Source organism: Pongo abelii, chromosome 23 (assembly GCF_028885655.2).
Source record: "Pongo abelii isolate AG06213 chromosome 23, NHGRI_mPonAbe1-v2.0_pri, whole genome shotgun sequence".
Classification (NCBI taxonomy): Eukaryota; Metazoa; Chordata; class Mammalia; order Primates; family Hominidae; genus Pongo; species Pongo abelii.
In genome coordinates, this window is record NC_085929.1 from 9,115,559 (window position 1) to 9,187,647 (window position 72,089).

At 37.8% G+C, this 72,089-nt stretch overlaps 1 protein-coding gene across 5 annotated transcripts; it reads right to left on the minus strand.

Annotated features, from left to right (window-relative positions):
- Positions 1–7,608: 7,608 nt before the first annotated feature.
- Positions 7,609–26,265, minus strand: LOC129053579 (protein FRG1-like). 5 transcript variants are annotated; one of them, XM_054545553.1, is made up of 7 exons: positions 26,135–26,265; positions 25,184–25,283; positions 23,915–23,985; positions 14,175–14,279; positions 10,794–10,885; positions 9,698–9,808; positions 7,609–8,525 (listed from the first exon to the last, which is right to left on the minus strand). In XM_054545553.1, the coding sequence occupies exons 3-7, from the start codon at positions 23,939–23,941 to the stop codon at positions 8,384–8,386; spliced, it is 477 nt and encodes a 158-aa protein (XP_054401528.1). In that variant the 5' UTR covers positions 23,942–23,985; positions 25,184–25,283; positions 26,135–26,265; the 3' UTR covers positions 7,609–8,383. The 5 variants fall into 5 exon arrangements, with proteins under 5 accessions (XP_054401528.1, XP_054401526.1, XP_054401529.1 ...); XM_054545551.2 differs by having other exon boundaries at positions 25,184–25,366; positions 26,135–26,257; XM_054545554.1 differs by lacking the exon at positions 25,184–25,283 and having other exon boundaries at positions 26,135–26,222.
- Positions 26,266–72,089: the final 45,824 nt, after the last annotated feature.

Below are 72,089 nucleotides of genomic sequence, written 5' to 3' on the forward strand. Positions count from 1 at the left end.
GATAGTGCCACAATAAACATAGGTCTGCATGTGTCTTTATAGCAGCATGATTTATAGTCCTTTGGGTATATACCCAGTAATGGGACAGCTGGGTCAAATGGTGTTTCTACTTCTAGATCCCTGAGGAATCGCCACACTGACTTTCACAATGGTTGAACTAGTTTACAGTTCCACCAACAGTGTAAAAGTGTTCCTATTTCTCCACATCCTCTCCAGCACCTGTTGTTTCCTGACATTTTAATGATTGCCATTCTAACTGGTGTGAGATGGTATCTCATTGTGGTTTTGATTTGCATTTCTCTGATGGCCAGTGATGGTGAGCATTTTTTCATGTGTTATTTGGCTACATAAATGTCTTCTTTTGAGAAGTGTCTATTCATGTCTTTTGCTCACTTTTTGATGGGGTTGTTTGCTTTTTCTTGTAAATTTGTTTGAGTTCATTGTAGATTCTTGATATTAGCCCTTTGTCAGATGAGTAGGTTGCGAAAATTATCTCCCATTTTGTAGGTTGCCTGTTCACTCTGATGGTAGTTTCTTTTGCTGTGCAGAAGCTCTTTAGTTTAATTAGATCCCATTTGTCAATTTTGGCTTTTGTTGCCATTGCTTTTGGTGTTTTAGACATGAAGTCCTTGCCCATGCCTATGTCCTGAATGGTAATGCCTAGGTTTTCTTCCAGGTTTTTTATGGTTTTAGATCTAACGTTTAGGTCTTTAATCCATCTTGAATTAATTTTTGTATAAAGTGTATGGAAGCCATCCAGTTTCAGCTTTCTACATATGGCTAGTAGGTGTTCCCAGCACCATTTATTGAATAGGGAATCCTTTCCCCATTGCTTGTTTTTCTCATTTTTGTCAAAGATCAGATAGTTGGAGACATGCAGCATTATATCTGAGGGCTCTGTTCTGTTCCATTGATCTATATCTCTGTTTTGGTACCTGTACCACACTGTTTTGGTTACTGTAGCCTTGTAGTATAGTTTGAAGTCAGGTATCATGATGCCTCCAGCTTCGCTCTTTTGGCTTAGGATTGACTTGGCAATGCAGGCTCTTTTTTGGTGTCATATAAACATTAAAGTAGTTTTTTCCAATTCTGTGAAGAAAGTCGTTGGTAGCTTGATGGGGATGGCATTGAATGTATAAATTACCTTGAGCAGTATGGCCATTTTCACGATATTGATTCTTCCTACCCATGAGAATGGAATTTTCTTCCATTTGTTTTTATCCTCTTTTATTTCATTGAACAGTGGTTTGTAGTTCTCCTTGAAAAGGTCCTTCACATCCCTTGTAAGTTGGATTCCTAGGCATTTTATTCTATTTGAAGCAATTGTGAATGGGAGTTCACTCATGATTTGGCTCTCTGTTTGTCTATTATTGGTGTATGAGAATGCTTGTGATTTTTGCACATTGATTTTGTATCCTGAGACTTTGCTGAAGTTGCCTATCAGATTAAGGAGATTTTGGGCTGAGATCGTGGGTTTTCTAGATATACAATTATGTCCTCTGCAAACAGGGACAATTTGACTTCCTCTTTTCCTAATTGAATACCCTTTATTTCCTTCTCCTGCCTAATTGCTCTGGCGAGAATTTCCAACACTATGTTGAATACGAGTGGTGAGAGAGGGCATCCCTGTCTTGTGCCAGTTTTCAAAGGGAATGCTTCCAGCTTTTGCCCATTCAGTATGATATTGGCTGTGGGTTTGTCATAGATAGCTCTTATTATATTGAGATATGTCCCATCAATACCTAACTTATTGAGAATTTTAGCATGAAGTGCTGTTGAATTTTGTCAAAGGCTTTTTCTGCATCTATTGAAATAGCCATGTGGTTTTTGTCTTTGGTTGTGTTTTTATGCTGTATTACATTTATTGATTTGAGTATATTGAACCATCCTTGCATACCAGGAATGAAGCCTACTTGATCATGGTGGATAAGCTTTTTGATGTGCTTCTGGATTTGGTTTGCCAGTATTTTATTGAGGATTTTTGCATCAATGTTCATCAAGGATATTAGTCTAGACTTCTCTTTTTTTGTTGTGTCTCTGCCCGGCTTTGGTATCAGGATGATGCTGGCCTCATAAAATGAATTAGGGAGGATTCCCTCTTTTTCTATTGATTGGAATAATTTCAGAAGGAAGGGTACCAGTTCCTCCTTGTACCTCTGGTATATTTCGGCTCTGAATCCATCTGGTCCTGGACTTTTTTTGGTTGGTAAGCTATTGATTATTGCCACAATTACAAAGCCTGTTATTTGTCTGTTCAGAGATACAACTTCTTCCTGGTTTAGACTTGGCAGAGGTTATTTGTTGAGGAATTTATCCATTTTTTCTAGATTTTCTAGTTTATTTGCATAGAGCTGTTTGTAGTATTCTCTGATGGTAGTTTGTATTTCTGTGGGATTGGTGGTGATATAACCGTTATCATTTTTTATTGCATCTATTTGATTCTTCTCTGTTTTCTTCTTTTTTAGTCTTGCTAGCGGTCTATCAATTTTGTTGATCCTTTCAGAAAACCAGCTCCTGGATTCATTAATTTTTTGAAGGGTTTTTTGTGTCTCTATTTCCTTCAGTTCTGTTCTGATTTTGTTATTTTTTGCCTTCTGCTAGCTTTTCAATGTGTTTGCTGTTGCTTTTCTAGTTCTTTTAATTGTGACGTTAGGGTGTCAATTTTGGATCTTTCCTGCTTTTTCTTGTAGTCATTTAGTGCTATAAATTTCCCTATACATACCGCTTTGAATGTGTCCCAGAGATTCTGTTATGTTGTATATGTATTTTTTTTAAGGCAGAGTCTTGCTCTGAAGCCCCGGCTTGAGTACAGTGCCTCGATCTCAGTTCACTGCATCCTCCATCTCCCAGGTTCAAGTGAATCTCCTGCCTCAGCCTCCTGCTTAGCTGGGATTACAGGTGCCTGCTACAACACCCAGCTAATTTTTGTATCTTTAGTAGAGATGAGGTTTCACCATGTTGGCCAGGCTTGTCTCAAACTCCTGACCTCAAGTGATCCACCTGCCTCAGCCTCCCAAAGTGCTGGGATTACAGTTGTGAGCCACCGTGCCCTGCCTCTTTCTTGTATTTGATGATGATAATCTGTTATTGACAGGCACCTGGACTGTTTCTTGTATTTTATAATGAAAATCTGTTATTGACAGTAAGAGGATTGTGGCTCAGGTTAACAACAGTGTGTTAGAAAAGCAGCAGCAAAATTTTGGTTCTCGAAACATTTGATGTCTTATTCCTTTATTTGAAGATGGGTTTTGCTAAAAAAGGCCAGCCATTTTGAAACTTTGATTTTATTGTCATGTTTTCATTTTGAAATTCATCTTGTTGTCTGTACGAATTGGCAGCCATATGTGGGAAATTTCAGTTTTGCATATTTTCAGATTATTTTCATTTTTATATCAGAGATTTTGAACAGATTCTATTCAAATGTATTCATTTATTTATTCAACAAAATTTAGTGTAGGTTATGTTGCAAGCACTTAGTGAACTTCATGCTGTACGTGCCTCAGATACTTTTGTGAATGTAATGGCAACATCAAAAACTTTTCCCTTATACACCTTATAAACCTTTAATTTCAAGACATGTTGATGAGTGGGCATCTGCTATAACATACTTTCATAGACATTTAATTAACCTTTATTTGGGTATACCTTATATTAAAACTGATTTTTAAATACTGGAAAATATTTAACACATCTTCATCTTGACTTTTTCCTTAACATATGTAGATCAAGGGAGTCACTGAGAATCAATTTTAGGGATAGTTATAAAAATCTTAACTTTGCAACTAAAACTTTGTCCTCAATGTTATAACTGGAAAAATAATTTACATTTCAAAGGCTTTAATCTTTGCATTTCTTTGAAAAGGAACCTTGACCGAGATTCTTTAAAAATTCTTGCTCTGTCCTAGAGTAGAGACTGATCGACTCATGGATATCGTCCTCTAATGGATCTGTACCACCTCAGTTCTCTGATTGTCGCCCTCCTGTGGTGAAAATTAAAGCTTATTTTCATTTCATGTCTAGGATATAGTATGTTCTTGTTGAGAAAAAATGATGTTTCTTGAGAAATAAGTGCCTTCAGTATCACTGTGTGTCACTTAATAAATATGACTAATATCTACTTTCACCAATTGCTGCAATTTGATTCTTAAACAGCTATCTTTAAATTATACTTTTTCTATGGTTAAAGTAATTATAATAGACATTAATTATTTTTACATACTTTTCTTATGTGGACAGCCATTTTTAGAACTAAAACATTCAGATGTTTATATTAGAAGTACAATTATTATTTATTATTATTAATGTCAGTAGCCAAATGTAATCAACTCTCTTCCTTTTACTTCCTTTTTTGAATCAAAATGTTACACTTCTACAAGCAAGAGCAACAACTCTACATCTGTATCACTGCAGTGCCTAGAAGATACAACAGGACAATTTACAAATCCAAATTTCCAGGAAGTCTTTGCACACACCTCTAGTACAAAAGATGCTTCAGAGACTAGAGGGTCAGAGGGCAAAGAGAGGAAATATTCAACTCCCAGTTCAGGTCAAAAGGGAAGAAAGCCTGGTGTTGAAAGAAATCCAAGAATGACTGTGTCTGCAACTCGCTCCTTTCTGTAAAGTTTTCATGGCGTTTTACTTAAAATATTTGCTCTTATGATGGTCAATAATATTAATAGTTATGCTTTGTAAGAGAATTTATTCTTTACTTATAATTAATGGATCATTCTAAGTTATTATATGTTTAGTTGCTAAAGTAAGATGATGTGAAAGATTAGTTGCCTCTTAAATGTTTCTGAGATCTTTGCTTTATTTTTATATTATGATCTGTGTTTCCAAAGTTGAGCTGTCATTTTATTGTTTATTCAAATGTAGAATAAAGCTTAAGTTTGGGGAGAAAAATAAAAGTTAGAGTTTTCCTTTCAGCTCTATAGAACAGTCATTTATTTCTATAAATATTCTTTATGTAGCTTTCCTAGTTCTGTATTTAAAAAGATAAATATGGAGATCTACACAGGTCTCAGTAAATAATAATTCCTGATTAATAATTCATTTATTATAAAGCTTGAAGTTTAAAGTAGAATTTTGCTCAGCCTACATATCTTTTATGGTCAGGCTGCTAGAATTATGTAATGCCCAGTTAAATTTCAATTTCAGATAAACAGGGAATAATATTTTAGTATAAGCATGTCCCAAATATTGCATGGGATATACTTACACTGAGAAGAGTATTGTTTATCTGAAATTTAAAGTTAACTGGGCATGATATATTTTCTGTGGCAAACTGTTTTATAGAGAACAGGGTAAGTCAGCTAAATTTTAGAATATTTAACCCTAACCTGGTGTTCTAAGTCTTTCCTTTTTGAAATTATTATTATTATTTGGAGTCAGTGTCGTGCTCTATCACCCAGGCTGGAGTGCAGAGGCACAATCACAATGCCCTGTAGCCTTGAGCTTCTGTTCTCAAGTGATTCTGGCACCTCGGCCTTTGCCCCCCAAGTAGCTAGTACCACAGGTACGTGGGCCCAGCTAATTTTTTTTTTTTCTCATAGAGACAGGGTCTCAGGCTGGTCTGGAACTCCTGGGCTCAAGCAATCCTCCCACCTCTGCCTTCACTTCCCAAATAGCTGAGACCACAGGCACACGCCACCACCATACCCAGCTTATTTATTTTATCAGGTTGGTGCAAGAGTAATTGGGGTTTTGCCATTGAAAGTAATGCCATTGAAAGTAATGCACCACCCTAATAATTTTTTGTGGGTACAGTGTCTTGCGCTGTTGTCTAGGCTGGTTTCCAACACCTGGGATCCAGTGACCCTCCTGCCTTGGCCTCTAAAAGTTCTGGGATTACAGATGGGAGTCACTGCACCAAGTTACTTTGTATAATTTTTAACATAAACATAAATATTTTGAGAAATAGAAATGTTAAAATCATTGGAGGAAAATATATTGTAAAGTATACAATAGAAAAAAATCAAACAAAATACAACTAATACAACAAATATTAACAAAATTTTCAGAGAAACAAAACAAAACCTTGTTTTACAATCTTCAGAATTCAATCCCATTATATCAAACATATAAAGAAACATATTCAAAGAAAAAGGCAATCAATAGCGACTGACCTCGAGATGACCAAGATGTTGCAATTAGTGTGCATTTTTAAAGTAGTTATTGTAATTCTTATGAAAATGAAAACCCCAAAAACCCTTAAAATAAATGGATAGGAAATCACAGCAGAATAGAAGAAACTACAATAATAACAAAGGCTCAAGTGGAAATTCTAGAAGTGAGAAAGATTTCAAAATTAAAAAATAATAATCAATTGTGTTCAGGAGCAGCTTGGAGGTGGTAAAGAGTCAATGAACCTTAAAATACAATTGAAATGATTCAATCTGAAAAATGTGAGCAGTCATAGGTTGGGTTGAGGGAGCTTTTCCTTTGGTTAGTGCTTTTAGGTAATCTTGGTTTTGATAAGATTACTAGAGTGATCCGTCAGGGGCTTGCTAAGCCAGAGTTTATCTTGGTTTCAGTAGTGCTTTATACAAAACTCATATCATTTTGTAGAAGATGGAAGAAGAGTGGACCAGATGACAATATTTAGATGCAGTCATTCTTAACCTCCGTTGCTCTCCCAGTGGTCTAGCTGGGGTTTGCATAAAGTTGAATGGGAGGAATAGTGAAGGCGCCCCCACCTACCCTCTCCCCTGGTCCACTTGTCCTCCTTCACTAGTGGATAAAGTCCACGGGAACAGGCAAGTTATTTTAAATCTGTAACTTCTGTTGTCAAGATCTGCAATGAGTTCTGCTCGCTGCACTGGGGACAGGAACCAAAGGAACATAGGGGTGAACGAGTTAACATGGAGTCCAGTAACACCCGTTGCCTACGTGCAGAATGTTTGTGACAGGAAAGCCAGTCAGCAGGCAGATGGTCTCAGATACCAAGCTAGTGTTGGCAAGCAAGTTTCAGTCTCTTGAAGGCGGTTTTCCTCATTGTGTGGTTTGCATCGCTTGCTTCAGAATGACTGGAGTACTTGTTAAAATGCAAATTTTGAGCCCAATCCTAGACCTCCTAAGCCTACATCTCTACGGATGGGTCTCAGTAGTCGATATTGGAAACGTTCAGGTCCCTAGGAGATGCTTATGCATATAGATTTGAACTGTTGTGTTTAAGGGTTAGGGAGCTGAGAGAAACAAGGAATAGAACAAGCCCCTGGGTGGGAAGGCTCCATAAACTTGGCACTGTTAGCATTCTGGGCAGAACAGGATTCTGCCACATGCTTTGCAGCATCCCTAGCCTCTACCCTCTAACACCGTATTCCAGTTGTGAAAACCAAAAATGTCCCCTGGGAGGCAAAATAGTCACGAGTTGGGAACCGGAACCTCTGCTTTGTGGGATCAGAATGGTTACTTTGTTCCCAATCCAAGGATCAGAACACACGATGAGAGAATGTCCAGCTATTGGAACTGGAGTGCCAAGTTGAAGCTAGACCTACAACAAAAGCTTCAAAAGCTCCTTTATAGGGCTGATCCCATGCCTCAGCTACCTAGCTTGTACAGATGCCATGTAACTCTAGATTTGCTGACAGAAGAAATTTAAAGGCTAGGACTAGATAGGGTCTTTCAGGTTAGGCCAGCACACAACGTGGACTTTTGACATCATCCAGATGCTTGAACCAACCTCAGTCCTGAGGCAGAATTTCCCGTGGCATCTGATACACAGCCTGGATTTGGAGCTCTCACTGGGATTAGATGCCATGGGAATATTGTGTTTAGGAACTCTGAAACAGACAGGCTTCAACAAAGCAGACCTAAGCAACATGTAGCGTCTGAACTTCTTTATCAGCTTCCATTCCAGCCCACGAGGACAAAAGCATCACATACATATCCACTCTGGCAAACCTGTCCTCAGTAGGGAGTTTTCCCAGTACTACTCTCGCCTCTCTTCTGAGCCTACCTGCTTCTTTGTAATGTTTCCACTTTCTGTCCCACTCTCTAATAGATGATTTGTCCTCACTGCCCAGCCCCCTAGTTCTGATATTTGGATTGTCTGTGACCTGGGTAGTACTTAGGAGGTAGAATCAAAGCCTTGTTGATTGGAATGGGAGTTTCTAACTTCCTATTAAAGGCACTGATTAAGCATCTGTTGTATAAAGTAAAGTAAGATTATGATCCAGTAAGAAAGATTCCACAAGTAGCACAGGAAGAATTGGTTTCTAGTACACTTCATGTTTCAGGACAGGAAATCCAGAAAATAATTCTTTGGTACGTTAAGTGTGTACCGTAAGTTTCATTTCCATATGAAAAACGGTAGTTAGCTCAAAAGTACATCCATGAATGATCCTGATTAAACTTGCTTAATCCTAGTTAAACTAGCTACTAGCTAAACAACAATTTCACAACAACTCAAGAACTCTGTAAAAGCATTTCCTCTGAATATTTTATTCAGAAAAAAACACAAAAAGATAAGGCAGAAACAAAAATCCCAGTCATTTGCAGTATCTGTCGGTTTCAACTTCACTCTCCTGTTAAAACAAAGAAAAATAGTAAAATTAATCTATGTAAAACATGCCATATATATTCATCTGCTAATAAATATAAAAGCTTTAAAAATGTGTGCTCAGTTTTGGTTACTGTATTACCACAACACTTATATTAAAATATGTATACTTTTAAATTTGGTTTCTATAAAAAATGGATTCTAATCTTATAAAAGTTTTTTCCTAATATTTAATAAATGTTGTCTAAGGGCTTTTTCAATCCAAATAGCAATTTTAATTATTCCAGAATTTAAGGGTGCTCTAAATTTCCATTTAACAGGGTGAGAATGCTGTATTATTACAAGTGATAAAAGTTACAGGACATAGAGGGTTATTCTGTTTTAGAGTCCACATCCTGATTATATTTTATAACCTCTTCTTGATTTCTTACAACTAGATACATATTCATTTGCAAAGCTGGAAAAAAATTCTTAACATTATTTACTGACTTTAGGTATGAATTCTACCAGCTAGTTAACAGGAAATATGTAATTAAGCATTGCCTTTATCAAGTAATGTAAAAAAAGAGTAAGAGTAAATTTGCAACATAGGACTTGAATGAGCGGCTGGTGATTATCATAATCTGGCACTTAACTGATTTATACTTGTACACTCACAGCTAAACGTCTGTTTTTCTATGTTGTAAATCTAGGACATTACTTATCTACATAGGAAGAGTAATAAATATTAATAATGTGCTATGATAAACATCCTGCACTCTTCCAAATCTTACAATAAAACTGCTTCTATTTCACTTGTTTAGCTTTTATACTTAGTTTTTTAGTTGATCTTTGCTTATTTTAAGGATCCTGAACTACTCTAACAGAATCCACATACTTTTTATATTAGTCAAACTGCTTCTTTCTAACTCTGGTTCTAATAGTTATAAAAAGATAATGATAAATTTATGAAGTAGATACAGTCAAACTTGAATTTCTTTAAGTATATACTTAGAATCGGTTATAATTTTTAGATATTCTTTCTTGGCAGTATTTTCCCAAACTCATGATGTCCTCTCTAGGTAATATTGCCACACTCATAAATTAGAAATAAAGACAAAAATGTGAAAACTACAGTAATTTAAGAGAATATAGGTTTTCTACATGCCATTTCTATTGGCTACTGAAAATAGTGGAAATAAGTAAATAAATAGCTACCTGTCCAGAAGCATCTCATGCAAAAATCCATCTTTCTGAGCCTTTTTAGGAATTTTACTGTCTTCTTTACGTATTTTAACTTTGTGGTCTTGGAAGCTCTGAAATTTCTTTCTGCAAAGAAAATGTCTTCATTGAAAAATACCTGAAACTCTGATTATACATATTTACTATTAAATTTATAAATACTGTTAATTTCTTTTTCACTTATTAAAAAAGTCTAATTATAGGCCAGGCACAGTGGGTCACGCCTGCAATCCCAGCACTTTGGCAGGTCAAGGCAGGCAGATCACTCGAGGTCAGGAGTTCGAGAACAGCCTGGCCAACATGGTGAAACACTGTCTCCACTAAAAATACAAAAATTAGCCGAGCATAGTGGCGTGCGCCTGTAGTCCCAGCTACTCAGGAGGCTGAAAAAGGAGAATCACATGAACCTGGGAGGTGGAGGTTACGATGAGCTGAGATCGTGGCACTGCACTCCAGTCTGGGGGACAGAGCGAGACTCCATCTTGAGGGAGAAAAAAAAGTCTAATTGTATTTTTTTTAATGAGCTGGAGATTTTGAACAACAAAGATGACCTTCGTGACCTCTCAAGAGGAGGGCCACTCATTGACTGGGTAGCACAAGCCCCTACTTCTATTAGGGCATGCTGGCTGGAGTCCCCTCTGTCCTGGCCATAGCACAGCCTTTGACTGGCATCACGCCCATTCTATGAATGAATAGAGAGATTGACTAATGCGAGTGACTAGCTTTGGGAGCTGGTAGGATGATTAGGAAAACTGAACCCTCAATAAAAGAAAAGCATTTAGCTCAGTGCTCTGTCCTAGAGGCTACATTATGTTGCCTCTTCTTGTCCATCAGTTTTCATTTTTTCAGACAGGGTCTTGCTCTGTCACCCAGGCTGGAATGCGGTGATGATCAGAGCTTACTGCAGCCTTGAACTCCTGGGCTCAAACAATCGTCCTGTCTCAGCCTCCCGAGTAGCTGGGCCTACAGGCATGCACCACCATACCCAGCTAGTTAGGTAATTTATTTTGAAAGCACTTTGAGAAGCACTTCACTGTCAAATCTGTAGGTCTAAAAGGAAATGCATACATACACATAATTGATTTCACATTGTTTTACATCTCCTTTGTCTTCTTCTGGAATGTCATCTTTTTTCTTGGTTTCTCTTTCAGCGCAGGATCTAATCTAGATATTGGAAAAGAGAATCCAATGGGTTATATGTTTATCTTCCACCTTCCCCACTTTACATATCACATAAGAACATTCGAGATGATTACTTATGCAGAAGAAAAAATTAACTGAGCAACTATATTCAGAAAAAGACAGGTTCTGGCTATGTGTTTTTACTTCATATATATAATCTATATGAGTAAGTGCTATCACATGCTTCCTTCTCAGCCCTTGTGTCAGAAACACTACAGACAAAATTGTTTCAGAAACATTTTATACATCAGATGCTGCTAGGCAATAAAGCAATCATTAATTTAATTTTGTCGTCCAAGTGAATACACTAGGATCAAATTATCCCTAGTAGACAAGTGTCATTTGATCAGATTGAAAGATCAATAGCTCTTTTACATTGCACAGACTATTACCAAACTATTAAAACTTTTAACATTACACAACTTGTTTTTAATTAATTGGAACCCACCTCTTTTAGTAGCTTCTTATATCCTCCTAAGTTGGATAGATGTTTACTATCACATGTCATAAGTTAATTAATCTGCATTCAACAATTAGGATCACCCACAGAAGAGGCAATGGGCAATGGTAAGGATTCATGTCTCCTAAGGGACCTCTGTGGTCAGAGTCCAGTTCCAGGGCTGCTTAGAAAGTGATGACAAAAAACGTGATTGTGCCACTGAGTTCTTTGTGACAGTTTTGATTAGAGGGGTCCCAGACCTCAAAACATTCCCTGCTAGGGCCTGTAACACAATGCTACCTTTAGTAAGAGGATCTGTGTTCTGGTAGATGAGGCAAGGTCCTAAAGGTGAAGGGCTGACAGAGATTAATTAGGGCAGCCTGCAATTAAATGGTATGAAAAGAGTGCTAAATAATCACTGTTCAGAGCTTCCAAGTACTTGACTAACCAAAGAGACCCAGAAAACTTTGTATTTCATCCGAAAATTGCTTTAAATAGTGAAAAATGCAATCTTTTTGTATCTTTGTGTCTTTGCATAAGTGCAAAGCACTGCACATATATTTGCAATTGTTGCATTCAATAACACTTTTGTGATGATATCCAGATAAAAAAATTTAAACATGATACAATAAAATATAAATAAATTAAATTAAATGTAAGTCACCAACCCATCTGCATTTCCTCAATGACCTGTTTCCTGAGAAGCAATGTGCTATGAAATACTGAGAGTGGCCTCTGGAGTCAACTGAGTCTGGGTACACATCCTGTCTTACCACACCTTGAAATCACTGTGATTTCCATGAACTGACTGACAAAAACCACGAGGATGTAAGGAGGGTCAGAGGCTGTCTTCCTGTCTGTAAGGCTGAGCTCACATCCACCTCACAGGGGCATTATGGAAATTCAAGACTACTACGCATGTGCCGGATGCATGCAATGAAAAAATATAGCATTTCACTTCTCTAACTGTAAGAAAATATCTACATTTTATATTGAAATTGTTTGAGCTTTAGATTTGAAATTAACTGAAATCAAGACTATTCTAAAAAGAAAATCAAACATATGACTGGAAATCTAACATGAAGCTCGTACAGAGAATTGAGAGATGGTTTTAAATTACACTGGCAGTAGAGAAAAATGTAATGTAAATTTTTATGCTCTAATTATAAGAATGAAGGGCATTTTAGAAAAGACATTTGCCCCCTCTCTTAGAGCCTTCCACTCTGGCCCCCACAATGCCAGCAAATCTGGGTCACACTGGATGCAACGTGTGATTCCCAACAGAGACAAACAAAGCAAGGTTCACGATGCTCAGTACTGCGTTGGAATGCCAAGACACAGAAAAACCACGTGTCAAGAAGTGGGGAGTTATTCCTTAGACACATCCCGGTATATGTTTATGATTAAAGATCAGTGCCTTGCTCAGTACTGGGATGGAATGCCAAGACACAGAAAAGCCATGTGTCAAGAAGGGGGAGTTATTGTTTAGACACATCCTGGAACATGTTTGTCATTAAGGATCAGTGGCTTTTGTGAGTCTAAGAAATTAAGCCTTAAATGTTTTCATCAAATTCCAGTTAACTACCTGATTTATCTAGGTTATATTAACAGTATTATTTAGAATTTCACCTTGATATGAAGATGTCTGTTTAACTTTTACAATGATGTAAAACAAACAGTAGGATTAGGGAGGGCACAGGCCACTGGTGGAATGGATAACGTGTCTGACTACGGATGAGGGAATTTAGCCTGTAATAAGGAACTTTTATTTCCAGCTTAGTGAGGCAAACACATTTTAAAAATAAAATAAAAATCATGTTTTATGTGATTCATGTTTCTCCTAATGCAAAGAAGACGGGTACTATTAATAAAAATATTTTTCAAATGTAAGGGCTAAGGCCCCAGAAGTTCTGCTATGATTTTTTATGTTTCATAGAGTGATTATCATCACAGAAGCTCAAGCATTACATAAATACAAATGCGTATACCCCGACCTGGTAATTCTGCTTCTGGAAATTTATCTTCAGGTCCACCCGCACATCTACAAATTGATGCATATTCAATGTTATGTACTGCAGCACTGTTTATAAGAGCAAAAGAATGGAAACAGCCTAAATTTCCATCTATAAAAGACTACATAAATTAAGGTACATCCCTAAAATGGAATATTATGTGGCTGTTAAAAGAGAGAAAGAGAAGAAAAGCAAGAAAAAGAGAAAATTTTGTGCATTCAAACTAATAGTAGAAAACTCTCCAAGATACAATTTTAAGGAAAAAAAAAGTCAAAAGTTGAGAAGACTAGAGAGGAGGCTGCCTTTAGTGTAAAAAGTTGAAAATTATAAATGTATTCATATGTTTATGAAGAAGTTTTAGGAGGCCATAAAAAAAACAAAGGGAAAGAGGAACAGGAGCTGGGACACAGGTGAGTAAGATGCATGGCAGGCATATGTCTTCATCTTCATATGCTTTTATTTAAAAATGTTGGATCACGTGTACATGTTATCTATTTTAAAAATTAGATTTTAAAATACAAGCAAGAAAACAAGAAAATGAAAGCTTAAAAAGACCATGTGGAACTACCAGAAAAAGATAGTAATCCTTGGAGATAATGGCAAGGTAGCTCCTAGATGCATTGATTTCTTTACCACATTGTATAAACAAGCCATCAATTATGGGATTTATAATTAAAAATGAGTCTATTTGAAACAACACATTATAAAAAGCTATTAACTAAATCTTTAAAGTGACAGTAAATGATGATTTAACATTTTAAAGAGATACAGTCACATTGCATGTATGAATGCAGTCATCCGTATAAAATGTCATCATTACCTTGATCATTTCTTCTTCTCCTGCTGTTTTACTTTTTGCTTCTATGTCTCCTGCTTCATTGCATCTAATAAAGCAGCTGTCTGAGGCCAATAAAACCATTTTCCCCTAAGTGAAACAAAATAACAGAATAGCCATGAGGATACTTCTTGTAGAAGAAACACTAAGTGTTTAGACTGAATCAATTTTTCCTCCCTGATTTAAAAATCACAGAAAAGAACTTAAGAGAAGAACGTGAAAAATATAATACAAGAACATATAGAAAAGGAAACCAAAATCACCTTTCATTTTACTATTCAAAGATTACTACAATAAATATTTGTAGTGTATCTTCCTAGTAGGACTAAATTCTAATTAGATGAGGTAGGATTGCTTCCTTTCTAAAAGATCTACTGAAGATAAAACTGTTTAGTTCTGTTTGAAAAATTAACTTTAAAGACAAGAACATAATTATGAATGCATACTTTATTCAAATATTAGCATTTTAAGTAAAATTTATTTTCTTCAGAATTAGAAAACATGAAAAGGTATATACAATGCCTTTGGTATTTTGAATTTTAGAACTGATGTCTGAGGGAGTTTTGTGTGTGAAAATAAATATTCATATACATTTTTAGTTGTTTAATGTTTGATTTATTACACTGCTTTCTATTAAACAAAACTTTAAAAACTGATTTTCTTGTGTATCTAAATCTGGGTTATAAATTTGGTTAGCTTATCTCCCATAACAAATAAAATGTTTATTTATAACTTGTATTTGGTTGATTCTTTTGGAAAACTTGGAATACCATAACATTTAGACAAAATATTTATAAATACAATGATTATAAAATATGTTAACCTTATATCACATCCAGTTAAAAACGTGCTGATAACATGGATTTAATATCTTAGTCAAGTCACAAGGGCTGGGTTTTCTTTCATCTGGATGGCTGGTGGTTCACATCGCGTGGTGGTCATAAGAAATACTATGAAGATCTCACATATCCTTTACTCGCTTTGTCTCAATGATGACATCTTGCATAAGTATCATACATTGTTAGAATCAGGAAACTGACATTGATATAATCCATGAAGCTTATTCAGATTTCACCAGTTTTACATGTACTTGTTTGCATGTATGTGCACAGATTCATGCCACTACCAGCACAGTCAGAATTAGGTTTTTAAAATACAAAATAGCAACATACAGCCAGGCATGGGGGTGTATGCCTGTAATCCCAGCTACTCGGGGAGCTGGGAAAGAGAATCACGTGAGCCCAGGAGTTCTAGGTTATAGTGAGCTATGATCATGCCACTGCACTCTAGCCTGAGTGACAGAGCAAGGTCCTGTCTCAAAAAAAGACCAAAACAAAACAAAAGACAACATGTAAGATACAAATTGATATATGGAGAACGGTCTCTCTCATGATAGACCCCAGCCATATATTCATACCTGCTTTCCAGAGGCAATGCCTATCATAATATTTCTTAAAAATACCTCTACAGGAAGACTTTCTAGCATAGTAATCTTTTTTTTTTTTTTTGAGACGGAGTCTCACTGTTTCACCCAGGCTGGAGTGCAGAGACGCGATCTTGGCTTATTGCGACCTCTGCCTCCCGGGTTCAAACCATTCTCTGCCTCAGCTTCCCGAGTAGCTGCCACCATGCCCGAATAATTTTTTTTTTGTATTTTCAGTAGAGACGGGGTTTTACCATATTGGCCAGGCTGGTCTTGAACTCCTGAGCTCGTGATCCACCCGCCTCTACTTCCCAAAGTGCTGGGATTACAGTTGTGAGCCACGGCGTCCGGCCAGTAATCTTAACTATGATTTTAGATTGAAAGCAAAACGAGCACAATCTGTGTCTATGTATACTAATTTCCAATTTGCCAATAGAAATGTTAGACTCTAGCAAAAATTATTTTAACAGTTGTTATAAAAGTTTATATCTTAATGTTAAAAAATATCCTCAAACCTACTCCTAAATTGTACTTTAACTAGAGTGGAAATAAGTCAATCATCAACTGGATATGACATATTAAGGAATTCTTGTTAATGTTACCAGGTCTGATAATGACATAGAATAACGTATAAAAATAAAGAACAAAACATTTGATGAGAGAAATACATACCACGTTAAGAAATGTACATTTATGTACTTATGGGTAAAATGACATAATATCTGTGATTTTACTTAAAATTTTCTAGGAATTAATGTGTGTGTGGGTGAGTAAGTAAATGAAACGAGATTGGCAAAATATTGATAATTAATGCTGGGGCCTGGGCACATGGGGACTCATTATATTCTTCTATGTATGGATTAGTTTGGATATTTCCATAATGAAAAGGTTTTAAAGATTCAGTTAATTCCACTGCACAAAATTTTCTTTTAACTAAACATTTCATGCTTTTCGTAATCAATTTTAAAATACATAAAATTTTACCTAAAATGAAGTTGGACCCTTATCTAACACCAAATACAAAAAGTAACTTCAAATAGACCAAAGACCTAAATGTAAGAGCTAAAGTTAGAAAACTTTTAGAAGAAAATGGGAAAAGCTGCACGACAATGAATTTGGCAATGATTTGTTATATAGAACATCAAAGGCACAGGCAACAAAAGAAAACATAGACAAACTGGACTTCATCAGAATTAAAAACTTTTGTGCATCAAGAACCACTGTCAACAGAGTAAAAGGCAACCCAGAGAATGGAGAAAATATTTGTAAACTACACACATTATAAGGAATTAATATCCAGACTATATAGAGAACTCCAAAAAGACAAACACCACAATTCAAAACTGGGCAAAGAATATACACGGACATTGCTTCAAAGATGATATACAAATGGCCAATAAGCACTCGAAAAGATGCTCAACATCACTAGTCACTAGGGAAATATAAATCAAAACCATAATACAATACCACTTCACACCCATTATAATGCTATTATCAAAACAAACAAAAAACAAAAAACAGAAACCAAGAAAACCAGAAAAACAAATGTTGGGCAGGATGTGGAGAAACTGAAACCCTGTGCAATGCTGGTAGGAAGGTAAAATGGTGCATTCATTTAAATGCCACTGAAGTATACACGTAAAAATAGAAAAACTGGCAAATTCTATATTCTGTGTATTTTGCCTCCACACACACACAAAACCAATGGAGAAAAAGAAAATTAATCAAAATTAAAATTTCAGCTAAAGACGAGTAGAAAGCAATACAACTAATGACAATTTAGAAGATGGAGTTATAGCTACAATTGTTTTCAGTAAAAGAAATAATGCTTTATTCAGAATCATGAACAGTGTTATGATTAGCAAGTCTTTCTTATAAATGTAATAGTTAATAATTTTAAATTAGTTTTACTTTGTATGTTCTATGCCACGTTCACCAAGTACACTTATTATTAAATAAAATCATTTAAATATAATATCTCATTAATGTTTTGCAAATGAAGAAGAAATTTCTGGCAGACAAGCTCCTCAAAATTTTCACACTCTGTCCAAGTAGGGAAATGATACAATAACATTACTTATAATATTGTCAACAGAAAAAGAAATTACTTTGAGCAGATGCCAGTATTTTTTCTCAATGAGATTTCAAAGAACAAGAAAGCTAAACACAGTATCATCAAGAATTAAATGTGAGCATTCTGCCTACTTTCGGCAAGTGGCCTACATTCAAACTGTGGAGGTATGCTTATATGTTTAACGACTAAAGTAACATAACATAATACTTAACAGTGCCACTCGGGGGTTTTAGCTGTGAAAAAGCAGTGGATCCTAAGAACAGTGGGCACTGAAGTTGCCTGTCTCTACGTCAGGTTACAGCTCAAGCTGTGTATATGCTGCAGACGCCCAAGCTGAATTTAAGAGAATCCGCTCTAAAACATTACTTGCTATTTAGACAAATGCTTAAAGTTATTTCCTTTTAAACCTTAGGCAGATGGTGAAATATTCCCGCTGTGTTGTCTCACAATGCATAATAAAGCTTTTCACATATTTTCACATAGTTTAGAATGTTTACATATGTCTGGCATGCCTGTAATCCAGCATTTTGAGAGGTGGAAGCAGGAGAATCACTTAAGCCCAGGAGTTCAAAGTCAGCCTAGGTAACAAAAGGAGACCCCCATCTTTACAAAAAAAATAAGAAATTAGCTGGGTATGGTGATAGAAGACTGTGGTCCCAGCTACTCGGGAGTCTGAGATGAGAGGATTGCTTGAGCCTACGAGGTCGAGCGTGCACTGTCATGATCATGTCACTGCACTCCAGCCTGAGCAACAAAGCAAGAGCCTGTCTCAAAAAAAAAAAAAAAAAAAAAAAAAAAAAAGGCCTGATGCACCAGTGTCATGGCTGATAAGATACTACCAGGGCACCGTCATTCTAGCATCAAGGCTGTGTGACAGCTCACCTCACCTTCTGACTAACCCAGTGCTTCTGTGCTAAGGGCCCCTTTAAATCTCTGCCTTCATTATTTGCTTGGCACAAAGGAATGATATATTTTAGATTTGGAAATGGAATTTTCTTCCCCAATCTTACTGTAGTCTAAGTACCCTTCACAGACCTTCTATTAACCCATAGCTTACTTAGCTTTAGTTCCTGGGTAAATCAAATCTGTGTTTTGCAAACTACGATGTTGTAAGTTCAATTGCTTCTGAATCTAGCAGAGCTCAGTGAAACTCTTTGCTTACAGACATGCTCATTTTTATTAATGTCACACATGGTATTCTCCATGTGTAAGACAGAATTTCTTTCTTCCTATTTACCAATCCCTTCAGATCCTTGTGAGGAACGAACAGAACAGCTTTAAAAAATTAAAAGTTTTTTTTCTTTCCCTTCACAAATAGACACATGCTTACTTACACGGCAAATTTAGAAAATCTACAATGCAAAAGAAGGTGGAAGGGCAAAGAGAAAAAGACACAGAAGGACTTCCTCTTCCAGCCGATCTGGACTTGCCCTCCCAGGATGACCAATGAGAAAACTGAAACTGGATAGAATATTTGAGAAAACTGTTTTCGGGGATTGGAACACAGGCAGAACAGGACTGTGATATTTGAGAACAGGAAAACACAGGAAGCAAATCTCACACAAACTTCTGTTTTCTGCCGAATGGCAGTTTCTTGACCACACAGAGAGAGGTAGAGACCTCCAAAAACGAGGCAATGTCACTGTCACTAAGCTGAGAGTCTTGCAGTGCTAACATGTTTGGAGTTTATAGAATAAGGTACAGGAGAAGAGGCAACTACATACAGATGAGGCCTCAAAAGTGTATGCAAAAGTTCTCTGCAGGTCTGGGGTCAAGGGCTGGGGGTAGTGCATACAGCAAGCAGGCTCCACAAGGCCTCTGCAGAGTGGCTGGCACTTCTGAGGGCTGACTGGAGATGCCAGAGATCACACAAATTTGGGACATAGCACAGTCGCAAGAATTTACCAAGTATACCTAGAACATGTGGCTGAGGCCCATGAGGATGAGACTTTCCTAGAGTAAGAGTCACTGTCTAAGTCTACAGGCAAAAACCTAATAAATAAGCACAAACTAAAAAAGGCCCAGGCTTGACAGGTGAAAAAGGGTGGTCAAATAATTTAACTAGGCATCAAGACATTTAACAGAAATAAAAGTTAAAATGTTATGAAAATGAAAGACTGAATTTATAAGGAAGACTTAACAATCCTAAATGTGTACACATGACAGCTTCAAAATACTTTAAGCAAAAACTGCTCAAGTAGACAGATCTAGAATTACAGCTGGAGGTTTTAACATAACTCTCAATACATTGTAGGATGAGTAAAAAATCAGTAAGGACACAGAAGATGTGCATAGTCACAAGCTCCACCAGTTGATCTAAGTGACATCTAAAGAACACTGAACCACCGGGCGCCACGGCTCACGTCCATAATCCCAGCACTTTGGGAGGCCGAGGCGGGCGGATCGCCTGAGGTCAGGAGTTTGAGACCAGCTTGGCCAACGTGGTGAAACCCCGCCTCTATTAAAAATATTAAAAAAAATTAGCCAGGTGTGGTGGCAGGTGCCTGTAATTCCAGCTCCTCTGGAGGCTGAAGCAGGAGAATCACTTGAAACTGGGAGGCGAAGGCTACAGTGAGCCGAGATCCTGCCACTGCACTCCAGCCTGCTGGGCAACAGAGCGCGACTTCATCTCCAAAAAAAAACAAAAAAACAAAAAAAGGCCTGAACCAACATCTGCAGAATACACATTCTTTTCAAGTGTACATGGAAATTCACTAAGAAAGTATGTTCTCCAACTATACTATAAATGAATTAGAAATCAGCAAAAATAACATACCTATAATATCTCTATGTAGTAGAAATTAAAAGCAATACACTTTTAAATAACTCAAGTGTCCATGAAAAGAAAAATCACAAGGAAAACTACATGATATTTTGAATGGAATGAAAATGAAAGCAAAATGTGTTGACTATAACTAAAACTAAAGTGGAATGAAGAGATCTAACTTCCTTCTTAAGAAGCAATAAAACAAGAGCAAAGTAAACTGAAAATAGTTAAAGGAAGGAAAAAAAAGACCGAAAATAAATGAAATAGAAAATGAAAAAAAGAGAAAATAAGTAATACTGAAAGAGGCTTGTCCAACCTGAGGGCTGCATGTGGCCCAGGCCAGCTTTGAATGCAGCCCAACACAAATTCATAAACTTTCTTGAAACATTATGAGATTTTTTTCTTTTTCTTTTTTTTGGCTTATCAGCTTATCGTTAATGTATTCTATGTGTGGCTTAAGACAGTTCTTCTCCTTCCATTGTGGTCCAGGTAAGCTAAAAGTTTGAATACCCCTGTACTAAAAGATCATCAATGATCTAAAATAAGTGATCTTATAAAGAATTGATAAACCTCCAGTTACACTGAGTGATCCAGGAAAAAATAGAAAAAACACAAATTACCAATATGAAGAGACTGCAATACAGATTAGATTGTACAGGCATTAAAAGGATATTAAAGGAATATTCTGAACAATTTTATGTCAATAAATCCAACAACGTGGATTAAAGGAAATTTTCCTAAAAGACACAAATTACCAAAACTGACAACAGAAAAATCTGAAAATATCTCTTAAAAAACCTTAATTCTCCCACAAAGAACTGAAACCAAACCAAACAGAACCCTCTAGGTTCAGATGACTTCACTGGTAAATCCTATCAAACATGTAAAGAAGAAATCATACCCATCTTACACAGCTATTTCCAAAAACAGGGAAGGAGACAGCACTTCCCATCTAATTTTATGACACCCAATATCACCTTGACACCAAAATCAAATAAAGACATTACAAGAAAAGGATACAAAAGTCCAATATCTCCCATCAACACCAATATAGAAATCTTAAAAAAAAAAAAAAAAACCTAGAAATGAAATCTAGCAATATCCCAAAGGACAACGCACCACAACCAAGTGGGGTTTATCTCAGGCATGTAAAGTTAGTTTAAAAGTTGAAAATGAAACCAATGTAATTCATAGGCAGAATGAAGAAAGTTGTATAATCGTCTCAACAGATACAGAAAGAGGCATTTGACAGCATTAAACATCGTTATGATAAAAACTCCCAAGAAACAATGTTTAAAAGGGATGTCCTCATCTTGATAAAGGTTTTCTCTGTAGATCCTACAGACATCATACCATATGGTGGACTACTGAAAGCTTTCTGCCTAAACCTGGAAACAATGCATTTATGCCCATTCTCGCGACTTCTGTTCAACACTATGGAAGTCCTGGACAGAATAATAAACCAATAAAAAGCACGACAAGACATAAGGATTAGAAAGAAGAAGTAAAACGATAGTCACAGGAAACAATTGCAAATTTCTTAGTTTTCTATATAAACAAACCACTAGAAGTAATAAGTGAAACAGACTTATGAGACTACAAAATCACTATAAAAAAATAAATTGTAGATCTACGTACTAACAGCAAAAAACTGGAAAATCAAATTCAAAACTTCTATTGACAGTAGTGTAAAATTATAAAATACTTAAGAATAAATTTTTAAACAGGCATGCAAGACCGCTACATTGAAAATTATGAAATATTGAGGCCCAATATTAAGTTGTTGATTCTCCCTCAAATGATCTGGACTCAATACAATTCTCTGAGAAAATCCAACAGACTTCACTGTAGAAATTAATAAACTAATAGTAAGTACAAAGTTGGAGGTCTCACACTACCTGATCTCAAGACTTCATGAAATTATAGCAATCAAGAGAACTATACCAACAGAAATACAGACAATCGATAGAACAGAGTTCAGAAATAGACCAATACATAGAAAGTTAATTGATTTTTTATGAAGATACGAAACTAGATTAATGGAAAAAGGAAACACAAATGGTGCTGGCATAAATGGTTATCAAGATGTTAAAAAAAAAAAGTAAATCTTGAAACCAAACTCACACCATGCCAAAAATTAATTTGAGATTAATGACAGATTTAATGTGAAAACTAAAACTATGATTCCTCTAAAAGACAATGTACGATATTTTCCTGACTTTGGGGTAAGCAAAGATCTCTTAGATCAGAGATAAGGCAGTAACCATAAAGGAAAAAAAAATAAACTAAGCTTTATAAAAATTAAAAGCTTCTGACCATCCTGGCTAACATGGTGAAACCCCGTCGCTATTAAATACACAAAAAATTAGCTGGGCGTGGTGGCAGGTGCCTGTAGTCCCAGCTACTTGGGAGGCTGAGGCAGGAGAATGGCGTGAACCTGGGAGGTGGAGCTTGCAGTGAACCGAGATCGCGCCACTGGCCTCCAGCCTGGGCGACAGAGCGAGATTCCATCTAAAAAAAAAAAAAAAAAAAAGCTGTCCATCCGAAAACCACCATTAAGAAACTGAAAAGGTAAAACTCAGACTGGGAGAAAAGACTGATAACACCATCGACTCTTGGCAAGGATGTAACTGGAACACTAATTCATTCTTGGTGGGAGGGTAAAATGGCACAACCACTTTAGAAAATTTTTGGCAGTTTCTTACTTAGTTAAACATTCACCTATCCTTTGACACAGCAATTCCACATCTACATATCTACCCTAGATATTTATCCTAATTTTAGTATTGTTGATTTGCCATTTCAAAAGCAATGATTCTTCCAGAACATTAGCTTTATACCATTCCATATTTTATATATTTTTTAAGCTACCATAATTTATGAAGATTCAAAATGCAACTTGCCAAGTTTTAAAAGAGAAAAAAAAAGTATGGAAACAACTAAATGGAAAATAGGCTGGTTAAGTGTGTTTTTGTCAGTTTATTTCTAGTATCATTTACAGGCTACTCTGACATTGTATTTAAAATTTTCATTCATTTCAGAGTTCACAAAATAATGATTTTTCCTGTGAAGATACTTCGTTTAAGAGACAACTGATTTCTATAACTAAAATGTATACATGTTCAAAGAAAAGAACTTGTAAAATATATTTGGTTGAATAACATTTACATTAAACCTTTAAAATTATGTATCAGAATCTCTGGCTACTAAGCAGTCTAATGGTGCCTACTAAGTCAGAGAGTTGTAATTCTTCTCTCCTGTGCTCTGTTCTGACAATGAAGTAAAGGCATCAGTAGCATCTACTGTGCTAAAGAATAAATGGAATTTACAACTGTAGGTAATATTTAAGCACTTTAAGACAAATATGAATACATCATAAATTTCCAACTAGGAAAATATTTTCAACGAGATCTCAAGAAATGTTAACTTTTTTCAGAATACAGCACTGAAAACTCACTCACCAACATCATCAAGCTGGGTTTCTTCATATTCTTCTCTTTTTCTCTTCTTACCTTTGCTCTTTTTCTTCTTACTACAGGACATAATTTATATAGATGAGTTTAGGTATATTGATTTGTGTGATAAATAATTATCGTAAGATTGAGACTTGGAAGTCTTTTAAGCTGTTTCATTTATAAATTATTTATTTGGGAAGACTTACATTGCTATGCCCTCTTAAATACAGTACTGAGAATTTGCTTCAGGCTTTGTACATATTATGTTAAAGTTCAAAGCAGATTGTAGAGCCACACTGCCAGATTTTAAATCCTGATTCTGTCACTTCTTAGCTCTGCGATTTTTGGAAAAGGTACTGAATCTCTCTGTGGGTCAGTTTCCCCACTTAAAAGATTAGGATAATAACTTAACTCTCAAGGCTATTGTGAGAATTAAGAGGTAATATGCATCTTCACACATTGCTGGAGGAAATTTAAAATGGTGCAGCTTCTACAGGAAACAGTTTGTGGTTCCTCAAAAAGTTAAAGAGTTACCATATGACCCAGCAATTTTACTCCTAAGTATGTATACCCAAGGGAAATGAAAACATACACACACAAAAATATTACGTAAGAATATTCATATTAGCATTAGTCACAACAGTCAAAAAGGGGAAACAACCTAAATGTTCATCAACTGATGAATGGATGAACAAAATGATACATCCATACAATGGAATACTACACAGCCATAAAAAGGAACAAGTGTCACAACAATGATGGACCTCAAGAAGGTTATAAGTGAAAAAAGCCATACACAAAAGGCCACATGTTGCATGATTTCTTAGGAAATATTCAGAATAGGCAATTTCACAAAGATAGCAGACTAGTGGTTGCCAAGGACTAGGAGAGGGAGAGGATGGGATGTGACTGCTTTAATGGGTAGGAAGAGATTTCCTTCTGAGATGACGAAAATGCTGAGCAACTAGACAGTGCTGAACCTCTTGAATATATACTAAAATCCACTGACTGTACAAAAGGGTGAATTTTATAATTATGAATTACATCGCAATAAAAAAATAAAAAAACAAGAGCGATTTGAAAAAAGTTAATGTGCAAAGTGCCTACAACAATTTCTTGGCACATTGAAAGTGCTACATAAGCATTAATTATGATCATTACGATAATCTTAAGACACTCTCGTCTGCATTTTCATCATAAAGTTTTCAGAAAATAACTCACCACTCCTCACAGGAAATTCACAGAGTAAAAATCTCACATTCATTCAGGATATACCTGCGACTTATTCTGGCATCTTCGTGAGCCCAGACTCCTCAAGAGGGTTCTCAAGGGCAGTAGCTTCAGCTCACTCCTTGATACTTTCTTTCCATCTCACCTAACAATATCAAAACCTCTGTTTATCACGGAGACCAGGAGGAAATGCTCAATATTTCTATGTACAGAAAACCTCGGGCAAATCTGCCAGATAAAAAAGAAGCGGTGATATGAGTTCACAGGTATTTTTCTCCTAAAGAGCTAATAAATTACCACTACGACTTCCTCCTGACATTTGGCTCAATTTATTTACTGCATATATGTTCTCTCATTTAATCCTCACAGTCTTCTAAAGGTATAAAAAATGGTCTGAAAGTATAAATGTGTAAACGGAGGTTCAAAGATATTTGATCTCTTAATGAGTACATGGAAGTTCAGACATATTAACCAATTTGCCAAAAATTACAAAATTAGCAAATGACAGAGTGTAGTTTCGAGCCCACATCACAATCAAAGCCCATATACACCTCAACCACTGTGTGATTCATCCTGGTTTCACTCTACATATTAGCTTAGAAAAAATTAATCAATAATTTTTCCAGGAAGAGACAATGGAGAAAAGAATAATCCCTAACAAAGGAAGTTAGTATCATGAACTACGAGATCAGACTAACGCAGACCACCAGGCAGAGGCCTGGAGAGATGCCTCGGGGGACCCAAACTCGTGGGTACGGGGCCAAGGGTCACCCGCCCTTCTATCCTGTTTCCAGGGTCGTACGCGCGGGAGGCTGCTCCTCTCTGCACAGGCTCGGGAAACCGCGGTCCGGCCTCCGTCCTGCCTGGACAGTGGCCAGGGCGAAGCCTGTGAGGCCACAAAACCGGGTCTCTGCGCCACGACTTCTACCGGATTCGCGGGGGTGGAGTGCATCCGAAAAGAACTGAGGAGGCTCCCGCCGGAGCTGCAGGGCCCACCTCTTCGCCTTGGTTCCCTTGAGCACAAGCTTGGTAGACTTCACGTAAGAGTACTCTGCCATGGCTCCGGGGACTCCTGCGCTGAGAGGCTGAAGCCGGCTCAGGACGAGTATATGACCCAGAGCAGCACGAGGGCGGGGAGGAACAGAAGTGCAGGCGAAGTAAACACTCCCTGACAGCGTACGTCTGTCCAGAACCCACATTCGTCTTGATTCAAAACCTGAATGGCTGAGATTTCCACATCCGCGTTTCTGCCGGAGAGCTACGGCGGCCGCAGAGGGCCGAAAGGTGTCCGCACACAGCTGCTCCCTGGCTCTCTCTCGAGGAGCCCCTGAGGATTGGCGCCTCCCCGAGGGGAGGAAAGCCCGCCGGAGGCGCTGGTGCTGGCTGTGGCGGGGCTGCCGGGCGCGCTGTGGAACCGCCTCCCGCTAGAGCTGCAGGTTGGCTACAGTCCCCGCGGGGGCGGGAAGCGGCTCAGGCTGCCCTCGCTGGCCTGTGGCGGTGCGGCTGGAAGCGCGGGCCACTGGTGCGCGGGTCACTCGGGGCTGTGCCTCGCGCGAATGTTTGTGCAGGAAACAAACAGGAAATACCCTAAAATAGAATGAAGCGCCATGTTGAGGGCCCCGGACGTCGCGAGTGCTGTGGGAATGTGGGCTGAGGTGGAGAGTTATGGTGGCGCGTGTTACAGGTTCAGGGGTCAGGAAGAAGCCTAATCGTGGAGGTGGCATCTGAGGAGGGTCTTGAACGCTGGGCAGGCTTTTGCCCGATACAGATGGAGGAAGCTAGTTCTGCCTGATGGAGGAGACAGGGCAGAGGCGTGGAGGGAGCCGTGCAGCGCTGGTGTGAGGAGCCGCGAGCAGGCCAGGCCTGTAAAGCAGAGTGATAGGAACCAGGATAGATAAGGCAAGTCGGGGTCCTGTGGTCGCTGAAGAATTTGAATGAAATCAGTAAACAGGTGAGAGGGATCCATCGCAAGAGCATGGGATGTAACGAGGAGTAGTCCACAGTGATTCCTCTGCACAGGTGGGTATTATTCATCGTGTATGTGACACCAAAACGGTGGTTATTATTGATAGCATATGTGACACCAAAACCACCCCACTCAAGCTGTGGCTCTTTACCTAAAGTAGAAAACAGAGACCAGTTGGGTTCCAAGCATCCACGAAAATCTTATTAAATTCGTGATCCCTGGTGGCACCATGGAGTCAGGATTGGCTCATCTCAAACCTGACTCAGAAACAAAACCATCTCAATGTGCAGAGATGAGAGGCCTTACCCGCTATCATAACGTATTTTCTGGTGTTTCAACAGTGCTGCGCTTCCTAATCCCCATTCCACGGCAATCCACATGCCATGATGCCCAGAGGCATTAACAAAGGAGACACACAGGGGCTCCTCACGTTTGCTTTCCATGGTTTTGATGAAAATCTGTTTCGTCATCTCATACAATTTGGTTAGTAATAGTATCATTTAGGTTTGAAGAATTAAATGGCACAAATTATATAGGGTGCTTATTATAACCTACAAGGAAAATGACTAGGATATGTTAGCTATGCTCATCACCAACATCGTTATATGATGGTAATAATCAGATAGTCAAGAAGGCCGACACCAAGAAAATGGTTACATGCTCTGAGGGAATGAATGTGGAGAGATCAGAAGGTCAAGAACAAAGCCGTGCAACATTTCTGCAGTAAAGGGATAGAGAAAAGAAAGGCTATAAAAGAAGGAATGAAACAGAGTTAGAGTAAAATTATAAAATCAAAGCTAAGGAGAATTTCCAGAAAGGGTAATATCATTTAATATCATAGAAATTTAGGAGCACAAGATGGAAAAAGGCCTCTGGGTAACTGACATTGAGGTAGTCTTTAGGGAAGCTCCATTTCCAACAGAGAAGTAGACAGAAAGTCAGCTTGAAACGGGGACTAGGTGAAGAAGCTGTTGGCTGGTCGCATGGGGAAATAAATAAGGGATGACATATGCCATATTTCTGTATTTCTTTCTTTCTTGCCCAGCCTCTATATATGCCTAGAGTTTGGCGAAAACATACAAAAAATAAAAATGAAACCAATTTCGTTTGTAGACTCAAATACAATGATATGTGTTAGAATCAAGATAAATTCATGCCTCTCCCTTCTATTGTCACCATCAGTTTTGAAATTAAACATCAGCTTTTCTTCTTCATTAAAATCATTTTCAACTCCTCCCAGGTGTTGGTGGTTTGGGGGAGTTACATAAGCTGTCAGGTCTTGATGAGTAGAGGAGGGAACAAACACTTTCAGCAAAGGCAGAATTATGAAATTCTGCTCATATTTTTCTCAGTAACTTTCCTATGTTTGTGAGGTTATTCAGTCATAAAATCCTAGTGAAATTTTTTTCAAGCTTGACTAATCGTAGTCACTGTGGACGTTTGTTTAAAATATGTATTCCCAGGCCTCTAAACTACTGATTCTGATTCAGGAGATCACGGGTGGGACTCAGAATACATGTGTTTGACAAGTATCACAAGTGGGTCTTATGGCCAGGCAAATTTGGGAATCTAACCAGGAATTTATGTTTTTATGACTGGCAGCTAGAAAAGATTCCTAGAGTCTTTGCTTTTTGAAAATAAAACATTTCTTTTTTAAAAGGAAAATTGTATGACTAGATACAACATTTATACATGTGGCACATGTACTATACTGTGTACTTTTGTCATATTTACAGTTAAAGATGTGTAAGAACACTCTGAGAAAAATTATATATTAAATGCAAAGACGGGTAAGTCAGGGTGGGCGAGAAATGGGAAGGGTGTGCTTATTGTTGCTAAAAGGTAGAAAAGCCAGAATGATAGCCATCTAAGGTTGCAAATAGCATATTGTAAGTTGAGGGAGCTTCATAATCATGTCTGAAAGCTTCTTTGATATACTGAGTTGAAAATAGTGGCTTTGGACAAGATTTGAGGGACAAACCAACTATGCTTTAAAGTGTTTATTTAAAAGACTTTAATTAAAGGAAAGTCTTTGCATTTACTTGAGCTAATTTAACTTCAGGACTTGAACAAATTTCTAGCCCTTAACCTCTTAAAAATTGTCTTTCATTTCAAATGAAAGTTTAAGGTGGCCTTTATGTTCGATAGGTATACATGTGCGAAGACTTAACAGCAAGGTACTGTACATTTCTAAATGTTTACTTCTTAATTTTGCTGGAAGAAATATACACTCAATTGATTATTTTTAAAGCAAAGTAAAACAATTTGTTTTGACAAGCAACACTGTATTTTCCCAGTTTTCTGATGGCATAGATTAGGCTTAACATCACTAATCATCAGAGAAATGCAAATGAAAACCAAAACGAGATACCATCCTACACCAGTCAGAATAGCTACTATTAAAAAATCGAAAAACAACAGATCTTGGGAGGCTGTGGAGAAAAGGGAACATTTACACATAATTGGTGTGAATGTAAATTCATTCAGCCACTGTTGAAAGCAGTTTGGAAATTTCTCAAAGAATTTAAAATAGAATTACTATTCAAGCCAACAATTGAATGACTGGTATATGACCCAAAGAAAATCAGTTATTCTACCAAAAAGACACATGCACTTGCATGTTCATCGCAGCACTATTCACAATAGCAAAGACATGGAGTCAGACCAGGTGCCCATCAACAGTGGATTGCATCAATAAAATGTGGGACATCTACACTGTATTATTAGGCCGTTCTTGCATTGCTATGAAGAAATAACTGAGGCTGGGTAATTTATAAGGAAAAGAGATTTAATGGGCTTATAGCTCTGCAGTCTGTACAGGAAGCATGGTGACGGCATCTGCATGGTGCCTGTGGAGTCTCCAGGGAGGTTTTACTCATGATGGAAGGTGAAGAGGGAGTAGGCACATCACATGGCCGGAGCAGGAGCAAGAGAGAATGGTATTGGGGGTATATACCACACACCCTTACACAACCAGATCTTGAAAGAATTCACTATCACAAAGACGGCATCAGGCCATGAGAGATCCACCCCCATGACACAAGCACCTCCTTCCAGGCCCCACCTCCAATACTGAGGATCACATTTCACTATGAGATTTATAGGGGCCAACTTCCAAACCATTTCACACACCATGGAATACTATGCCACCATAAAAATAATAAAATCATGTCCTTTGAAGCAACATGGATGTAGCTGAAGGCCATTATCCTAAACGAATTAATGCCAGAATACAAAATGAAATACCACATGATCTCACTTATAAGTGGGAGCTAAACACTGGGTACTCATGGACATAAAGATGGAAAGAATAAACACCGGGACTACTAGAGGGGAGAAGGAGGAAGGCAATGTTTGACAAGGTAACTATTGGGTACTATGCTCATGTATTAATCTGTTCTCACACTGCTATATAGAACTACGCGAGACTGGGTATTTTATAAAGAAAAGAGGTTTAACTGACTCACAGTTCCACAGGCTGTACAGGAAGCATGGCTGGGAGGCTTCAGGAAACTTATAATCATGGCAGAAGTTGAAGGGGGAAGCAAGACACGTTCTACCATGGCGGCAGGAGAGCAAGTGAGCCAGGGTGGATGTGCCATATGTTTAAACCATCAGATCTCATGAGAACTCACTTACCATCTAAAAACAGCAAGGGGGAAATCTGCCCTCATGAGCTAATCACCTCCCACCAGGTCATTCCCCCTACATTAGGAATTACAATTCAACATGAGATTTGGGTGGGGACACAGAGTCAAACCATACCAAATCAGCATCTGGATGATGGGATCATTCATACCCGAAAACTCAGCATTATGAGATATACCCATGCAACAAACTGGCACATGTACCCCTGAATGTAAAATACAAGTTAAAATTATTTTCAAAATAAATTAATGAATGAATAAATATGATTAAATTAAATTAAAATATTGAAAAAAAAAATTTGAGAGTGATTTTAGCTTGACAGTTATGTAAGTTATGTAAATGGAAACAGTGAGTTCTGTAGGGTTCGGATCAATTGCACTATCTGTACTAAGTTGATGTCCAGTTGTTTGGATGAAAAGAAAACAGGAGAAACATATAATTCTAACGGGAAAAAAATGGACAAGTTTTTGTCATAGCAAAAAGAAGAATTGAGGAAATAGGCCTGAGGTTATAGTGATTGATAGATATTAATAGACGACTAAGTCAAAAGCCACTGGTTGCAGAAAATATTGATTAATTTTGTTTTATTCCAGTCAGACAAAAAAATACTATAACCTGCCTCTAGAGAAATCCCTTTTAGCCCTGTAATTATCTTTATTCCAAGCACCATTCCATTCATTCAGTAGTGTATAGGGTGATAAATAAGTGAATTATTCACAGAATTAAGACAGAAGTTTTGAGTATTTCAGGATATTAATAGTATAGTCAATGAACTAAAATAAAATTTGACTAGAGGTGTGATCACCATGAATGCCATGTTGGTATCTTGTTAGATTTGGCAACCTAAAGTTGACAAATTTATTAATAAAATAAACATTCCTTGATGATTAATTTACATTTAGTAGACACGCTCTTTCTTCTTCCTTTCCTTTCTTATTCATTCATTCATTCATTCCTACAGAGCAGTGACTTTCATTCTAAGATTCCCAGAATCCTAAGGAATTCTTGAATGTCATCATAGGGAGCCAGGTGTGAGGATTCCAAAAAGTTGTATTTAATACTTGAAAAATCTCGAAAAGTTATATATTTACACCAGAAAATGCTATACAGATTTTAAGTTATATATATATATATATATATATGGTTGAATACTTTTTATTTCTATCCAGAACTGAGTCATTAGGGTTAATAATGTTGATTATTTCATACTGACCTAATGGGTAGCCTTTATATATCATTGACTACTTATTAGTAAAATAAGAACCCCCCAAAATTACAAAGTAAACATATTTTGTGGGTTTCTCTTAAGGCTTTTGAAACGTAAAATCAGAGGAGAGGATTAAAAGTAATCCTTTATTGTTAAAAAGGCAGGAAACTACTAACTTAGAAATTTGTATGAAAACAGCAAGATATATACATGGCCCTCAGACCAGCTGCCTGTTTTAATAAAATTTTATTGCAGCACATCCGTGGATCTATGGTGTTTCCTGCTACAATGGTAGAGTTGAATGTTTGCTATAGACACCGTATGGTTTGCAAAGCCTAAAATATTTATTATCTGGTCTTTATAGAAAAAGTGAACCCAGTTTTAGAACATTCGCTTTACAAATTAAGATACAGTGGATGCTGCCTTAACTGACCTCCACTTAACTGATTTGCAATCAGCACTTTCTGGCACCCCTGTACAACCTATTGACTGATGTCCACTGCAAACTGAAAGTGTTTGAGCTACTTTTAATGCCTGTACATTTCTCCTTCCATCGCAGAAATTGTATAGTTTCTAAGAAGAAGCTGTGTAAATTCCTAAATATGTTTAAGCCATTTGTTCTTGCTCTTGTAGTTATGCAATTTAATTAAATATTATGTTGAGAGGCTGAGACGGGTGCATCACTAGGTCACGAGATCGAGACCATCCTGGCTAACGCGGTGAAACCCCGTCTCTACTGAAAATACAGAAAAATTAGCTGTGCGTGGTGGCGGGTGCCTGTACTCCCAGCTACTGGGGAGGCTGAGGCGGGAGAATGGCATGAACCCGGGAGGCGGAGCTGGCAGTGAGCAGAGATCGCACCACTGCACTCCAGCCTGGGTGACAGAGCGAGACTCCGTCTCAAAATAAATAAATAAATAAATAAATAAATGGATAAATAAATATTATGTAAACTGAGAAAATGAGTACAACAAGAGTAGTATTGTTGTTTCTCTGAGAAATAAACTAAATGTGTTGGAAAAATGAAAAACTCAAACAGTTTCTGTCAGCTTAACTGTTGGCAAGACAACTAGAAACAAATGGGAAAAATAGTATAATCTAGGATTTCAGATTGTTTACCCCAGTTGTCTTCACAGAAAGTGAACAAGAAATCAATGACAACATATCATTGGCATAGTTTCCAAAAGAAACTCCACTCTGAATCCGTGCAAGGCTTTGACCTTGTCATCAAAATTCTGGCAAATTTATTTACACATGTCTTTTAAATTAAAGTTAAGTTTTAAGGACTTACATCTAATACTTCTTATGATTCCTCCATCTATCTTAAATTTGTGATTAATCTGTTTATTACTGGTCCAAATCTGATTGAATAAGGGGGTTTCTACCGTTTTTGCTAACCAAAAGTTTACTTTGATGGAGATGGAATTATAAATACAATAATTCAAGTTTAAAAATTAGAATGGTAATGGTTCGTATAATTTAGTATGCCTAAAAATCACTTGAAAAGCTTACTAACAATGTAATTTCTTGTACCTTAGGCCTGAGATTTTGATTCAATAGGTCTAGCATGGGGCATAGGAATCTGTATTTTTAGGAATGATAAAGGAAAATTGCTTAAAATAGAGTAAATTATGACTTACAAATATAAAATGAACACTTGTCTAAGATTTTGGGTTAACTCATTTATTTAATGACAGAGCCAGTAAGATGTTATACTGAATTTTATGGAAAATTAAAAGAGCCACACATATCTAGGCACTAAGGAACACTGAAATAAATTCGCTTGATAGGTTCAAAACTGACTTCTTGATGGAAGGTGGAAAAAGGAAAATCAATTATACTTCCATCAAAATCAATCATTTGCCTGTCTATAGACAAGAATATTTGCATTACTATCAGTAATCTACAACTAACAGAATTGCAAATAACAAGGAAAACAAAAGGCACAGAGACCCCATAGAAATAGATAACCCAGTTATTCTAGACAAGGCTGAGATTTCCATTAAAGACACTCAGTGGTAATTTTTTTGGTCCATCTTAAAATCATTCCATGTTCTCCTGAAACAAATTGCTTAAGCAATTCAAATACAATGAATGTGGTCAGTGGGTCACACCTGGAGAAATCATTTTCTAACCTATAATAAAGACTGTTGAATTACTCCCTTTACTGAAAATAATAAAATATTACCACATAAATTCGTATTATGATAATGGCCCACTATGAATGCTTTGGTGTTCTTAATTTTCTTAAGATTTATTAATATTTCTGAAGTAACTACTAAATGCCAAGCAATATATTTTCTAATTTAATCTTTCATTGACTTTTACTTTCACTTTAATTGAGCTACTCACTTTCATGGCTATAAACTTAACTTTTCGATAACTTAAAAATTGATTTCTAATGTTATAAACTTTAATGTTCCACTCTGTTACCTGCTCTTTCAGACTCCCTCTTCCTTACTGCCAACTCACCTTCTTCTCTGTCTCTTCCAGTGCCCCAGTATTTTGACTCTTCCATTTTCTTTTTTCTTTTCTTTTATTAAGTGGATAAATGATAATTTCACATGTTGATGGGGTACAGTGTGGTATTTTGATACATGACACATCGTTAAAAACCTCTCCTCCCTATCTTTCCCAGTCTGGTAACCACTCTTCTACTCTCTATTAGATCAGTGTTTTTAGATTTCACATATGAATCAGATCATGTGATATTTGTCTTTCCGTGGTTAGCTTATTTCACTTACAACAATGTCCTCTACGCTCATTCATGTTGTCACAAGTGACACGATTTTACCGTTTTTTTATGGCCAAATGTGCATATGATATAGTTTGAATATTTGTCCTGACCCATATCTCATGTTATATTGTAATCCCCACTGTTAGAGATGGGGCTTTGTAGGGGGTATTTGGGTCATGGAGGTGGATCCCTCATGGCTTGATGCTATCCTCATGATAGTGAATGAGTTCTCAATCTTCCTGACTAGTCAAGCAGATGTTGGCACTATGCTCCCTGTACAGCCCATGGAACCAATTAAGTATCTTTTCTTATAATTTATCCAATCTCAGGTATTTCTTTATAGCAATGAAAGAATGGCCAAATACAGCATATATGCCACATTTTCTTCATTCATTCATTGATGGACACTTAGGTTGATTCTAGGCTATTGCTAATAGTGCTGTAATAAACATGAGAGTCCAGAAATGTCTTTGACATACTGATTTAATATTCTTTGAATATATACCCAGTGGTGGGATTGCTGGATTATGTGGTAAGTCTATTTTTAATGTTTTTGGAAGTTATATTGTTTTCCATAACAATTGCTCCAATTTACATTTACACCAACAGTGTTTGAACATTCCCCTTTCTTCACATCCTTGCCAGCATTTGTTATTTTTTGACTTTTTCATAAAAAGTATTCTAAACAGGGTGAGATGGTATCTCACTGTGGGTTTGACTTGCATTTCTCTCATTATTAGTGATGGTGAACATTTTTTCATATAACTGTTGGTGATTTTTTTGTCTTATTTGAAGAAATGTCTATTCAGCTCTCTTGAGTATTTTCTAATCCAATTATTTATATTTTTGCAATTGAGTTGTTTGAGTTTTCTATAAATTTGGGATATTTAGCCCTTATCAAGTGAATTGTTTTCAGATATTTTCCTCCATTTTGTAGGTTGTCTCTTCACTCTTGTGATTGTTTCTTATGCAGTGCAGAAGCTTTTATTTGGTGTAATTCCATTTGTTTATTTTTGCTTTTGTTGTGCATGTCTTTTGATGTCTTTTCTAAAAAGTCCTTGCCCAGACCAATGACATATAACATTTGACCTATGTTTTCTTCTACTAGTTTCATAGTCTGGGATCTTACATTTAAATATTTAATTTATTTTGAGTTGACTTTTGTATATGATGAGAGATAGGGGTCTACTTTTATTCTTTTGTATGTGGATATGCACTTTTCCCAGCACCAGTTGTTGAAAAGATTGTCTTTTCCCCATTGAATGTTTGCAACTTTGTCAAAAATAAGTTACATGTAAATGTGTGGATTTATGCCTGGGTTCTCTATTTTTGTTCCACTGGTCTACATGCCTGTTTTTATGCCAATATCATGCTGTTTTAGTTAGGATAGCTTTGTAATATATTTTGAAATTAGATAGTGTAATACCTCTAGCATTGCTCTTTTTGCTTAAGACTTATTTGGCTATTTGGGGTGTTTTGTAGTTTCACATGGATTTTAAGATCTTTTTTAATATCTGTGAAGAATGAAACTGGAATTTTGATAGAGATTTTATTACATTGATTTGGGTAGTATGGTCATTTCAACAATATTAATTCTTCTAGTCCATGAACAAGGGATATCTTTCTATTTATTTTAATTTTTAATTGCTTTTATCGATGTTTAATAATTTTCATCTTTCCATGGCTTAATTTACTTGTAGGTATTTTGTTTTTTTAATAGCTATTTTAAATGGGATTACTTTCTTGATTCCTTTTTCAGATAGTCTGCTATTGGTGTATAGAGATGTTACTGATTTTTATGTTGCTTTTGTATCCTGAAACCTTATTGTATTCATTGACCATTTCTGATTCTCAGTGGAGTATTTAGGGTTTTTTACATATATGATCATGTCATTGGCAAAGAGGGATAATTTGACTTTTTTTTTGCAATTTGTATGCCTTTTATTTCTTTATCTTACCTAATTTTTCTGACTAGGACTTCCAGTACTATGTTGAAAAAGTGATTAAAGTGAACATCCTTGTCTTTTTCCAGATCCTAGAGGCAAAGTTTTCAAGTTTTCACCATTCAGTATAATGTTGCCTGTGGGTTATCACATACGTTCTTTATTTTATTAGGTTCTTTTATAACTAATTTGTTAAAAGATTTGATCATAAAAGGATGTCTAATTTTGTCTAATGCTTTTTCTACATCTATTGAAATGAGTATATGTTTTTTATCCTTCATTGTTTAATGTGATATATCACATCTTATTGGTTTACATGTATTAGACTATCTTTACCTCCCTGGGTAAATACCACTTGATTATGGTGAATAACCTTTTTAATGTGCTTTTGAATTATCATTGCTAGAACTGCTGGTTTTGAATGTTTGCATCTATTCTTATCAATGATATTGGCCTGGAGTTTCCTTTTATTTGCTGTTCTTGTCTCATTTTGGAATCAGGAAATGCTGTCTTCATAGAATGAGTTTGGAAGTGTTCAATCCTTTTAATTTTTTTGAAATAGTTTGTAAATAATTTGTATAAGTTTTTTAAATGTTTTGTAGAATTTTTCAGTGAAAACCACCAAGTCGTGAACTTTTCTTTCTTCCTCTATTATTTTAGAGACAGGGTCTCACTCTATCACTGAGGCTGGCATACAGTGATGCAGTCTTAGCTGACAGCAGCCTCAAGCTCCTGGTCTTAAGTGATCCTCCTGCCTCAGCCTCCTGAGTACAATACACACCACTATACCTGGGGAATTTTTATTTTTATTTTTAGAGATGGAGTCTCGTTGTGTTGCCCAGGCTAATCTTGAACTCCTGGCCTCTAGTGATTCTCCTGCCTTGGGCTCCTAAACTGTGAGATTACAGGTGTGAGCTACTGTGTGAAGTCCTTTGGATTTTCCTTGACTGAGAGCCTAAATCATTCCTTCAATCTCATTATATGTCATTGGTGTGTTCACATTTTCTATTTCTCCTTTCTTCAATTTTGATGGGTTATATGTGTCCAGAGCATACGTGTTTGTTCTAAGTTTTTCAATTTATTGGCATATAATTGTAGTATTTACTCATGATTCCTTATATTTCTCTAGAGTCTATCATAGTATATCCTTTTTCATCTCTGATTTTATGTGAATTTTCTCTTTTTTCCTTAGTCTGACAAAACATTTGTCAATTTTACCTTTTCAAAAAAGATTCCTTCATTTAATTAGTCGTTTGTATTTTTTGTCTTCATTTTGTATATTTGCGCTCTGATCTTTATATTCTTTTGCTAATTTGGGTCTTAATTTGTTCTTGATTTTATAGTTCCTTGAAATACATTGTTAGATGGTTTATTCATTATCTTTCTTCTTTATTGATGTAGAAATGTATTGCTATAAGCTTCCCTCTAAGAACGGTTTTGCTGTATTTCATAAGTTTTCATATGTTCTGATTTCATTTTTATTTGTCTTAAGACATTTTTTAAATTAATTTTTTTCATTGACCCATTGGTTGTTTATGGATATGTTGTTTAATTTGTATGTATTTGCACAATTTCTGAAGTTCCTCCTGTTGTTTATTTCTAGCTTTATTCCATATGGTCAAAAAAACACTTGATATGATTTGATTTTTTGATTAGCTAAGACTTGTTTTGTGGTCTAACGTATCTATCATGGACAGTATTCCATATGCAGGTGAAAACACAGTGAATTATGCAATTGTTGGATGAAATGTTATGTAAATAATTGTTAAATTCTTTTGATCTAGAGTGCAGTTTAAATGTTTCTTTGTTGATATTCTCTCTCAATGATCTGTTCATTGCTGAAAATGGGATGTCGAGGTTTCTTACTATTATTGTACAGTTTTTTGTCTCTCCTTTTAGATTTATTAATGTTTGCTTTATATATTTAAGTTTTTCAATGTTGAATGCATTATATATTTACAATTATTGTATTCTCTTGTTGTACTGAAACCTTTATTATTACATAATGGTCTTGTTTGTCTGTGTTTACAGATTTTTTACTTCAAGTCTATTTTATTTGACATAAATATACCTACTTCTGCATTCTTTTCATTTCCATTGTCATAAAATATATTTTTCCATCGGATCACTTTCAATTTATGTGTGTATTTACAGGTGATGGGAGTCTCTTATAGAAAGAATATAGTTAGGCCTTGTTTTTAATCCATAATCCATTTACCCATTTTCTGTCTTCTTACTGGATAATTTAATCTATTTACATTCAAGGTAATTATTGATAGATAAGGACTTGTACTGCCATATACTGTTTTCTTGTTGTCTTTTATAATTTTTGTACCTTTTTGTCCTTTTATTGTCTTCCTTTGTAGTTAAGTGATTTTCTCTGTGCGTTTTTGTTTCTTGTTCTTTTATTTTTAGTGTATCTATTAAAAATGTTTGCCTTTTTGTTACTATGAGGCATGCAAAGAATGTTGTATAGTTTCAATAGGTAATTTTGAATGGATAACAACTTAATTTTGATAATAAGAAATGGGGAAAAGCAATCGCTCTGCTCTTTAACTCAATCACTCCCCCACATTTTGCATTTCTGATGTCTTAATTTACATATTTTATATCACTTATCCCTTAACAAATTATTGTAGTTGTTATTATTTTTGTTTTGTATTTTAACCTTCTTACTAAAAACATGTAAGTGGTTTACATTCAATTATTACTATATTAGAGCATCCTGAATTTGTCTGAATATTCATTTTTACCAGCAGATTTATACCTTCCAATTTTTTGTATTACATATTAGTGCCCTTTTCTTTCAGTTTGAAGACTGTTCTTTAACATTTCTTTTAAGGCAGGTATGGTTACAATGAATTCCTTCATCTTTTGTTTGTCTTAGAATGTTTTAACCTCTCCTTCATTTCTAAATGAAATCTGTGCAGGATACTGTATTCATGGTTGACAGTTTTGTTCTTCAGCACTTGATTCTATTATCCTACTCTCTCCTGGCCCATATTGTTTCTGCTGAGAAGTCTGCTGCCAGGCACATTGGAATTCTCTTACGTGTTATATGCTTCCCTTTTCTTAGTGCTTTCAGGACGTACTCTTTGTTTTTGACGTTTGAAAGTTTAATTATAATATGTCTTGTGGTTGTCTTATTCACATTAAATCAGATTAGTGAGCTTTGGCCATCCTAAACATATTAATCCTTCTCCAAGTTTAAAAGGTTGTCTGTTATTTCTCTGAATAAGCTTCTAACTCTTTTTCATTCTTAGTTCCACTTTAACACTGTAGATTTGTTTTTTTTTTTTTTTGATGGTGTCCCAAGGATCTCATAAATTTTCTTTGTTTCTTCTAATTTGTTTCTCTTTTCTACTCTGACAGTGTATTTTCAAAGAGCCTGTCTTTGAGCTCACTGTTTTTTTTTCTTCTACTTGATCAGTTATGCTCTTGATGCCCTCTAGTGCATTTCTCCGTGTGTTTACTGAACTTTCCACCTCCAGGATTTCCATTTGATTTTTTACCATTATTTTAAATTCTTTGTTGAATTTCTCATAAATTTGCATATTGTTTCTCTGTACTTTGTTGAAGTTCACAAATTTTTTTTTAAAAAGGCAGCTATTTGATTTATTTTGTCTGCCACATCATTCATTTGCATGTCTTTAGGTTCAGTTGCTGACACCTTGTTTTCTCCATTTGGGGAGACAGTTTTTCCTAGGCTATTCTTATTTTTTGTAGATGTACATCTCTGTCTACACATTGATGAATTAAATATTTCAATCTTCTCAGTCTGGGTTTGTTTTTGACTATTTCTCAGTGGGCTTGTTTAGAAATTCTGTGTGGATTTCCATTATATTCCATTTTAGCATTAGGAGGTTCCAAAAGCAAAGGTTAGACATAAGTCTTGCAATGGGGCTTCACCACTGATGCAATGTAAATGGATGGGCCCATAGGTGATCCACAGAAAGGCTGCTGACTGTGGGGGGAGAACAAATCAGGCCATCAAATATGGACAGTCTGTGTATCATGTTTCCCACAGCGTGGTGCACATAAACAACCTGTCTGGTATAATGTTTCCTCTGGTAGGAATGGCTAGCCACTGTTAAGTTTCATATAGTAAGTATTGCTAACCCAATCCCTTCTCTATGTCCCTAGCATGCCTCTGGTGGTTCGGCTCTGTTGACACTCATGGTGCTGCTTGTGAGCTGATGCAGGAGTAAGTCTACTGTGAAGGTACTCAGTATGGAGGAAAAAAATATTCAACTTCTGCTCACTTTATTCAGTATAAGAACTGTGAGTTCAGGAGGACTTTCTGCATATGATACCATAATGGCCTGGGGAAGGAGTATCACAGTCACAGAGTACCGGTTCCCATACTGTCCAAGCATGGTTTTACTCCTCTTTGCAGTCCAAAGGGGCTTCATAGACTCACTCACGTATTCAGAGTTCATTAGCTCTTGTAAAGTTAATTTCATATGTGGATAGTTGTTCATATAGATGTGTCCATAGGGGTATGATTACTGGAGAGATCTACTCCACTATCTTGCTCTGCCCAAATCCTTCCCCTTTCCAACAAGAGTTTACCACCTCCTAGTTTTCTTTTTTCTTAACCAAACTAAGTTTAGCCTTTTAATCCTTCGCCCTCCTCCACTTCTAATGCCATTGCTTCTTTGTATGCTTATCGGATTTTCCATGCTATATGACTTTCAGCTGGTTATTTACAGTATGGAAGTTTTAATATCCTTTAAAAGGGGGATAATAATAGCATCCATTTGATAGGGATGTTAAAGATATTAAATGACACTGTCCATGTTAAATAACTTTTTGAGATATATTGAGATGTTTCTGTACTTCCTTGTTCTAGCCTTTTTGTTGAACGAGAGGAATCTATTGCCATGACAAGCAATAAAACTGTGGTAGTAGAAATTAAAAGTGAGTAGGAACTTTTTTAAAAATCATCATTCTCCTTTTCAATGCAAAAATAAGAACTAGAAACTTTTAATAAGGCAATAGTCCAAAGGAATAACTTATGGAAGAGAACATGGGTTTTTTAATCCTAAAGGGTTCTTTTATATATTCAAGGGTCGAGATTGGCTGCCTTGAATCCTACTAAAATTTCAGTGTAAGGTTTAGAGAGGGAGGAAAGAGTCAAAGAAAAAATTGCACTGGAAAAAGTTAAATAAGTAAGGAAGATATCATTCAAGCTATTGCAATACGGGAGAGAGGTCCAACCTAGTCTGAACTCAGCTCCCCTGATACAAAGGGCAGTGGAGTTTTTGAAAGTGAGGATAACTGTCTTTTCTCAAAGGAAAAATAAACTTCTTTTTATCTTTATGATATAAGGTATTTTTTACAACTTGGAGCAAGATTAGGCTCTTACTCTCTCATGGAGACTGGGAAATAAGGTATTATCTTTCTGGAGGATTACATTTGAAAGGGATGGCTCCCAGATCCTTGAAAAAGGAAATTTTCTGCTTACAAGTTACACATGCCACTTCTACCTGCATTTCACTGGCCAAACAGGTCACATGTCTAAATCTTACCCTTCCTTCAATAGAACAGAAGTGTATAATCTTCTAGGAGATAGGGCCACTGCAGTAGGAAGACCAGATAATGGGAGAATGGTAATATAATCTACCACAATGACCACAGTGAAAATGTTAGTAATCCTCAGGGTTAAACTAAGTCTTCTTGGACACATAGGTTGATTCTAGGCTTTTGTGAATAGTGGAATAATAAAAAATAAAGAGAATAGCCCATTTATTTTTTGCAGAGAAGCTAGACAATTCGCAGTAACTTATGGCCTAGACAATTTTATTTCTTGATCAACACAACTCTTTATAGATGCCTGTGGTCCAAAACTGCATATTCCTAATCATCCACAAAAAGAAGGGAACCTCTGCAAGGCAACCTGAGAGGGAGTTTAGGATTGTTCTGAGGCAGTGAGAGCCATTGAGATTCACATGTAAGAGGGTAGAGAAAGGGAATCCACATGTTTTGATCCCTTCATGTGCTGGATATAACTTGGTCTTCATTACGTTGCACCACCTTTGGTGTCAGAGAGAACTGGATTTGAATCCCATTTCCATCAATCATTATGATTTGATGGTGAATGTGTTTTTAATTCGTCTGAGCCTCAGTTTGCTCATCTATAAAAGGTGGAATTTTTAAGAGACTTGCATAAGGTAAGTGTGTAAAAATCTGGGAATAATCCCTGTAATTTAAAAGACGGGGTTGTGATAAGGCTTCAATAAGGTAAGTGTGTAAAAATCTGGACACAATGTTACTAATTTTGTAGGTTTTCAATATATAGAAAAGGAGGATTATTTTTCTCTCATTTAATTTTTAGAACAAGTTTATAAAATTGGTATTATTCATATTTTTGAGATAATCAAAAGATCAGTAAGTTTAAATAAATCACTATAGTCACAAAGCAGTTCACAATCTATTGACTGGATAATTGCTAGTGAAAAGTAGCAATGATGATCACATTGAAAATCTTGTGTTAGGTGGTGGTTTTCTCTTGCATAAGCCTCTTCATTTGTTGAAACCATAAATTCTAAGTTTGCTCTATCAAAGTGATCATTAGAAAAATATAATGTACTTAGTGTATAAATTTTAGAAAATTTCCTTTTTAGTCCTGTTAATTTGATGGAATATGTGCATTTTGAATTATGAATATAAATATGAATATGTATGACATATGATATATGACTTGACATCACAGAGTAACCTTACGTCGTGGCAATGTTTTCTTCTGAAAGCACCTGCAGAAATGTATCTTCTTTCTAGTTTCCAGAAAACTCAGAGGCCATGGGGTAAGAGGGGACTTTGGCTGTCAGATAGTGTATGAGGTACATTAGGATACAGCAATTTCATCACAATTCATATTCATAATTCAGAGTGAGGAAGCCTGAAAGTTGCTACTAGCTACCAATAAATGAAAGGTGGGGCGGGGTCGCTGGGTGGCACGGCTTTGTGAGCCAGTGCCTGGATTCCCACATCACAAATGGAAGGCCAGCGCGTGGAGAGAACTCAAGGCCTGATTGGTCCTTTCTAAGCAGGACACGATCTGGTTGGCAGAGCAACCGGCCTTCTGTTGGTAGCCTTCAGTGGGTGCCTTAAGTTGGTGGCATTTGGTTGCCTTTCCTGGGAAGAGGAGGCAGGCGCTCAGTTCTGCAGACGTGGGGACAAGCGAAGGCCCAGGCTGCCTCGAGAAGAGGAGAAGTGCCCAATGGGGACCACGATGACCAGTCGCATGTGCACCAAAGCCAGCCCCCGGCAGGGCCAGTGCAGGGGTTCTGCGGGGCCGTCCTGTGGCTCTGACATCTATGAGTGGGTGGCCAGCAAAGGCACAGGCACCAGCAGAGAGGAGCAGAGACGACCAGAACATGCTGTCCTCCAATGCCAGCCCCAAGCGGGGCCAGCTTAGGGTGCGGTGGGCAGAGCCATCCTGCAGGTCTGGGATCCACGAGGTGGAAGTGGGAGTAGCGCCAGGCTCCACTGCGTTGGAACTCGCACAATTTGAGCCCCATTTGATTCTGGAGCCAAGACCTGCAGCACATTGGCAACCTGAAGACGCCCAAAGGTAGGGAGGCGAGAGATACCGCTTGGCCTCAGGAGCTCCTCTGACCGTTGCTGAACCAAGATTCCCCCAGAGACATCCACAGCCTGGGGCTCCTCCCTTCTTCGCCTAGTTCCTTTCCTAGGCCCAGGCCCCAGTCATGAGGACTGGCTCTGCCTGGCTTCTCCATCCCTTCGTCTTTCCCTGTTGCATCCAGCTGGTTTCTTTTCCCCTCCCTACCTATATGCCCAGTTCTGGACCCTCTTCTTCCTCCTAGAGGCTGGCCAAAAACTAAGTTTTCAAAGTACAAAATGGATGCTACAGATTTCGTTGCTGTAGAGGAAATGTCTGACAGTTCTTGTATTTAAACTTAAGTAGCTACACTGGGACTCACAATTTCATATCTTGAGTTCTAGACCAGAGCTCTCTACCCTAAAGCAACGACAAGGGGTTAGAGGTACTTTTCTTGATTCTAATAATAAAAAATGATTTCTTTGTAGGGACAACGTCTCACTGTGCTGCCCAAGCTGGTCTCAAACCCCTGCCCTTAAGTGATTCACCTACCTTGGCCTCCCACACTGCTGGGATGACAGGCAAGAGCCACCACATCTTGTCATTGGAGGTGCTCTTGCTTTGTGTGTTTCGGCTGGTCTTCAGGCGCAGCTGTCAGTAAGATGCTTCTGCAGTACAGTTCTAAGTCTTTCTGCACAGATTCAGTGGATCCTGTGATTTTTTTACATGGAAGAGCCCCTTTATTTTTTGCAGAGAAGCTAGACAATTCACAGTAACCTATGGCCTAGAAAATTTTATTTCTTGATCAACACAACTCTTTATAGATGCTTGTGGTCCAAAAATGCAGATTCCTAATCATCCCCACGAATAACGGGGCCATTGCAAGGCAACCTGGGAGGGAGTTTAGGATTGCTCTGAGGCAGTGAAAGCTATTGAATTTCCCACATGAGGGGCAGAAAAGGGATTCCACATGTTTTGATCACTCCATGTTCTGGGTGTAACTTGGTCCTCTTTAAATTGCACCATTTTTGGCATCAGAGAGAACCAGATTTGAATCCCAGTTCCATCCCTCATTATGATTTGATGGTGAATGTGTTTTTAACTCGTCTGAGCCTCAGTTTGCTGATCTATAAAATATGTGGTTGTTATGGGGCTTCCATAACGTACATGTGTAAAAATCATGGCAAAGTTCTTGTAATTTAAAAGAGAGGGTTGTTAGGAGACTTCTATCAGGTAAGTACGTAAAAACCTGGACACAATGTCTATAATTTTGTAAGTGTTCAACATATGGAGAAGGAGGATTATTTTCCCTTCATTTAATTTTTAGAGCAACTTTATAAAATTGGTGATACTCATATATTTGAGATAATCAAACCAAGGATCAGAAAGACTAAATAAATCACCATAGTCACAAAGCAGTTCACAATACATTTAGTGGATAATTTCTAGTTAAATGTAGCAATGATGATCACATTGAAAAGCTTGTATTATCTGGTGGTTTTCTCTCACGTAAGTTTCTTGGAATTTAGTAAGATAAGTTGCAGCTCAAAATGCAGATCTGTAGAATATTTTATTCCAGAGATTGTAGTGGGGACCAAAGTATTGCATGAGTTTTGTTGGGAACAATGTGTAGGCTGAGAATCTAAGCAAGCTTCAGTTGGTGGTTTTCAGTTGGTGGGCAGTGGCAGAAGGAGGAGGAGCTCCGTCTGTGCTCTCTCTTCCCCCAGTCACAGCCCTCAGGCTTGTTGCATCCAGGCCCTTCTAAGTTAAACCAGACAGGTTGACAGGTTTATTTAGCATTTAGCAGACAAGTCAGCTCAGGGTAGGCTGGTGAGGTGGGGTGTGGGCTGATAGTACAGGGACACCCTTTGACACAGGGCTGCCCATGCCCATGGGGCTATTCCATATATTATATATTATATATATGTAGTAATATTTATATATATATATATATGTATATAAGCCTGTTGGCTTGTTAAAACCATGGATTCTATGTTGCTCTATCAACGTGATCATTAGAAAAATGTGATGTAGTTAATGTGTAAATTTTAGAACATTTCTTCTGTTAGTCTTGTTAATACTCAATTCTTTTCTAAAACACCTAGCCCAAATCTCCATAGGTTTTAATCAAATTATATTATAATTGGGATTTTCTGGTCTGCCTATATTCTAAATAATAAAATCCTTAAAATTAATTTTCTATTGCTGCCGTAACAAATTACCACAACTTTGTGGCTTAAATCAAAGACTTACGACGCTATAGTTTTGTAGGGCAAACCTCTGACCGTGGTCTTACTGGGCTTAAGTCAAGGTGTTGTCAGGGCTGTATTGCTTTCTGAAGGCTCTATAGAGAATCAATTTCCTTTTCCAACTTTTAGATGCTGTCCCTATTCCTTGGATCATGGGACCATCCGTCCAACTTCAAAGCCAGTAATGTGGGATGTCTGTGACCATTGTTCTGTAGTCATATCACCTTCTGACTGTAGTTAGGAAAGATTCTCTGATTTTATAGACACATGCAATTAGATTGTCCCCCAAGACAATCAAGGATAATCCCCCTAACTCAAGGGTTAATCACCTCACAAAGTCCCTTTTGCCCCATGTAAAGTAATATGGTCCCAGATTCCAGGGACTAAAACATCTTTATGGGGTCATTATTTTGACTGTCACAAAAGTAAAGTCTTGGACTTATGCATATCTAGATTTTCTTTGCATAATTTCAGAGCCTAGAACACATTGGACTCTAAATAAATGTGAATGAGTGATAAATATTATATTTACAGATTGCTGCCACATTGCAATTCTGTCCTACCACTGGTGGTGGAATTCTATGTACTTTTTACCATCTCCATTTTGCATTCAGACTGAACATGGCTATGCTATTCCTTTCACCTGGGTGATTTGAAACCATCTCTCTATTTCTATTTGTAGAGATCTTATCTATCAAGCCCTTCTCAAATGTCACTTCAAAAAACTTTTTCTAATCCCCAATTGTCTTACTCAATTTATGCTCTTACAACAAAATAACACAGACTAGGCAATTTATTAAAACCAGACGTTTATCTGTCACAGTTCTGGAGACTAGGAAGTCCAAGATCAAGGCGTTGGCAGGTCTGATGTCTGGTAAGGGCTGTTCTCTCTGTTTAAGATGGTGTCTTGATGCTGCATCTTCTAGAGACAAGGAACACTGTGTCCTCACATGGTGGAAGGAGGGAGGGCAAGAGGGATGAACTCCCTCCATGGAGCCCTTTCATGAGGGCTCCTAAACCCATTCCTGAGGTAGGAGTCCTGATGGCCTAATCACTTCCTGTAGGCTCCACCTCAACACTATCTCATTGTCAACGCTGAATCTCGGAGGAGGCACAGTGAAACCACAGCACCAGTCAAGTATGATCTTTCTCTCCTCAGAAACCCCCTCATATGTTTAGGCCTCCCATGCATTTTTATACATTTTTTCTCATGGTTTCTTCGTGTACAAATAAGGTGCTATAAATGGATAGCTATAGTTTTGGGTTTCATTTCCACAAAACATCCTTCCTAGGTTTTGAACCCTAAGCGAAATATGAAGACAGGCCCCACCTTCCATTACAAAAGCTGAAAGGGAGTGCATGATCCTTTTTCCAGTTTCTTGGCCACTCACATGTGGGCACATATCTAGACCCAGCCAACTGATGTATCTTTATTAGAACTTAGAACCTGATGAAATGATGCAAAAGACCTGAAAGAATCAGAGATGATTCTGAGAAATTGATCAGAGATGCAGGTCCAAGAATGTGGCAGCAAGTGCCTAGGTTCTGCAGAGCCCAGCTACATGGTGACAAATGTCAAATGGCAACATCCTAGTGGTGGCATCTCAAGATCTGCTTCCGTCGAATGAACTTGACTGTGCTGAGATTCCCTCAGTTCTTACCTTGCTTCTCCAGCATCTTCCATGATTTTGTGAACTATTCAATATCTTTTGATTGAATTCCAATTTTGCTTAAGTTGTCTAGAATTTGTTATTTTCAGTGAAAAATGTAAACCAATTATCCCCTCACATTAAAACACACCCCACTTAGGCATCTGCTGTGATCTCACTGGAGAAAAGTGTGGACGTTATTTTTAATTTGACTCAGAATGATAGGATTAGTTTGGTACTAGTAACAATGGAGATAAGTAACTAACTTTTTGTGAACCCTCTTCTTGGGGTGAAACAAAATCTATTGTGGAAACTCTTTCCAGTCATCTCTGGAAATTTATTAAGTGACCTAGTATATAATGATAATTTACCATGATATTTGATAAAATAATGTTGTGTGTTCAGAATAATTTCTTTTTTCTTTACCTTTGAAAATAATGCATCGATAGTTAATTTTCTCCTAAATTGTCTGTTTTATTTCCATAAAAGGTATTTATTGAATGTCTCCTTACTTTTAATATAACTAGGCATTGTGTGATGAAAGTAAAATAAATATGTTCTTGTTTCTGGAATTACTAAAGCTTTAAAAATGGACTTATCGACCTCAAACCAATGGGACATATTCCCATGTGACTTGCTCTCCTGTTAGGGTTCCCAGGGTCAGTGGTGACTCCTTTTCTGTCTTTTTAAAGATTTTAGAAATGCAAATTCTGTTGTGGGCCACTAGGCGGAGTACTTCAGAGCAGGGTTTGTGGGAGTACAAAGCTAACTTCTGCTGCTTTTGCTTGATGCTTCTGCAGCTTCCTTGACTACTGTGGATGATAAGTAACCATTTGCTTCCTCTCTTTCTTTTTTCCTCTCACTCTTTGGAGTGAACTTGAAACATTTAGGAAGTTTGTTGATCAACATATACCTTGTTTATGAAAATCCAGCTAAGATAATATGGTAGGACTCCTTTGGTTATAAATAATAGAATTCAAACTCAAACTGCTCTAAGCCAAAAAAATATTAATTTGTGGACTCGTATAATGGAAAAATCCAGGTTATAGCTTCAGAATGGCTGAATGTAGGGACTCAGGACTTGGCTCCTCTCAGCTTCCTTGCTTTTTTCTTCCCCATCGATTTTATTCTGAGAAAAGTTTTCTCTTTGTGCTGCAATGTGGCCATCATCACTCCTCCAGTTTACATTTCCTTAGTTCCACAGCCCCAGAATAAAGCAAAAAGAGAAACACTTCTAATATTTTCAATAAGAGACTGCAGATTGACTTTCGGTGTGAGGATTGGATTTCATGTCCATCTCTAGTTTCATCTGTGCCAGGATTAGAAGTATATTCATTGGCCAGGTCTGTGTCACGAGCTCATACAGGGTTTCCACTGTCCACACAGTGCCTTTGCAAGTATTAGAAAATGGCTCCCCTTTCTCCAGTTAGATGCAGCCCTGTATCGGGGCATGAGGCTTGGAGAAGAGCATGCAGGCTGGATTTCAGCCCTCCTTTCTCCCTCAGCTGGGTTTCTTCCTTGAGTGAACAACATACTTGTTAATAGCTGTCCTGTGCTTATTCCTGAAGCTGGGGGTGAAATCAGCCCCCACCCCAAAACTGAAGGACAGAAGGTGGCTTCATCTGGGGTATCAAATAATGGCAAAGAACAAAGGGAGAAGACAGTGGGTGCTGTGTGGGCAAAAGGAGCAAAAAAGAATCCTAACCTGTCTAGACTTCATCTCAGAAGCCATATGCAACCTTCTTCAATGGAAATATTTAACACTTCAAGAGTGCCAAGAAGGCTATAAGGAGCATATCTCTTAAGGACCTAAGTTGGGGCATTCTAGAATGTATGTTTTATGGATTTACCTTATAAATATATAACATTGACTAACACACACAGAAAATATATTGCAGAGTAACATAGATGACAGAATTTGAAATACATGACATTCTACCACAGTCTATCATTACTTTCTAACTTATCAAAAGACTCAGAGGATCTTTTTTTCGTATTGATATATCTCTAACCAGAGCCCTATTTACTCGTGTCTTGAAAAACAGAGTATTTGCAAATATTTCTGAAGAGGGAAGAGAAAGAAAATGATTCCAAAAAAGCTGATAACATTAAGACAGCTTTTTATAGAAGATGTAAATTTGCAACCACAAATTAAAAACTTATAGGAGATACACAAAATTTGAAGAAAAATAAATGAAACGAAACCACTGCAAGAAATAACCAAACTAAGAAGACAGCAAGAGAGGAAAAAAAGAACTGCAAAACATATGAAAAACAATTAACAAAATGCAAGTTACTCCTTACCTATCAACAATGACTTTAAATGTGAAAGGATTAAACTATCTAATTAAAAGACATAGAGTGTCACAATGTGTAAAGGATACTCATCAGTACATATTTATAAGGGAGTCACTTTAGATATAAAGATTCATAAAGGCTCAAAGTGAAAGGATGGGAAAAGATACTCTACGCAAATGGTAACCAAAAAAGAGCAAGGGTATCTATACTTAGATTAGAAAAAATAGACTTGAAATCAAAAACTGTCCCTAGAGAGTAAGAAGGTCATTATACAATGATAAAAGTTCACTTCAATGGGACGATTGTAAATATATATCCACCCAACATTAGAACACCTAAATATATGTAAAGTTTGGCAACTTCTACCAAGCATTCAAAGAACTAACACCAAAACTTCTTAAACTCTTTAGAAAAAATAGAAGGAGAATACTCCCAAACTCATTTCGTGAGGCCAATGTTACCATGACTTAAAAGCTAGACGAAGACAATACAAGAAAAAATAATTACAGACCAGTATCCTTAATGAATATACATGCAAAAATTCTCAATAAAATACTAACTAGCAATCTGAATTCAAAAGCACATTGAAAAGTTCATACACCATGACCAATTAGAATTTATCTATGGGATACAAGGATGGTTCAATGTGTAAAAATTAATAATGTGATATACCACATTAACAGAATGAAAGGCAAAAATAACATTCCAATAGATCCAGAAAACACATTTGACAAAATTCAATATGCATTCATGATAAAACTCTCAACCAAATAAGTATGTAAGAAACTTACCTCAACATTATAAAGGCTGTATATGGAAAACTTATATCTAATATTATAATCAGTGGGGAAAAACCGAAAGGTTTTTCTTTAATATCTGGAACAAGACAAGGATGTCTACTCTCATCACTCCTATTAAACATAATACTGGAAGTCCTAGCCAGAGCAATCAGGCAAGAGAAATAAAAGGCATCAAAATTGAAAGGAAAGATGTAGTTACCTCTATTAACAGAAGACATGATTGTTATTCATTGAAAATTCTAAAGACTCCACAGAAAATGGTTAGAAATAATATAGTCAGTCTTTCACATCTGCTGGGGATTTGTTTTAGGAACCCCTCGGATAATAAATTCTGTGATGATCAACTTCCTCATGTAAAATCGTGTACAGTTGGCCGTATGCATCCATGGGTCCACATCTGTGGATTCAAACCACCGCAGATGGAAAATATGTACAAGTTAGGTTCATGGTTGATTGAGTTCATGGTTGCAGAACCCATGGATAGGAAGGACTGACTATACAATAAATTTACTAAAGTTGTAGGATACACAACTGACATACAGAAATCATTGCTATTTCTAAACACTAACAATGAATTGTCTGAAAGGGAAATTTAAAAAATAGTATCAAATAAACTACTTTGGAACTAACTAACCAAAGAAGTGAAAGACTTAAACACTACAAATTACAAAAGATTGATGACAGAAATTTAAACCAAAGTAGATTGAAAGACAACCCATGGATTGAAAGAGTTAGTACCATATTATTAAAGTGTCCATATTACTCAAAGCAATCTACACATTTAATGTAATCCATATCAAAACCCCAAGGGTATCTCTCACAGAAATAGAAAAAAATAACCCTAAAATTCATATAGAATCACAAAAATCCCTGAGGGGCTGAAGCAATTTTGAGTAAGAAAAAAGCTACAGGTATCACACTTCCTGAATTCAAATTAAATTACAAAGCTGTAGAAAGAAAAACACTGTGGTACTGGCATAAAAACAGACACATAAACCATTGAAACAAAATAGAGAACCTAGGCATAACCCACACATTTGCAGCAATTGATCACCCTGGAAGGTGACGAGGAGACATTATAGGGAGAGGATATGCTCTTGACCAAATGGTGTTAAGAAAGCTGGATGTCTACATGTAAAAGAATGAAATCGGATCCTTAGCTCACACCTTATGTAAAAATTAACTCAAAATGGACTAAACATTTAAATATAATAACTGAAACCATAAAACTCCTTGAAGAAGACAGGAGAAAACATTCTTGACATTGGTCTTGGCAATCATTTGCTTAGATATGATGACAAAAGCACAGGCAACAAAGGCAAAATAGATAAATGAATTACATCGAACTAAAAAGCTTCTGCACAGCAAAGAAAACAACTAATGAAATGATAAGACAACCTATGAAATGGGGAAAATGTTTGTAAAACATATCTCTTATAAGGAGTTCAACAAATAAGAAGGACACATACACAGCAATTCCAAAATTATAAATAACCTAATTTTATTTTAAGGCAAAGAACCTAAATAAATATATCTCAAAAGAAGAAATTCAAACGGCTAACAGGTATATGAAAATGTGCTCAACATCTCTAAACTTCAGAGTAATGCAAATCAAAACCACAATAAGATATCATGTCACACCTGTTAAAATAGCTATTATCAAAAAGAGAAAAGATAAGTGTTGGTAAGAATGTGGAGAAAAGGAAGCCATTATACACTATTGATGGGAATGCAAATTAGTAAAGCACAGAAAACAGTATTGAGGTTCCTCCAAAGAAAATTTAAAATAGCACTTGTCTGGTGTGGTGGCTCACACCTGTAATCCTAGGATTTGGGGAAGCCAAGGCAGGAGGCCAGGAGCTCTGGACCAGCCTGGGTAACATAACAAGACCTCATGTCTGAAGAAAATTAAAATTAGCCAGACATGGTGTTGTACACCTGTAGTCCCAGCTACTCAGGAGGCTGAGGTAGGAGGATCGCTTGAGCCCAGAAGTTCAAGGCTGCAGTGAGCTATGATCGTGCCACTGGACTTTACCCTGGACGACAGAGTGAGAACTGGTTTCAAAAATAAAAAAAAAAGGACTACCACATAAAGCAACAATTTCACTTCTGGATATATGTCCAGTGAAATTGACATAAGAGACTTAGAGAGGTGTCTGTCATCCCCTGTTCATTGCAGCATGACACACAATGACCAAAATATGAAAATAACCTAAATGTCCTTTGGCAGAGGAACAGATGAATGGGTAAAGAAAATGTGGTGTGTATACATAAAATGAAATATTATACAACCTTAAAAAAGAAGGAAATCCTTCTAATTGTGAAAACATGGATGGAGCTGGAAGATATTGCGCCAAGCAAAAATGCAAGACACAGAGACAAATACTTCATGATGTCTCTTACATGTGGAATCTACAACAGTCAAATTCATAAAAACAGAGAATAGGACAGTGGTTGCAGGGGCTCAGGGAGGGGATATGGGGTGATGTTAATTAAATTGTGCAATGTTCAAGTTATAATAATTTTTGGAGATATAATGTACAACATGGAACAACACTGTATCATATTCTTGTGTTCTGCTAAAGGACTAGATCATAAATTAATTACTGTCAACACACACACAATGGTAAATATGTAGAGATAATATGCTAATTGCTTGATTGTGGTGATCATTTCAAAAAGTATAGAAATATCAAAACATTAAGTTACCTTAAATTTATACAATTTGTATATGTGATATTATCATCATAAAGCTGTTAAGAAAGATTTAGTAAATCATGTCTACAACCTGGGAACTTTCTCATGAGAGGGAAGGCTGGAGTAGGAAAATGGAATTTTGCAACAAGGATAGGGTGAGGGACATGAGAAATGATTGATCAAGTATTTCAGAAATGACCTGGGTGGAAGCAAACGTTTTGGTTTCAGGAACACTTTACATTTTTAAAAGTTATCGAGGACCCAAAGAGCTTTCATTTATTTGGATTATATCTATCTATATTTATCATAGTAAACATTAAAACTGAGAAATTACAAAAAATAAAACAATATACTTATATGTTTACATAAATCACATTTTTATTTAAAATTATCATTTTTAAGCAGTAAAGTTGGTGAGAACAGTGACATTGTTTTATATTTTTAGTTATGTCTTTAATGTCTGGTTTAATAGAAGAAAACCTAGTTCTCCTTTCTGCTTCTATGTTTAATTTCTTGTGACATCCCATGTCAGGTAGCCTCTGGGGACTCCAATTATACTTGTGAGAGAATGAAAGTGGAAAAGGTAAATAAAACCTGTGTATTTTTATGAAAAGACTTTTGACCTTGCAGAGACCCTGGAAGGGACTCAGAGCCTTCTCAGCATTCTCTGGCTCATGTGTTCGCAGATTAGAAGGTAAGTCCGCGAGAGAAAGCAGTGATTGGCTGTGGGAGGACTTGCTGAGAGGTGGTAGAGAAGAGGTTGGAAGTGTAGAAAGTATGGTCGTTGTTTTCATTTCTTTTCCCTTTCCTTTGGCCTCTTGTTGCTGGGATTTCCTCTTTAGATGATCGTATCATAAATTAGAAATGGCATTAATGAACATTCTTGATACTGCCTAATGAAAGTTTCTGTTTTGTCTTCCTGAGTCTTACTTCTATCTCATTTATTTTTCCCACCCAAATTTGGAGTTTAGGAAGGGTCGATATAGCTATATTTAGATGATTTATCTCCCTGAAGACATTTTGGGATCATTTATAAATCTCTATAAACAATGCTCTGATGTCCCTTTATTTTGTTTAGAGACTGGGTCTTGCCGTGTTGTCTGGAGTGGAGTGGCTTGATCGTAGCTCACAATACACAATACAATCAAACTTCTGGGCTCAAAATGATCCTTTCACTCAGCCTCCACAGTAGCTAGGTCTGCAGGTGTGTGCCAGCACGCCTAGCTTTTGATTACTATTATTATTTTTGTAGAAATGGGGGTTTCCTTATGTTGCCTAGGCTGGTCTTCCAACTCCTGGCCTCAAGCGATCCTCCTGCCTTCCACCATCTGAGGAGCTGAGATTACAGGTGTAAGCCACCATGCTGGTCCTGATGTCATTTAAATACAAACATGATACTATATTCCTTGTAGAAAGTGCTACATAAATATAATTTTTTTGAGATAGGGTCTTTTTGTGTCACTCAGGCTGGAATGCAGTGGTATGATCACACTCACTGCAGCCTTGACCTCCTGGGCTTAAGCGATCCTCCCCCCTCAGCCTTCCAAGTAGCTGGGACCTGAGGTATGAGCCACCAAGCCCGGCGAATTTTTCAATTTTTTGTAAAGATCAGCGTGTCGCTGTGTTGCCCAGGCTGGTCTTGAACTCTTGGGATCAAGGTACCCTCCACCCAGGTCTCCCGAAGTGCTGGGATTACAGGCCTGAACCACTGCACCGTGTCCGAAAAATTCATTCACTTTGTTTGTCCACAAGGTGCTGCTGTTTCTCTTCTAATAACATGAGACAGCTCACTCGAGAACATGACATTCTCTAAAAAAAAATCACAGTAGTTCCTTTTCCATAACTATTAAGTTTTCAAGGTGTTATCATGTGTATCTCATAGAAAGAATGTGTAAAATTTTTCATGTAGAAACATAATCTTTTAACAATGAATTAGTTAAAAAAATTTGGCATTCTCAGAATGAAGATTTCCTTTTCCCTATAATTTTATTTATTATAATTGTATTTTTAGTAATATCAATAGTTTTATAAAAACTCATTACATTATATACCCAATGACTGTGAAATCGTCTGCTTTGAGGCACAATGAAATCGTCAGTCAGCATACTGGGTCTAACGCGGTTCCTTCCATTTTAAGAAAGCTATTTACACTCCAATTTGCAAGTTGGACTTTACAAAAATTAAAACATTTAGAAAATATGCTAACTATGATTGTTTTAGAAAGTAATTGTTTTTTATGGTAAGGAAATAAATTGAAGCTCTGGGTAGGAAAGTACAGAAAACAAATCAGCATTCTTTATAAATAGATTTTACTGCTGGTTTAGAATTACCTTATGTGGTTTATAGATGATGGAAAATGAAATCAGCTGCAGTTAGCAATGTGCATGGATCGTATTTGCTGTGTCACTTTCAGAAAGATTATGGAATGTTGACAGGTCAGGATTCTCAAAATGATAAGTTCTAAGAAGAGACTAAATGAAAAAGAATTTTAAAAGCAAGCCTAGTTGTTTAATATATACATGGACGGGTTATGGGAAAATTCTGGACTGGGAGCTAGCAGATCTATGTTCTGACTTTTACTAAGTCATTGGCTGCTACAGCGGGCCAAGCAGACATAACTGCCAAGGCTGCCTGGGAGTTGGGTTGATTGGCAATTGGCACAGGGAGAGAGGACAATTGCCAGAGTAATGGCCAAATATTCAGGGTTTCATGTTCAGTGAAGCAGGACGTGCATTTGTACCCCAAGGGCAAAACTGACGCTAGAATCTGGGCCTCTTGGCTGAATCTGAGTCCGCAGCCTGATGAGTAGGATGAGGTAGTCTCAGAAATCCAAGCCAGCCAGAACCCGTGAGGTGTGCTCTGCAGATATTGACTGGCGAGGTGCATTAAGATGTTTCATTCCATTGAGCAAACATTCCTTGATTGGTTAGGTTATCATCCCACAAGAGCAGAGACAAATTCTTCAGAATTTGTCCATGAAGCTATAGTCCTAGAGCTTATATTTCAAGGGAGGAGGGAGGAAACGGCATCTCAGGATGGTAGGTGATTACAGCTAAACCGAATTCTGAAAATAAAAGGAACCCTATGTCTTTGTCTGCTCAGGCTGCTGCTACAAACAACTGTAGACTGAGTGGCTTAAGCATCACATACTTGTTTCTCACAGTTGTGGGAGTTCAAAGATTAAAATCTAGGCCAGCAGAGCCAGTCTGTGGTGAAGGCCCTCTTACTGGTTTGCAGGTGTTCTTGTTGTATCTTTACATGGCTGAGAGAAGAGGGCTCTAGTCTCCTACTCTTCTTATTAGGATGCTAACCTCATTGTGGGAACTCCATCCTCATTGAAACCAAATTACTTCCCAAAGGTCCTCCTTCCAAAGCCATTCTATTGTTAGAGATTCAACATGTGCATTTGTTGATGCAAACATGCAGTGCACAATATCTTATCTAATCAAATCAGTTGTCCCTTGAATAAAATTCTAGCTCCTAAAACAAGACTTAAAATTATGACTTGGTTGTTGCCAAAACTGTCTATCTGGATTTGCTAGAAATCAAACATACTTGAATATTTCCTCTAAAGATTTTCTCATTCCTACCCTATTGTGTATATTTACAGAATTCTGAAATAATTACATACCCAAGGCTTCTATTAGTTCTGATGAGAGCTTCTATTAGCTTTGACTATTGCAAGCAGTTTTATAACACTGTAGGTAAAAGCATGTGCTTTCAAATCATACAATAAATTTATTAAATGCTAAGCACTTTATATTCACTATTTAAATTTATCATCTTAATCACCTTCATTATTACCTCCATTAAATCCTATTTGTTGGTTACTTATATTATTCTGATTTTGCAAACCTAAATTTGAGAGGCTTTCCCAATGTCACATAAGTTAATAACTGGCATAGCTGGGGTTTGAATTAAAGTCTACCTGATTCCAAGATCTATTTACCATTGTTCTACTATATGTACTTTTTAGGTCCCTGAGAATGTTAACAGCTTTTCTTTTGAAATCTGCCTTCTTTCTGGATAGTAGTTTTATTAATATGTGATTAGGGCACCATATTTCGGGCAACAAATTCTTTGAAATCTTTCATTTCCATAGTGAGATAAGGATAAATTCTGTGGCCTTGTCAGCCAGAAAACATCATTTGGAGACTATCTTGAACAATAAGTAGAAGACACAGCTGGGGGCCTGCGGAGGACAGAAAGCTCACAGCTTCTGTCCATACCCCTTTCACTTCCTCCTCAAGGAGATGGACCTCTGTGGTTGGTCAAGCTTAAGGATCTTTTATGGGCCACAGCTAATGGTGAAATCTTCCTAATTCTAGGTGAAGATTAATGGGCAAGTTGGAGAGTTAAGGTAGCTTGTGGCTGCTCCTTTTAGAAGAAAGTCTTATCATTGCTCTCTTATTTGTGGAACCCCTCTGTTTCCCCAAATGCTTGGTAAGACATGCCTGAAGACCAATCCTGTGTCAGTAGACTTCATATCTACTCTCTTCTACCAATCACACAACTACAGACAAATAAGAAAAATAAAACAAAGCTGAGACACACTCCCCTGGCATGGAGGCCACTCTCTGGCTGGCTGCTTTTCTCTAACCTGGCGCCTCCTGGGCATTTGTCTCTTTCTTAGATCAAACAGAGACATGGGTTTGGGACTAAAGAGAAGTAGGTGAAAGGGGTCTCTGGCCTGTTTGGCATTAGACCAAGTAAATAGCAGAGTTCTGGCTTAAGCTCAGCTCTGTAGAGCTTTCTCTGTGTTTGGGGAAAATCTCCGATATTAATGAAGTGGTATTTTACTGTGCTTCGTTTTCTGTACATATATCTCTTTCTTAGGTATGTTGTGAGGAGATTCGTTCCCTGGACAAATACCAACTTAATCACCTCCATTATTAACAACTTTATTTTATTTGCAGAATTAAAATTTAAATAGACATTCAGGAAACAAGTCTGGTGAGAGAATAATGTTATGAGGTTAATCTTTCAGCATCTGCCTTAGGGACATTGATTATTTTCCCCCTTGTTTTTCACCAAGCTCCAGGCCTGCAAAAGAATTGTGATGTGGTCTGAGGCAAACTTACTGATTGGCTAGCGGTAAGTTAAACCATAACCTGTAGGACCGCTGGGAACCATTGCTTGTCACTGGCCAGAAATCCACTGTTTGGAGTGTGCGCTGGGAAGGCTATTCATATTTATTGATACATGCTTTGTTCTTGGCACTAAGTTAAGTACTGGATACATGCAACAATTTGGAATATCGTTACATTCAACCCTCACAATAGTCTGATGTATATGTTATTAGTCCCGTATTAGAGACGAGCAAACAAGATTAGAGGAAGAGAAGCACACAGCTGGAACCACAAAGGCGGCACTGGGATTGGAAGCAGTTCTGTCTCACCCTGGACCACCATTTCTATGTTGTGTCTCCACTAGAAGATCCTTTCTTTGGTTCTTCTAAATCATTATATCTCCAAACTGTAGGTTTCACAGGAGATGCCACTTGAAGCTTCATGGCTTAAAATGGAGATGGAATGTGGAACATGGTGGGAAGCACCAGAAGGGGTTTACTGAGAAATTTCAAATACTTTGTGGGTCTCTGAATGACTGTCTTCAAATTCTTTGTCCTACTACCTCTTTCGTATTAGTTCAAATGTCATATGGGTATATCTTTTGGGTTAAATTAAGGAAAATCTCCATGAAAAGTACAAAACAAACAAAAAACCCCCAAAAGAATAGAAAGAGATACTATGAAAAATCAACTCAGATTTCTCAGAGTTTTATTAACTCAAAGAAGCCTTGGTCCAGTTGGAAGAAGACAGAATTGATTTTGACAATCTCTAGCAAACCCTTTAGCATTCAATGCACCCTAGACCATGAGTATAAAGAAGTTCAATTAATAGATTCGCCAAATTAGTTAGTTTGTGTAGTTCAAAGGGAAACACACACAGGACTGTGAGGTTTTGAAAGGGGCGAAAGGCAAGTCTGGGTCCAGTGAGCCCAGGCAGGCCATGAAGGGGCAGGGCAGGAGAAGGATGGTGCTGGGAGGCTAGGGAACCGGCCACCTCTGTGCTGGCTGAAGATCACAAAAATCAACACAGCTTTCTCCAAACGCTGCCCGTGCCTGATGGAATTAAACAGAGCTCTGAGAAGGACAGCACCGGGGCCGAGGATGTGTCCTGAGCTGCCTACAGTCATCAATATCTTGGCCAATGGCTATGCACTCAGGGGCAATTTGGCTAGCTTTCTTGATCCACACCAGAAAACTCGCTTTTGAAGTGGATTGGAAAGCTCCAAAAGGGACGTGCTTCATGCTATTGGTACTGCTGCCATAAAGAAAAGATTCTGCTTTTCATCAGCTGTTGATTTTTGCTCTCTGTATTTCTCTAGCATCTGTTGCTGGTGGCCCTGGTTTTGCTAACAAGTAGATAGTGTAGCTGCAGCAGCAGAACAGAAAAGACTCTCCTGGATTCTCAGTTTCAGGCTGGCCTGGGAACAGGCTTAGGTATGTTTCAATGTTTGAATGTAGGTGAGCTGGAGATCTGTGGCAATTCTTTTGACATGAGGCTGGACATTCTTTATAGCTTCCCCAGACACAGGAATTGGCAGGGCTTGAAAAAGAATCACTGGCAGGAGGTTCATTATGTTTTTGCTACCTCCCCAGCCATAAAATTAAAAGCTTTTTACCTAAATCACGTTAACCATCTCGTGGGAGTAGGAGATCATTTCCTTCAGAGACTTTCCTGATTGAAGTCTAGTCCCAGGATGGTTTGAATGGTCCGTTTGAATTTGAAGAGCTTTCTAATAGATTCTTCTCATCCCCTCTCCAACCAGTCTTATTTGGTGTCATCTGCCTTTCCCCTTCCTCCCTACCAAACCTCAGAGTCTTGAAATAAAAATCGTTGTATTTTAAACTTCATCATTCTAATTTCATCACTTCAAATGAACGTTCCCTTGTTTGAGTTTCCTCCAACTGTGTGACTTAGGGCTGTTGAACTCTTTCAAATACACAGGAAAATGGAAACCTATTTTGGTGTCAAGTGATTGTATAAAAAACATTTTCAGATGCTAATCAAATGCTTTGTGCTTTGTTAATGAATGGAAATCTAAGGATATTCTTATTTGAAAGGCTTAAAAATATAATAACTGTCATTATATCTAATTCTGTCTACATTTCTGGTATGAAATGAGAAGTCAGGAGCCCGGCCATCTACACAGTGCATGGTTCTACCAGCTATTTCTGTGTCACTTCAAGCAAATCACCTCTTTTCTGCCTTTTCTTTCTTTTTATGTAAAAGGCGGATAACTATCTGTCTCACTGAATTCACAGAGTGACTGTATTATGTACAACAAAGTTTATTGAAAAGCATAAATCTCTATAATTAAGTAGAATGTTACCGGTGATTTATAAGCTTTTTAAATCCTGGAGCAGTGGAGGAAGTATTCCTCTTACTATAAAAGGACATCCCTCTAATAATCTCCCTTCTTTTCCTGACTTTTCAGGGATTCTGTTCATTGCTTTTCCATTTGTCATCTGCATCTTCAATCTCTCTCCTTCTTGATGCATTCTGTCATCATTTAAATATAAATTTTTCATTTAAAAATCTTCTATCTTGGAGGAACCTTAACTTTGTGTGTCTTTCTAGCTATCAAGCCATCTCCTCCTTTCTTAGCAAGTTTTTCTCAAGGATATTCCACAATTATTTATCTCCTTTTGCTCATTTTCCTTTCACTCTTTATTCATGCCAGTTTGGCTTTCACTTTCACCAAGCCTGTGAAACTGGTTGTGCTAAGGTCACCATATAAGAGTGCTAGGGGCTTCCATCACAAGCTGCCACAGACTGAGTGGTTTATCTTCTCACAGCTCTGAAGACTGGAAATCCAGGATGGAATGTCAGCAGGCTTGCCTTCTTCTGAGAACTGCTGCCTTGCAGATATCTCCCTTCCTGCTGTGTCCTCAGGCTGTGTTGCCTGTGTCTCAATCTCTTTTTAGATGGATAGCTGCCATATTGGATTAGGGTCCACCCATATGGCTTCATTTACCTCTTTGAATGCCTTCTCTAAATCAGTCCCCTCTGAGGCAGTGGTGATCAGCTCTTCAACATAGGAATCTGGGGGGATACAATTCAGCGCCCCCAGAATTCGTGATTCCTAAACATCATGAACACTATTCCTCTTTCTTTCTTTCTTTCTTTCTTTCTTTCTTTCTTTCTTTCTTTCTTTCATTCTTTCTTTCTTTCTCCCACCCTTCCTTCCCTTCCTTTCCTTTCCTTTCCTCGCTCTCCATTCCTTCTTTCCTTTCCTTTCCCTTCCCTTCCTATCCTTGCTCTCCCTTCCTTCTTTCCTTTCCTTTCCTCGCCCTTCCTTCCTTCCTTCTCTCTTTCTCCCTTCCTTCCATTTATTTACTTTTGTTTATATAAAATTTGTGGGATACATGTGCAATTTTGTTCCATGCATAGTGGTCAGTTCAAAGCTATTAGGGTATCCATCACCCAAGTAACATATATTGTACATATTATGTAATATATAAGTCCAATGGGGTCTCAGGAACATTCGGTAGAGTAGACCCCTGACCCCTTCTTCTAGCTTGAACTATTTTCTTATCTGTTTCTCCCTCTTTGCCCAAACTTTAAATGTTGAAGTTCCTAAATCCTGGGTCCTCTTCTGTTCTTATTCCATACAAGCTTGTCCAACCCATGGCCTGTGGGCCACGTGTGGCCCAGGACAGCTTTGAATGCAGCCCAACACAAATTTATAAATATTCTTCAAGCATTATAGGATACTTTATGATTTTTTGTAGCTCATCAGCTATTGTTAATGTTAGTATATTTTATGTGTTTCCCAAGACAATTTTTCTTATTCGAATGCAGCCTGGGAAGCCAAAAGATTGGACACCCCTGCCTACACAGTCTCTAGACAAGGTTTTATTAATTCCTATGGCTTTAGATACCATTTATATGCATATGGCTCCTACAGACCTCTCCTCCCAAGCTCCAAAACATTATGTGCATCTGCCATCTTGAAATCTCCACTGGGATTTTCACAGGCATTCCTAAAATCAGAATTCAAAACTCATGAGTTCTGCCCCCACATCTATGCCACTTCCTCAATCATTTCCCTTTTGTTAGTTTATTTCTTCTTCAGCCTTACCATTCTTCATAAAAATTATCTCCATTTACCCATTTGCTTCTTCCAGAAAGCATCATCATCCTTGATGCTTTCTTCTTCCTGCAACCACCCTACTATCACAACCTGCAACCAAGTAGTGTTATTTCACCTTCAAAATATGTGCTAAAATTATCCGCTTCTGTCATCCGCATCTTTCACCTGGTCTGCAAACATATACTCCTCTTTCCAACTTTTTGCCTCTCCAATACCTTCTCTATGGCACACCCAGAGAGGTTCTTCAAAAATGTCAATTAGATCATGTCTCTCCTTCGTTTAAAAATCTTTAATGATTTTCTACCCACGAAATAGTTCTGCTAGACTACAAGCTCTAAAGATGCAAGGATTAGGTTTGCCTTATTTGTTTCTGTTTATGCAGAGCCTAGCCTTGCATTTAGTAGGAACTTAACACATTGACCTAGATCTTGTCCACCTTCTCAGCCTCACCTCTCATGGAAGCACTCATAGACTTCAGTCCATTTACTCTTTTTTCAGATCCCTGAGCTGGCCTGGTCCAGGGCTGCCTGGGCCGTGATGCGTTCACTCCTGCTTTGTTGGCTGGTAACTGCTTATATTCTTGCTACTGTAACTGATGTCCAAGGCAGTCACATAGGCATCCCTGGGAGCTTGCTAGTGCTCAGGCACCACCCTAGATCCAATGAATCAGAATCTGTATGTTGACAATATCCCCAGATGGTTCATATGCACATTCAAGTTTACGGTGCTTTGCTCTGGATCCCAGCCTGGGTGCTAGTTCTTTAAAGAGACCTTTCCCAACTGGCCAAATCGTATTAGGTCATGTGATGGATTCACCCACATGGTCTGTGATACAGAAGGGAGAAGGAGTTGAGGCCTATTGATCAGAAGCTGCTCACTTAAGAATTTTACCTAAGTGTGAGCCTATCAAAAGTTCTGGATTTTGTAGAGAAGCATACAAAGTATGTGAATAGTTTGATTTGAGCAAATTGAAAATTTCCAGTTTTATTTGCTTTAACCACTATATTTGCTTTGCCTCTTAAAATCCCTTGTTACAGGTCCTTAGTTTTAGTTTGCCACATTATGACACGATGGGAATCATGCACAGCAGTGATCCTCAGTTGGTTTGGGTTTTCAATACATAAATGATCCATGGTTGTGGCATGCATTGTAAAATGTCCAGCTAGAACACCTATTCTTTCAATTACTTTCATTACTTTCAATGGCAAAACCACAATTACTTTTGCACTAACCTGATAGCTTTGTTACAAGTCAGTTGTTCAGTTTTTTGTTGTTGTTGTTGTTGTTGTTTGTTTTAATTTTTGAAAACACTTTAGATACTGCATAGTGGATGGATTAGTTTGGTTCCTGGGATCTTCTGTGTATTCTGTTGAAGCTCAATAATCACATTACTGCGGACCTCCAAAATTTTACAATTGACTGCATAGTGAGTATTCAGCCGATAAACTAAACCACAGCTTATGACTGTGAGATGAAAGAAAGCACACCAATTAAAAGTAAACACTGTTTAAACTTAATGCGTTTCTAAAGTGTCATACATTTATTATATTCTCTACTTGTAAAATATTTTGTTTTGTGTATTGCTAAGTATTTCAGGATTTTATGGGTATAATGTATTCTATTAATTTAACTGGAAAACTTGTAGTTATTCAACAAGAAGACTAAAAGTGTTGGCAGTGATGTAATTTTAAAACACAATCCCACACATTCCTTCAGTATTACAGCTGCTCCTTGTTTGTTTAATAATAGAACTGATGAGTACTTAATTTGAGAGGAAAGCTGGTGCAGGTGTAGTGCTATTTAGATGTCCTGGAGGACACATGTGACATCTGCAGCTAGCTATATGGTAAAAGCAAAACAGAAGTTAGAATCATCCCTGTGTCAAATCTGCATAGTTTTAGGCTTCAGGGAGTTTCTCTGTATGTTGAGGCTGGAAGTTGAGTAGAATTCCAAGGAAATAAGAGAGGAACCAACATTTGTAGAATTTGCCTTCTATGGGGGAACTCATTCAATCATCAGGAGAACTCTTCAATAGGTTTTATTTGCTCCGGTTTACCTAGAAGAAAAATTGAGACCCAGAATCCATGCTTTTATTTCCTGGTTACACATTAGAATCAGCAATGTGACATTAAACACACACACACACACACACACACACACTGCACACCCATTATGATGGCTGCTATCAAAAAAGAAAAAACAAAAAAATCGGGGCCAGGCACGCTGGTTCACACCTGTAATCCCAGCCCTTTGGGATCACCTGAGGTCAGGAGTTTGACAGCAGCCTGGCCAACATGGTGAAACCTCATCTGTACCAAAATAAATAAATAAATAAATAAAACAAAAAACAACACACACACACACAATTAGTCTGGCATGGTGGCACACATGTGTAATCTCAGCTAATTGAGAGGCTAAGGTACGAGAATCGCTTGAACCTGGGAGGCGGAGGTTGCAGTGAGGCGAGATCACGCCACTGCACTCCAGCCTGGAGACAGAAGGAGACCCGACCTCAAAACAAAACAAAAACACCCAGAAAATAACAAGTGCTGACAAGGATGTGGAAAAATTGTAACTCTTGTGCATTGAGGGTGGGTATGAAAAGTAGTACATCAGCTGTGGAAAACATACGGTTCCTCAAAAATTTAGACATAGAATTACCATATGATTCAGTAATCCCACTCACCTCTATAAATCTCTATATATGTATCTTTACCTATATCTATCTTCAAAAGAATGGAAAGCAGTTACTCAAATAGATAATTGTACACCTGTGTTCTCCCCCTACCCCCCTCCTTTTTTTTTTAATAAATGGGGTCTCATTATGTTTCCCAGGCTGGAGTGCAGGGGCTGTTTATAGGCACGACCCCCTGCTGTGGGGCTGTCCACAGGCATGACCCCATGCTGCGGGGCTGTTTATAGCCATGATTCCCCTGCTGCGGAGCTGTCCACAGGCACGGACCCCTGCTTCGGGGCTGTCCACAGGCACGACCCCCTTCTGAGGGGCTGTCCACAGCCATGACCCCCTGCTGCCGGGCGTTTACAGGCATGATCCCAATGCTGCGGGGCTGTCCACAGGCACGGATATCTGCTGCGGGGCTGTCCTCAGGCACAACCCCCTGCTGAGGGGCTGTTCACAGGCACCATCTCCCTGCTGCAGGGCTGTCCACAGGCACGATCTCCCTGCTGCGTGGCTGTCCACAGGCATGACCCCCTGCTGGTCAAACTGGGAGTTGTGCCCTGCTTTCTCTCCAACCCAGGGCGGTTCGCCCCTCCTTAGGCAACGTGGTAGTCCCTTATCCCCGGAGGTCACTGTACTAATGTCTAATTTCGTTCAGACATCTGATCAACACAGCACACGGCAGCCCAGGACTGCTGGGCTCAAGCGATCTTCCTGCCTAAGTAGCCTGAGTAGCAGGAACTACAGGCGCATGCCACCGCATCTGGCTGCTACACCTGTGTTCATTGCAGCATCACAGCAGCCTTATTTACAGGAACCACAAGGTGTAAACAACCTAAAAGCCTATTGATGGATAGACTGATAAACAAAATGTAGTATAGACATAAAATGGAATATTAGTGATCTTTGAAAAGGGAGGGAATTCTGATACTTGCTACCACATAGATAAAACTTAAAAACATTACACTAAGTGAGACGTCAAACTCAGACTATGTGATTCCATCTGCATGAAGAACCTGCAACAGACAAATTAATAGAGACAAAAAGTAGAATAGAGGTTTTCAGGACTAGCAGAAAGTAGAAATGGGCGGGGTTAGTGTCTAATGGGCACAGAGTTCCTGTCTGGGATGATAGAATGTTTCAGAAATGGATAGTGGTGATGATTGCACATCATTGTGAATGTAGCTAATGACATTGAATTCTTTACCAGAAAACAAAAAGAAAAACAGAAACACATTGCTTAAGCTTCCCAGTCGGACAGGTGATGTTCTTGGTGTGATCTGGGGCCTGAGCCCAGGCTGCCCTCGCCAGAGCTGCTTCAAGACCCCTCTTGGTTGTACTTAGGCCTGATTGCTCTGGAGAGCCCCATAGATGAAAGCCAGCTCTGGTTCTATCTCTTCTCACTCCAGTCCTCACTGCCCCTACCATCCCCCAGCTGGGCATTATGAGAAAAGCAAGATGACTATGAGTTTTCTGATTATTTATATGACCAAATAATTTCAAGGACTATTGCTAACTAACCCATGGGACTCCTACTGCCTTCATGAGGTTCAGACGAGGTGAAAGGTCCCTAAAATCCTGCCACCTTGTCAGGAACTCAGTTGTCAATAATTTCTTTATTTGTGATACAAGCAGGAGTGGGGAAAGAGAAACGAACAGACTTGGAAGCTTCTCTGAGGCCCTAGAGAAGACCTCTGGGCTCCGAACACCAGACGCCAGGAGCAGGGAGGGTAGTTGATGACTCCTCACTCTTTCTCCAGCCCCTGCTACTCTGTTTCTCCCCTTCACCCACTGCAGCTTCCTCAGGTCCTGGGTCCCGCGACATCATCTCTTCGAATCACCTCCGTTCTATCCCTGTTAATAAAGGAGCATCAGCTAAATGAACACAGTGATTTGCATTCACTTGCATGGATTCAGAAATTGTGTTTAATTCCACACAAGAAAAAGAATGTGGATCTTTTTCACTGAGAAAAAAAAAAGTTGCTATGTATCATCTTAATCATGTTTTCCTGGGACATAATCTATACATGACGTCTATTTAAGTCTTCATTACATCTATGCACGTGGTTTGCTTTCCTCTCAAGTGAAATAGTGTTGGACCACACGGGTTTGGGCCACAGCCCAGGAAGACACAATCCTGAACATCATAATCCCAAATATTGAAGTCCCAAAAGATCTAAATCTGTACAGTCTAAAATCCTGAAAATTACCATCCTAAAAAAACAAAATTCTGAAAATACAATTCTGGAAAAAAATTATTCACACATTTTTTAAAAAGCATTTATTGGGCAGTGCATGGTGGCTCATGCCTTTAATCCCAGCACTTTTGGAGGCTGAGGCGGGTGGATCACAAAATCAGGAGATGGAGACCATCCTTGCTAACACAGTGAAACTCCATCTTTACTAAAAATACAAAAAATTAGCCAGGCATCGTGACGGGTGCCCATAGTCCCAGCTACTCAGGAGGCTGAGGAAGGAGAATCACTTGAACCTAGGAGGTGGAGGTTACAGTGAGCCGTGATCACACCACTGTACTCCAGCCTCGGTGACAGAGTGAGACTCTGTCTAAAAACAACAAAAAAAAAGCATTTATTTATATTTTTAAAATGGAATTTATTTGAGAATCGTATAAAAACACAACAGAACGCTTCCTAGGCCACTTTACACAATCAATAGGCAATAATAACATACATATATTTGCAAGCATAAAACTCAGGTATGCTAACGATAGTCTCACGGGTATAATGGTAATGAGCAGATGTGTTGTATTTGTAAAGAAATGGGTCAAAAAGCAAAATGTATAAAAGCATGGTTGGTAACTGGGTGCACTCTGCTTTATAACTTAGGTCATCTGGAATACTGTGACAGACAACATAAGTCTTTTGACCAGATTCATGAAAAGCTGGGATGGGTTACCATCTAACATGCAGTCAAAGAGCTGAGATCCTGAGGAATTTTCTCTTTCCCAAATGCAAATGTGCAAAAAGGATATCTTGTTATTTATTGAGCAAACTTTAATGTTTTTATGTACATGTACAATGCTTAAACACAAAGTCAGTGTTGTGATAATGCACTCTTGTGGAGTCAAATTTGCAAAAAAAAATGCATAAAACAAATTAGAACTCTCTCAAAGTCTTTGCAAAATTTGTACCTCCAGTATTGGAAATGATACTAAGAGGAAATACATAGCATAGCAAGTTGTAAAAAATAATGCTGACAATTTAAAATAGTGGAAAAAATGGAAAAAGAAATAACTAAAAAGAAAATTGACATATAAAAAGTATATTACATGGATAGATTATGGGCAATTGCAGAGTTCATCATAGTTGGCTGACTTTCATGATCATTAACTATATTTTGAAGTCTTGCATCACGATGAATAGTTGCCTTTTTTGTTTTTAGGGTTTGACTCTCCTCTTAAAATACATTCACATTCATTTTCTACGTGGCACTGCTCTTTTTGAAATTCTTCTATAATTTGATACACACTGACATGAGCATTTCCTATTACATTTTCCAATCTTCTATGCCATTCTTGTCTATTGTTTTGAGTATGTGGAAATCCATTTTGCAGGCCCTCATATACAGGCCACTCATTTGGCAGAAACAATACTCTTGATTGAACAGCAACACCGTTGCCTAAATGACTTCTTATCCTACCTTGCACATCATTATTTTCAAACCAGTATGTAACATTTCTGGCTTCTTCAGGCAATTGTGATTTTAATTTATCAAAATCTCCTGGAATTTTATCGGGTGGAAGGAATGCCAATACAGACAAATGACATATTTTTAAACTAAAATTTTCATCATTGCCATATGGCCTGGCCAATCCACTCACCTGAATTTTCTGGCAAATGAGCTGGGCTGAATGGAAGATATAAACTTTACTGGTAACAACTTGCAATTCACTTTTAGAAGCCTTGATCTCACCTAATTAAAAACTTGTCATTATACTTTGGGGATCCAATTGAAATCTATTTTCTTCTGCAAAGCCCTCCAAATCTTCAAATAAGCTTTTATAAAGTACTTCACTTTTTCCAGTTATTAAACCATAAACATGCAGATTAAATTACAGAATTTTGTAATCCAATGGGGGCATAAACTGTATGAAGTTGATTTAAAAAACCCACTGGGGACAGTTTTGAAAGTGCCGTTCATCAGCCATAGTGAAACATGCACCAGTTTTGTTATGTTAAACTTAGTGGTAAATAAATATGTTTATATTTTTTGAGAGTCAAATCCCTAATCAAGAATAGTTTATGATTTAATATGTCTTGTAGCACTGGCGGAAGCTCTATGCCAGGAGGTGTCTGGCTCAGAAGGCCACTGAATTTGTTGGACTCTTTTTGTTATCTGAGAAAAGGCATTTTGTGAAGGCAAGCATGGTGCTACGTGTAGAGGTGCTTGGTACATGATTACATAATTTGGCAGACAAGATTTTGTGCATTTTTTTACTTTCATTTTCACTTCTTCTGTGATATTCAAGACATTCAAAACAGTGACAGCAGATCTTCCCCACCTAGTCCGCTCAGACCCACACACTGATCTCTTCTGAGAAAACCATCACAGACATACCCAAAATAATGCTTTCCCAGCTTTCCAGGGATTCCTTAATCCAGTCAAGTTGACACCTGAAATTAAGTCAGCAAGCCCACCCCTTGTATATTTCGCACCCATATGGACCTTCTTAAACCATACATAATTTCCAAATAAAAAGAAAACAAAGCAAGAGTTGTACCTAACACGATGCAACTAACGTGGTAGAACTCTCCTGTGATTGTGATTTTCTGGATTTTAGATGTTAAGAAAATTAGACTTTAGGACCGGGCATGGTGGCTCATGCCTGTATTCCCAGCACTTTGGGAGGCCAAGTCAGGAGGATCACTTGAGCCCAGGAGTTTGAAATCAGCCGGAGCAATAAAGTGAGACCCCATGATATGGTTTGGCTGTGTCTCCAACCGAATTTCATCTTGAGTTGTTGTTCCCATAATTCTCACGTATAATGAGGGGGACCCAGTGGGAGGTAATTGAATCATGAAGACAGCTACCTCCATGCTGTTTTCATGATAGTGAGTGAGTTGTCACAAGATCTGATAGTTTTATAAAGAGCTTTTCCCCCTTTGCTTGCAATTCTCCTTCCTGCCACCTCGTGAAGAAGGACTTGCTTCCCCTTTGCGTTCTACCATGCTTATAAGTTTCCTGAGGCCTCCCCAGCTATGATGAACTGTGAGTCAATTAAACCTCTTTCCTTTATAAGTTAACCAAGCTTGGTTATGTCTTTATTAGCAGCATGAGAATGGACTGATACTGTAAATTGGTACTGAGGTAGTGGGGCATTGCTATAAGGATACCTAAAAATGTGAAAGTGAATTTGGAACTGGGTAACAGGCAGAGGTTGAACAGTTTGCAGGGTTCAGAAGAAGAGAGAAAAACGTGAGGAAGTTTGGAACTTCCTCGAGACTTGCAGAATGGTTTTGAGGAAAATGCTGATAGTGACATGGACAATGAAGTCCAGGCTGAGGTGGTCTCATATGGCGATGAAGAACTTGTTGGGAACTGGAGTAAAGGTGACTCTTGCTATGCAAAGAGACTGACGGCATTTTGCCCCTGCCCTAGAAATCTGTGGAACTTTAAACTTGAGAGACATGGTTTAGGGTATCTGGAAGAAGACATTCCTAAGTAGCAAAGTGTTCAAGAGGAAGCAAACCATAAAAGTTTTAAAAATTTTGCAGCTTGATGATGAGCTAGAAAAGGAAAACCCATTTTCTGGAGAGAAATTCAAGCCAGCTGTAGAAATTTGCATAAGTAATGAGGAGCTGAATATTAATCACCAAGACAATGAGAAAATGTCTTCAGGGCATGTCAGAGACCTTCACGGCAACTCAAACCATCACAGGCCAGGAGGCCTAGGAGGAAAAAAATGGCTTCATGTGCCCGGTGCAGGGACTTGCTTCTCTGTGCAGTCTCAGGACTTGGTGCCCTGTGTCCCAGTTATGGCTAAAGGGCCAAAGTACAGCTCAGGCGATGGCTTCAGAGGCTACAAGCCCCAAGCCTTGGCAGCTTACATGAGGCGTTGGGCCTGTGTGTGCACAGAAGTCAAGAATTGAGGTTTGGGAATCTGCCTAAATTTCAGAGGATGCATGGAAACGCCTGGGTGCTGAGGCACAAATTTGTGATGGGGACGGAGCCCTCATGGGAACCTCTGCTAGGGCAGTGAGTGCAGAAGGGAAATGTGGGGTCAGAGCCCCCACACAGTCCCCAAGGGGGCATTGCCTGGTGGAGCTGAGAGAAGAGGGCCACCATCCTACAGACTCCAGAATGGTAGATATACTGACAGCTTGCACTGTATTG

Excerpts from the sequence above, each read along its gene's own strand:
- LOC129053579 (XM_054545553.1), bottom strand. The coding sequence starts at position 23,941 with ATGAAGAAACCCAGCTTGATGATGTTG. Across the intron at positions 9,809-10,793 it reads CAATGTGAAATCAATTATGT|AAAGAAATTTCAGAGCTTCC; the intron begins GTATGTATGCAT and ends TTTTCTTTGCAG. Across the intron at positions 8,526-9,697 it reads CATGAGATGCTTCTGGACAG|GAGAGTGAAGTTGAAACCGA; the intron begins GTAGCTATTTAT and ends TTGTTTTAACAG.